Source organism: Lasioglossum baleicum, chromosome 19 (assembly GCF_051020765.1).
Source record: "Lasioglossum baleicum chromosome 19, iyLasBale1, whole genome shotgun sequence".
Lineage (NCBI taxonomy): Eukaryota > Metazoa > Arthropoda > Insecta > Hymenoptera > Halictidae > Lasioglossum > Lasioglossum baleicum.
This window is the reverse complement of record NC_134947.1, coordinates 6,784,227-6,856,315: the sequence shown is the minus strand read 5'-3', so window position 1 is coordinate 6,856,315 and position 72,089 is coordinate 6,784,227. Positions and strand designations below refer to the sequence as shown.

At 38.4% G+C, this 72,089-nt stretch overlaps 2 protein-coding genes across 2 annotated transcripts; both read right to left on the bottom strand.

Annotated features, from left to right (window-relative positions):
• Positions 1-33,596: 33,596 nt before the first annotated feature.
• On the bottom strand, positions 33,597-45,268 carry LOC143218287 (uncharacterized). Its single transcript, XM_076443407.1, has 7 exons — positions 44,838-45,268; positions 40,384-40,487; positions 40,034-40,190; positions 37,550-37,672; positions 36,739-36,869; positions 35,079-35,355; positions 33,597-34,098 (listed from the first exon to the last, which is right to left on the bottom strand). Exons 1-7 carry the CDS (start codon positions 44,972-44,974, stop codon positions 33,774-33,776), a joined length of 1,254 nt encoding a protein of 417 aa, XP_076299522.1. The 5' UTR covers positions 44,975-45,268; the 3' UTR covers positions 33,597-33,773.
• A 3,104-nt stretch (positions 45,269-48,372) lies between these two features.
• Positions 48,373-67,740, bottom strand: LOC143218288 (uncharacterized). The gene is made up of 3 exons (XM_076443409.1): positions 67,316-67,740; positions 57,962-58,039; positions 48,373-50,882 (listed from the first exon to the last, which is right to left on the bottom strand). The coding sequence occupies exons 1-3, from the start codon at positions 67,484-67,486 to the stop codon at positions 49,968-49,970; spliced, it is 1,164 nt and encodes a 387-aa protein (XP_076299524.1). The 5' UTR covers positions 67,487-67,740; the 3' UTR covers positions 48,373-49,967.
• Positions 67,741-72,089: the final 4,349 nt, after the last annotated feature.

Here is a 72,089-nt window from a genome sequence, read left to right as displayed (position 1 = left end):
TGTGAATCAATATGCACGGTAAACGTCAGCTCGGTATGCGGGCGCAGGTCTTCAGGTACCGTTTTCAGTAGTCGCAGAGTGTTCCGCACTAGCGTAGGAATATAGTGTCGCCAATTTAGGATCATTGGTCCCCCATTCGAAATGTCAGTGCACACGGTTCCGTCGTATAAATCACGTGACAGCTTAGGAACGTTCGATCTTTAGGATCGTAAATCGTGTATCCGCGAATAGAAAGTCGGATCGAGTTTTCAAGAACCGATTTCGAAATCGGACCGAGGTTATTGAGTTTTTACGGAATGAGCGGTTCCATTAAACGATTTGATCGGGATCGGTCGATCTGTCATTGGCAGTCGTTTCCGACGATGTTATAGCAATCGTTCGATCATGGAGAAAGGGACGAATAGGGACAGGAGGAGCCCCTATGAAATATTCATGGTCTCCCCCGTGGATTGATTCAGGGTCGACCCTATCAATGCGTCCACGTTCGCCTAGAACGTGTGGCGTTGCCGTTGACTATTCAGGTTACTGTACCCCGTGATAATGCTCGACCTACATTCAGCTTATCGGAGGTCAGGAACATGAATGTGAATGCTGCACTCTTATACGTGCGCAATGTCGCGCGCATTCCTCGCGCGTTACGCTGCGGACGATCGAGATCGAGATCGACTGTCGACGCTGTTATCAATGGGAACTGTGCTAGGGTAAGTGTACCTCAGAGTTGGCCAAAAATTTAATCAACGATTGACGATTAACTTCATCAATTGATTGAATCAATCACCGATTTTTCAACGATTTCTTCATTTAATCAACGATTGACGATTAACTTCATCAATCGATTGAATCAATCGCGAATTTTTTGACGATTTCTTCATTTAATCAACGATTGACGATTAACTTCATCAATCGATTGAATCAATCGCCGATTTTTCGACGGTTTCTTCATTTAATCAACGATTGACGATTAACTTCATCAATCGATTGAATCAATCGCGAATTTTTTGACGATTTCTTCATTTAATCAACGATTGACGATTAACTTCATCAATCGATTGAATCAATCGCGAATTTTTTGACGATTTCTTCATTTAATCAACGATTGACGATTAACTTAATCAATCGATTGAATCAATCGCCGATTTTTCGACGATTGACGATTAACTTCATCAATCGATTGAATCAATCACCGATTTTTCGACGATTTCTTCATTTAATCAACGATTGACGATTAACTTCATCAATTGATTGAATCAATCGCCGATTTTTCGACGATTTCCTCATTTAATCAACGATTGACGATTAACTTCATCAATTGATTGAATCAATCACCGATTTTTCGACGATTTCTTTTTTTAATTGTACACATTAATCAATCATGATTAAAATTTTAATCGATAATTGCTCAACTCTGTGGTGTACCTATTACTGCGGTCAGTGGCGCTCTCAGGATGTAATGTTGGGGGCGGGGGGCGAGTTGAACCCAGCCCTAGGTTTTGCGTGATGTCCATTTTTTTAGCCAAAATATCTATCAGCGGTATCCAAGGCTATTCCGCGATTTTAATTTTGGAAGCTAAATATTTTTTCCTTGGGGTAGGGGGGACTTGGCCCCCTGACTCCCCCCGCCCCTGGGTGCGCCACTGACTGCGGTTGTAGGTTTTATTGTATGTATTTATTCCGAATCTGATAAATCCCTTGCCCTACGATTTATTTTACGGTTTCATTGGTTTTTTTCGGATGTGTATTGTGGCATTTGTTTTATTTGACTGTTTTTGTCATAAATGCATAAAATCCGCGGTCTAGTAATTATTTTTAAGTAAGTATTGTTCATCTTTGCTACAGATAAAATTTTGAATTTCTTAACGATTAATACTTTCTTTGTAGAAGGTTGAAATTGATTTTCCAAAGGGTGAAATTGATTTGCAAAAGGTTGAAATTGATTTGCAAAAGGTTGAAATTGATTTGCAAAAGGTTGAAATTGATTTGCCAAAGGGTGAAATTGATTTGCAAAAGGTTGAAATTGATTTGCCAAAGGGTGAATTTGGAGTGCAGAACCTGTATTGATATCGTGTGCAAAATAATACTTTTAGGTTGAAAGATAATCCCCCAAAATTTGAAAACAAAACATTTTTCTTTCTCGGTTGTTAATATTAAGACGAAAAGAAAACGAAAATAATCGAACTTACTTATAATTACCTTACAATTATTGAAATAATGAAAATGACTTCGAAAAAAATAATGATAATATTTTATATTATTATTTCGATAAATGAGAGGAATAATATTACAGTAAAGTACGAGATCGAAGCACGACACCGCAGTAATCGGTACAGTTACCCTATTAAGCTCGTCGCACACGTGACCCAAAGAAAATAGCAGAAAATGCTATCCAAATCAGTCACCCCAAATCGATTTTCATTTGGCCTCGACAGGTACTCGTCTGCAAGAGCTTAAAGAATAATAAAACAAATAATCAGGGTTGACATTGATTTAGATGCAAACGAGCAGCAAACTAAGGTCACGTGTTAAGTCTTATCAGACCATGGTAACCGGTATTGCTCGGAACGTGACTTATCAGTATACCACTGATCTTGTTTAGGATGTCCTAGTTTAGTCTACATTTCTAAGACACGCTCACAAATAACAACCTCTAATTTCTCAATCTAAAAGTGTGAATAAAAATCGAGAACCGGGAGAGAGGGTGTTAAAAACGCACACAATTCCGTCTCTTCTCTTTGCAGCCTGAACCCATTTAGAATTCAAATTGTACGGCGGTGACGTCCGACACCTTTTTTTACGAAAAAAGATTTTCACATCCATTCGCGCGCTGGCTATTTACATACGGTATTAATTATACAGTCATCTACGCCGCGCAGAAGTTCGTATCGCCACCTACCATCGATTTCACAGACACATCCATGTTTGAACGAGGGAATCGAATGGAAACATCGTTGGATGTGGTCTGTCCTCGTTGCGCACGCAACACTTTATTCGACTATCGAGTAAGATACGCTGAAGTCAAGATTGTTCCCTGAACAAAATGAAACAGTTGGAAATGAACGTGAGCATCATCCATTGGGACCCTCCAGGTTAGTACAATCTGGCTAGAGACCCTTGGCCCGACCGTTTATTTTAAGTATATTTTATACAGATGGAAAAAAATTCATTTACGCACTAACATAAAATATGTGGGACTCGGCGGCACAGATGGTCGGTTCCAAAACCCACTACCCACTAAAAAAACCCATCTCTGGGGACTTGCAACCCGCTCAAGTCCGGCTCGGTGTAAAAATGCACGCAGGGTCCTACTGTGCGCATTTACTCCTACGTAGCATTCGTGACGCATCATCCACACCGAGAAAAACTGCCACTTACTCTTTTCCGGAAAGACCCTTGGCCCGGAGTTGCCCGAGAGGCTCGGGGTGGCCGAATTTGGATCAGATCTGACGTGGAAGGGTTCGGAATGGTTACGATTAGGGGTCATTATAACTTGGAATCTGGACTGTAGTATCGTGATAGATTGGACTAAGGTTGGACTACCTCAGGCATGTCCAGAAGTTGCTCGATCGGAGGAATTCCCAAGGAATACTCGCCAAGGGGAGCGAGACGCGCGGTCCGGAGAAGTGGGGGTATTCCACGGGTATTCCTTGAGACTGCCTCCGATCGAGCAACTTCTAGACATGCCTGGACTACCTACATCAGGAGTGGGCATTTTTGCCTCAATTGAGGTAAGACCGTCCCCACTGTCCCCCACCAGCATCCGTCGTTACTATGAAGGAAAGACGCGCTTCGTCCGTGGCAAGCAGTGCGCAGGCCTCGTGCCGTTGGTGGGGGAAGCAGGCGTTTGAGGGGCCCCACCCGTGCCCACGCCTGACCTACACTATAGCGTCGTGACGTCACTCAGGCTCCGACTATATCATTTCCCCCACTATTTACCCCAGAAATCCCTCAATCTGGTATTGCTGACTATTCCAGGCGAGGCATTGAAGGTCACCTAAAAATTTCTTGAAAATATTTTAACCATAAAAATGTTGTATGTACCCACCGTGCAACATTGTCCTCTGTGTAGGGCTTTTGATAAAAGTTGTTTATTAAATGTGCGTGTGGCTCGGTTTACAGTCAGCGAGTTACTGGCTCCTCTTTGTTAACATGCCTCGTCTTGAATGCCTTGGCAATGTATTATAAACTACTACATCTGTCTTATATAAATATAAACATCCTTGTTCCTTCTCGGAATTATTTCAACGAGTTCTAGCTTCACCGCAGTGAAATAAATTACAGCACTGGGGGTTAACAGGAAAAATAATGGAAATGGTCGCGTTTAGTTGTCCGCCCTGTATACCTAGTCTCGACAGAGGGATCAGCAGATCGGATCGGGGAACAAGATCCCCGCGATCCTCTCCCCAAACGTCAGGCCTGTCTTATATCTCTTTCTGCGATTCATTAGGGCGCTCGCCGGCTAGTAAAAAATCGGGGGAGTATCCCGACACCCCTAATATCGGGTCGTGCAGTAACTTTAGCTGGGAACACGGCGGCGGGGTCTGATCAGTACGCGAACAATGCCCTAACGGGCACGTATCGGTCCGGGGGCCGGTTCAACGGAAGCCAATTACATTCTTTTTCCTTTTAAGATCATTATTGGCCGCGATATCTGGACAAAGCGATCGTGATCCCACGTAACGATATCCCGCACGAACTGCATCCGATCGGAATCCGGTGAAGGGTATGCGGCAACCGGCCACTCTGCGTTGCGGAACGGTGCAAAGCGTTGCAAAGCGTTGCAGAGCGTTGCAGGCCAAGGGACAGAAGCGACCCGTGCAAGTTAATCGCGCGGCGCAAAACGGAGAGGCCCTAGTAGCATTTATGGTTGGTAGGGATGTGATCAAGCACCCCGGAAACAGGTTCGAACTTTGATTGAATTTGAACTCTCTATAAATACTTCGAACAATAGAAATAAGTGCAGTGGCGGCACTGCATCACACAAGTATTAGGTTAGGTTAACCCAGACCTAACTCATTCCGTTTCATTACCAACAGTCCAGTCAATGAATGCTCGTAAGGGGGGTGTAGCGGGAATTGGAAGGAACACAATTTTTTTACCTTTGGGACTTTGTTTGGACTAGTTCGGAGGTAAACATACTAAAAGTCCCTACTCCTAGGAGGTGAGCGGTGTACAAGGGGGCACGTAGAAGGTCCCCTTTTTCGGTTTTCCGTTTATATCTCGGAAACTATGTGTCCCAGCGATAAGATCATTCTATACAAAATTAAAGCTGACAAAACGTGCCATAAGATTGATTCGATTCAGTTTTTCGCTATCTCGCATAGTTTCCGAGATATCCGTGCTCAAAGTTGACTAATTGTGAAAAAGAAATTTTTGCCTTATTTGACGAACTTTGAGCGCGGATATCTCGGAAACTATGCGAGATAGCGAAAAACTGAATGGAATCAATCTTATAGCACATTTTGTCAGCTTCAATTTTGTATGGAATGGTATTATCGCTAGGACACACAGTTTCCGAGATATAAGCGGAAAACCGAGAAAGGTGACTTCTACGTGCCCCCTGTAGCCCGCTCACCTCCTAGGAGTGGGGACTTTTAATATGTTTACCTCCTAACTAGTCCAAACAAAGACCCAAAGTTAAAAATTGTGTCCCTTCCATTTCCCTCTACAACTTTTCGTTGACTGGACTACAAGTACTGAAATATTAATAAACAGATGATCACGTTATCTGTATATACTTGTGTGATGTGACAATAATTAAATGTACGCATTGAGAAAGAAACTTTTGGGACAAGCTAATATATTGAACTTGATCGCATCCCTAATCCCAACCATTGGCCACCGTTGGCCAACCATAAACGCTGCTAGGGGTGCACGTATGCAAACCGTGGGACCAGGCATCCGCAAACGATAGTCATTCGCGGGATAAGCGGTGTCCGAAGCGCGGCAAACTGTCTCAGGAAGCCTGTTACTTGTACGAATGCAAGGCGAGCCGGAGATTGCATCGTTCGAACGCCACCGTGGCGTTCCCTGACGAAGATTTATGCGTCCAGCTCGCTGCTACGGAGAATGGAGAAACGATGTATCGGTGTGCTACCGGCCGAAACTACCGAGCACCCAGCTGAAAACTTTTCTCAACGCTTGAATAATACATGATCGAAGGGAAGCGTTCCGGTAAGATGGAAAATGCACCCTTGCACCCTCGTCCACCATTCCATGGACGTTTGCTTTTCCCTGAAATTGTTCCCAACGTTGGCGCATCCAACGTGATGGACTATATGTGACTTTAGGATCTAACCTCTCTCGGACTCTCCAAGCTATTTTCACTTGAACCCATGTCGTTCTTCTCAGCTAGAATCTTTTCATTCGAATTCAACGATGCACACATTTCATGTACACGTCCTCCGAATGCAAACAGTCAACACTTGGACATCTTCGAATCAGACTGTACTCAGGTAGTTTTTCTGAGGAACTATTTTTTAGGTTATGTGCATTCCTTCTTCATTTTAACTGTACTTGGGTATTTTTATCTGAGGAACTATTTTTTAGGTTACGTGCAATCCTTCTTCATTTTATCTGTACTTGGGTATTTTTATTTGAGGAACTATTTTTTAGGTTATACGCAATCCTTCTTCATTTTATCTGCACTTAGGTATTTTTATCTGAGGAACTATTTTTTAGGTTATGTGCAATCCTTCTTCATTTTATCTGTACTTAGGTATTTTTATCTGAGGAACTATTTTTTAGGTTACGTGCAATCCTTCTTCATTTGAACTGTACTTAGGTATTTTTATTTGAGGTACTATTTTTTAGGTTATGTGCAATCCTTCTTCATTTTAACTGTACTTGGGTATTTTTATCTGAGGAACTATTTTTTAGGTTATGTGCAATCCTTCTTCATTTTAACTGTACTTGGGTATTTTTATCTGAGGAACTATTTTTTAGGTTATGTGCAATCCTTCTTCATTTTAACTGTACTTGGGTATTTTTATCTGAGGAACTATTTTTTAGGTTACGTGCAATCCTTCTTCATTTTAACTGTACTTAGGTATTTTTATTTGAGGAACTATTTTTTAGGTTATGTGCAATCCAAATTTAGATTTTTATAAAAAATTTTACCATGTGTCTCACTCTCTAGAGTCCAAAAAATCAAATAATATTACATTAATTGTAAATCAGTGTTGCAATAATAATTCTGTATAATGGAAAATGCTCACCAAGGTATATGCATTCTTTTTACATTTAATAAAGTAGATTTATTTTTTGTATAAATTTTCAACGGTGGTTTTATTTATTACTTGCATATAAAACTTCAAATTAACATATTTCGGGAAAGGCAAAAAATATCCTGAGATTTTGACATATTCGGATATATTACTTGTTGTAGTTTAAGAATTTCATAGTTTAGCCTGCAACTAACTGCTACTCTTAATTTTATAAACTTTTTAATAAGTGCCCGTACCTTGCCCTTATGTTGTATTGTGGAAAATTCGTTAATTTCTTTTTAAATTTATTAGTTATATCGTTAAATTTCATTTTCTGCGAATAATTACCAATACATATACATTCGTAAACAAATTTGGATTTTTGTACAAAATTTTGCCATTTGTCCGCCACAGAAAAATTCAATATTCGTGTATATCACGATATGAAATACATTTCTTTTGCAAAAAATGCGTATTAGGGTGGAAATTGTTATTAATAATCATGTAATAATCATTTTTATGCATAATAAAATTTTGCAATAATTATACAGGGTGGACGATTTATCTGAAGAGATTGAAATATCTCGAGAAACGACAACAAAAAGCAAATGTTGCGATTTTACTGAAATTGATCAATATTTAATCAGAAATGTGCAAGATCACGGGATTGAATGATTCATTTTGGATCACATTCAAAGTACCGAGGATGACTCGGATAGCGAATAGCGTTTTGTTAAGTTTGTTAATTTTGTTTATACTATTATAATTTGTCTAAGTTTATTATTATCAATATTAAATATGGTTCATTTATTATTAATTTCGTTTTAAATTTGTTAGTTTTTAAAAATATATTTTTGTTTCAATAAAAATTGTTAATTTCTTAATAAATTTATTAATTATATTGGTAAATATCATTTTCTGTAAAAAAAATTACCTATATATACATTAAGGGGGCCGTCTCCTAGCAGATGACGGTCGCGCGTGAACACTCGCAAACCGCTAGAGTACACTCACACACCGCTAGACCACGTATACGTACGCGAGAATTGCTAGGATCAGGGAAATGCGTTCTGATTTCTCGATAATGCAAAGACGGGGGTTTTTATTAGTCAAAATCGCTAGATAAAAGATCAATCTAGCGCGCTGTTTGCTTCAAAAGTCGTTCTTTTACATTTCCGAGCAATGATTTTGCAATATTCGGCTGCATGTTGCCCGTCGGAGAGGTTAGTACGCCGGCGTGACTAACGCCGCCATCTAACGGGCAACATGCAGCCGAATATTGCAAAATCATTGCTCGGAAATGTAAAAGAACGACTTTTGAAGCAAACAGCGCGCTAGATTGATCTTTTATCTAGCGATTTTGACGAATAAAAACTCCCGTCTTTGCATTATCGAGAAATCAGAACGCATTTCCCTGATCCTAGCAATTCTCGCGTACGTATACGTGGTCTAGCGGTGTGTGAGTGTACTCTAGCGGTGTGCTAGTGTTCACGCGCGACCGTCATCTGCTAGGAGACGGCCCCCTTAATAACAAAATTTAGGGAAAAGTGCCGAATATTAGGCCATTTGTCCGCACTGTGCGGTGTCGCAATTCGGCAGAAGAAAAAGTTGAATATCGTGGGAGAACGATTCTCGCGGACGATACGCGCAGCGTTTGCCTTAGACGACCCTGAGGGGAAACGCAATCGTGCTACTTACCATAGTACATTACATCCGTACGTATCGGTGCGTGCATACGATGTGCATTATGGATTGCAAGCGACGGAGCCAACGGCGGCTCGCAGATGCTTGGACCAGATAGCCGGCACGGAGTTACGTAAATCCATTATGGCACTAGTTCTACGACCTGTGTCGTGCCGATACTGTCGACAATGAGATAATCAGATCGGGTAATCTCGATAACGGGTTGTCTCGAGTAAATGCTTCGTCAGTGCTGGATTGATCGGTGAATGACATCAGCTTTTCGACTTCTCATTGTCGGGAAATTCACACCCGTTGATGCATACCATTTTACACACGTTTTGAAAACGCTGCATAATTGAACGACGCCTATGAGAACACGTCGATTAAGGGGCTATTCACAGAGATATCTTTGTTATGAATATTTACCAAAATTTTCTTATGAACATTCGATTGATTCCCATTTATTCGTTCGTTCCTGGAGAATGATTAGGGTAAGGTTGCTCAAGTCGTACCCCTTAAGCAAAAAACCGTATAAAACATAACTGCGTCTATACATCAATACGTTGGCCAGCCCGTTCACCTGATTTAAGTCCCCTTGACTTTTTTCTGTGGGGTTATTTGAAAGATAGAATTTATTCAAATCCCATAGATTCTGTAGGGAATCTGAGAGAAAGAATCATACTGGAATGTGCAGCAATAACTGCAGCTAATTTAAACGCAGTTATGGAAACAATGAAAAAACGTTATAAGAAACGTTTAGAATGTAATGGAGAAGCGCGTTTGAGCATCTTCTTCAATAAAGACATTTTTTGAAAATATCTCGAGATCTAATAATTTTTTGCCATGGTACCCTAATCATTTTTTACGTAGAATGAACGGTAGAATCGATCTGTGCGAAAAAGAATATGCATTTCTATTGTTAATTGCACATGCACTGCTGCATCTAAAAAATTTTTAAACGCCTACAGATGTAGTGCTCTTCGAACCATTTATCTCTTTCTCCTTTGGCATTTTTTCGTAAATGCTATATGACTTGAAACAACTGCGTGGACCACCCTGTATATTAATTCTTTTCTTTGTGCGAATATAAAATTGATGTAATATCTCACACAATACTTAAATGTTTAGTAATTGATTAGATACTAACATATTTAGTAATGTGAACAATATTTTGAATAATGGTATGTACTGCAATATTTAGTGGCGCCTCAGAGTCTCAGAGTCTAAGGGTTAATAATAGTATTTAGTAATTGAGTTTCTAATATTTGTGCTGTCTTTTCGAATGCACCTATTCATTTTTGTCACAAATGCATAGAATCCGCTGTCTGTTAATCACTTAGGCTTGCCATACATACTCTTAAGGGGGCCGTCTCCTAGCAGATGACGGTCGCGCGTGAACACTCACACACCGCTAGAGTACACTCACACACCGCTAGACCACGCATACGTACGCGAGAATTGCTAGGATCAGGGAAATGGGTTCTGATTTCTCGATAATGCAAAGACGGGGGTTTTTATTAGTCAAAATCGCTAGATAAAAGATCAATCTAGCGCGCTGTTTGCTTCAAAAGTCGTTCTTTTACGTTTCCGAGCAATGATGTTGCAATATTCGGCTGCATGTTGCCCGTCAGATGGCGCTACAGTCACGCCGGCGTACTAGCCTCTCCGACGGGCAACATGCAGCCGAATATTGCAAAATCATTGCTCGGAAACGTAAAAGAACGACTTTTGAAGCAAACAGCGCGCTAGATTGATCTTTTATCTAGCGATTTTGACTAATAAAAACCCCCGTCTTTGCATTATCGAGAAATCAGAACGCATTTCCCTGATCCTAGCAATTCTCGCGTACGTATACGTGGTCTAGCGGTGTGTGAGTGTACTCTAGCGGTGTGTGAGTGTTCACGCTCGACCGTCATCTGCTAGGAGACGGCCCCTTTAAGTAGCTTGGTATCGAGAGATGTTTCCACAGACTACCGAATCGAACAAGTTCTGCCTAGTTCCAACGAATTGTAATGCAAATTCTCTTCGTATCGACGAACAGTGTATAATTACAGGTGTGCAAACATAAATGGCGGTCGGCCTGAACTAATGAAATAACCAGTCGCTCGTAAATGGTTCGGTAAAGCCGATTACGTTATACCGCGACTTGTTGGTTCATAGCTGGAGTTATCGAAACATAGCTTTGCTGCGTCATGAATTAAGCAACCTGCACGGTTCATATAAAGGAAGTTCTAATTATTGCAACCATGAAGATAATCGTACGGCAAGGGGTTAATTTCGCATGTACCAAACGGGCTATGAGCTCCAATAGAAACTCGCAAAAAATGTTTCAATATTAAATAAAATTCTAATCGCGGAAATGTAGAATTCAACTTATTTTTGTCTGTCCAGTATTCTTATATATTCCAGTATATTTTAGTCTATTCTAGTACATTCTAATATACAGGGTGTCCCAAAATTCCTTCAACAGCCGAAAATGGGAGGTTCCTGAAACCATTTCAAGCAATATTTTCCTTTGTAAAAATGTTATACGCGGCTTTGTTTAGGAGTTATTAACGAGAAACACGGACCAATCACAGCGCGACCTAGACGCGAGTTGACACAGTCGGCCAATAGACAGTTGGCACGCCATGTCTACTGTGCCAACTCGCGTCTAGGTCGCGCTGTGATTGGTCCGTGTTTTTCGTTAATAACTCCTAAACAAAGCCGCGTATAACATTTTTACAAAGGAAAATATTGCTTTAAATGGTCTCGGGAACCTCCCATTTTCGGCTGTTGAAGGAATTTTGGGACACCCTGTATAGTAAATTCTAGTACATTTTAGAATATTCTAGTATGTTCTCGTATATTGTGTGTGTGTGTTGTACAGTCTAGTATATTTTGGAATGTTCAAATGCCTTCTAGTGTATTCTAAAATATAGGATATTCTTGTATATTCAATTTTGTATTTTATCATATTCCTCTACATTCTACTTTAATAGATTAAATTCTAGTACATTTTAGTATATTCTACTATATTCTATTGTGTTTCACCATATTCTAGTATATTTTAGTATATTATAGTAGTTCAGAGTTGTGCTAATTCAATTACATTCTAAATCAATTACGCAATTGAATTACATTGTATTTCAATTATATAGTAATTCAATTACATTGTATTTCAATTATATAGTAATTCAATTACATTGTATTTCAATTATATAGCAATTCAATTACATAGTATTTCAATTATATATGATAGTAATTCAATTACGTTGTATTTCAATTATATAGTAATTCAATTACATTTTATTTCCGTTATATAGTAATTCAATTACGTCGTAACTGAATTACATAATTCAATCACATAATCAGATGTGTAAATGAGATACAATATAATTGTAGAAATCTACGTGAAAAAATCTACGGGAAATGATGTGTTGCACGTTAAAAAAAAAAAATTTTCCCCGCGTGGTATTGGAAACACCACAATTTTCTTGAAATTGTGCAAGTTTAACGAATTCTTTCAAGGTTGAAAAACGTTCGTACCACAATCTCCATAATTATCCCATATTCTGCAAAGTTTCAGCTTTCATTTTTTAAAAATTTCATCGCTCTATCTCATATCCATCGAAAGTTCTTTGATTTTGACACAGATTTCATCGGTTTGGCGCACTGTGCGTCGCATCGAGGACCTAACAGAGCTCGGCGAACCACCCTCTCGACGTTTTCTAGGATCGAAAGCGAAACAGTCGTTAAAAAAAAGGGTTTTCCGTTCCGCTCGTTTAATAGAATGATAGGCGCAGTTTCAGAAATGGCGTAAATCGTCGGCCGATGACGACGCAGTCCGACGTTCTCGGAAGGACGATTATCAGAGCATGCTAAAAGATAGGCCGATCTCCGGACGTGCTTCATTAGCCACGATCAAAGAAGGATCGTACCAGCAATCCAACGATGCTGAGTCAGTCGTAAAATTAGTCGACGCTAACGAAGGACGGTCGCCCGTAAAACTATCCGAAAATTTAAATGACGTTGATTCAGCCCTGCAATCATGCATCCAACCCTCCTTAATAGGGACTAATGGCAGACGACTTCGCCGTCCGGATTCTGAATATAAAAAAGCCAGTAATGAAATCTGAAATTGAACTTGCATATTTCTGTTTATTCATTATCGAGAAATTCATTTATCCCTTAGCACGGAGATTCATGATTGATTCAATTCGAAAATTTAGTTTGAAGACGTTTCATAATCTTCGACAGTGACGCGCCACGATTCAAATAAGCAACCATTGAAATTTGTTAGCATTTCGACTGTTCATTATTGTATAATAGATTCAGACGCGTGGTTGCAAAATATGTTTCACGTTCAACTCGCCGCGAGCTAATGTCAAGAAAAGTCAGCAGCGAAAGTGTTAATTTAGAAAGCAGGAAACCGTGAACCTAATACATTTTTTTTTAATATGTATTTTTTTACATCGTTCGATTACATTAAGTGAGCGGGTGTTGCATTTCTGCTACGTGTTTCGTGGTTACCTCCGGTAGAGTTTTATACCTTATGCTCGTTCACGAGTTTAACGATCGACCATTTATCTGCTTCATATTCCTTTCGCATTCTTAATTTCTCTTTCCTATTAGTCGATCGCTCTTCAGCGATTTACTTAAAAAAAATCGTGATCGACGATTTTCCATTAAAACAATAAATTTCTAAATGAAGATCCCCAGCTGCACTGGATTCATATGAGTTTTCTATAATCATTTGCAGCGCTGCAGACATTATTCGTGACACAGTTAAAGATTATGTCTTTCATTAGAAATTTCAATAAGAAAAGAATTATTATCAAGCTTGCTACAAAATGCTTTTTATTGCATTAAATATATTGTTTAGTTTTACAGTTACCCATACAGTACGGACTTACCCCACCGTGATAGTACGCACTTGCCCCGTGTAGTAATATTTACGGGGCAAGTGCATCTCGGTGTTTTTCTCAATAAATTTTAAGATGCCCAATTAAAAAATGAAGGGCAAGGGGATTCCCTTTAAAAAGGGAAAGGCCGTTACTTTTTAAACCAATGACCATAAAAGGTGTTAGGTAGCGGCCAAGTTTGAATAATTTAGCCCGCCATGTAATTCATTAGAAATTAAATGGCGTTCTTTTAAACTAATTTTTACAAACGCTTTTTTCAGTATTGCAAGAGGTATTCCTAAGCTAACCAACTTGGCCGTATTTTGTTTGATCTCACAACTTTTTACGGCCATAAGAACTTGGCTCCTGTATACAGAATGTTGTTGTTGGGTTTAAGGGGCTAGTATAGGCTCGATTTGTAACTAGAAAATTACTAGAATCTTACTAGAAAAATGGCTCGAAACATGGGTTTGCGCGCTGTCGGTTTTCGTCCTTATTTCAGAAAATTTTGGGCTGAGTGAGGGCTTATTCTAAACACTGCGCCCTGGTTACGAGGTTAACGAGATTATGTTTATAACTAATAATATGAGGGCCCAAAGCAGAGAAAAAATCTAGGAAAAAAACCAGCACATTTCAATGCATTTTTCTGTCTCCAAAAGACTTTTTGACTTATGAGATGACCAGGGCGCAGTGCGTTGAACCTTCCTCTTTAGAATGAGCCCTCACCCAGCCCAAACTTTGCTCAAATAAGGACAAAAACCGACAGCGCGCAGACCCATGTTTCGGACCCAAAATCTAGTAAGATCCTAGTAAATAGCAAATATATAGCAAATAACTAGAATCTTACCAGATTTTCGATCGAAAAAGTGGGTTTGCGCGCTGTCGGTTTTTGTCCTTATTTGAGCAAAGTTAGGGCTGGGTGAGGGCTCATTCTAAAGAGGAAGGTTCAACGCACTGCGCCCTGGTCATCTCATAAGTCAAACAGTCTTTTGGAGACAGAAAAGTGCATTGAAATCTGCTGGTTTTTTTCCTAGATTTTTTCTCTGCTTTGGGCCCTCATATTATTAGTTATAAATATAATCTCGTTAACCTCGTGACCAGAGCGCAGTGCGTCTAACCTTCCTCTTTAGAATAAGCCCTCACTCAGCCCAAAATTTTCTGAAATAAGGACGAAAACCGACAGCGCGCAAACCCACGTTTCGAGCCATTTTTCTAGTAAAATTCTAGTAATTTTCTAGTTACAAATAGAGCCTATACTAGCCCCTTAATTTACCAGAATATACGAAAATATACCATATTTTCGAAATGTCCCGACCTCGGCGACATCGACCAGCTAGATTTCAAAGATCATCTAGTGATCTAGTTGATCAGTAACGTAGATCGGTGGACTGGTTTCCGATCGGAATGATCCAGTTCCTGACGTACGTACTACGGGTTACATCAGAAAACGAGAAACACGCGCAACCCGTCGAGTCTTCGAGCTTTCCTCGCGTTATCACCGGGTGAAATCTAAACTTTACTATCCACCCACTCGATCGGACGTTGCAACGAGGCAGTAGAACAAAGGCAGCCCGCAAATAAAAATTCGCGAACCAGTATTTCATACTTGCTCGTGTTTTTGCCGCGCGTCGACGAGAGTTCACGCGCGTTCCTGTCTGTGCGTTCCAATAAGAGCAACGTCGAATTCAAACGCAGAAGAAAAAGATGAAAATTAAAATAAAATTAGCATTCCTTGCTGCATCACGTCCGATCGAGCATAATGATCGATAATGAAATCAGTCTTGACATCATTTTCATTAACGTTAGAAAGGAGGATTAGGTTCGTCCTAACCTCGTAAAAATGGTTCCTACAGACCGCGATTGGTTTCTACTCGTGTCTCCGTAGCTGGGACATTATCGATCATAATTGCAAATCTTCAAATTAAATATTATTTGCAAGCAAACGGTGCTAAATACAAATTTATTCCCGGTGCAAATGATTTGAATTGTTGCGATCTTCTGTAAAATTCATTGTCACCCCTTGAGCAACTTTCGTAGCTTTTTAATGCAGCCTCTATAAAGTTAATTTTCTCTAAGATTTTATGCACTTCATGGAAAAAATTAGTAGGTGAAACTCTCTCAGCCCTTTGCACTCGGAGCTATTTTAACTGGAAAATAAACATTTCTACCGATCTAGAATATTTCCATTCCCTATGATTTTTTTTTGAAATTTGATGGATATGAAATTATTTAATAACGTATGTTGAAAAAAAAATACAGAAAGATATATTATTAAATATATTCTATAATGTATATTAAATATATTCGTTCTTACGTTTTTCTAATATTTTTCATATTTTAACCCTTTGCTGTACCATTATTCAGAATGCATTATTAAATATATCTTTTTGTATTTCTCAAAATACATTATTAAATATATCTTTCTGTATTTTTCGAAATTCATTATTGAATATATGTTTATGGATTTTTCAAAATACATGATTAAATGTAAAACTACAAAAAAAAACATATTTAATAATGTATTTTGAATAATGGTACAGCAAAGGGTTAGAATATGAAAAATTTCAAAAAAATTATAGGGAATGGAAATATTCTAGATCGGTAGAAATGTTTATTTTCCAGTTAAAATAGCTCCGAGTGCAAAGGGCTAAGTTTCACCTACTCATTTTTTCCATAAATGCGCAAAAACTTAGAGAAAATTAACTTTATAGAGGCTGCATTAAAAAGCTACGAAAGTTGCTCAAGGGGTGACAATGAATTTTACAAAAGATCGCGAACAAAATCAAATTTAACACAGTACTAAATCAATAAAGACAACTTCTGCGGAACATAGTTTCCGAAATAAAACAGAACTGATGTATTTTCTGATGTATGTACAGGATCAAACAAATAGCACACCGTCTACGCTCGACGCAAACGAATCACCCCGACGCTTTTGCGTTGATAGAGACATTAACTGTAATTTGAAACTAAAATGAGAAAGCAAAAAATTAAATACGATTATTGATCGTAATTTTGGTAATCAAAGTGTGATGATATCGGCGCACAGGTTCGATCAATGATGAAACACAGCAATTTTGCAAATTAATTAAACACTCAACGTTTCGGTCCTGATGTGGATCTTTTCCAAGAGCAACTACCGTTGTTTGACAATGTTTCGCCATATGTAAAATTGCAAAATTGCTGTGTTTCATCATTGATCGAACCTGTGCGCCGATATCATCACACTTTAAAATGAAAACTGTGGGAGGGTGTTTAGTGCAGCCATTGTTTAGTATCGAGTGCTGAGGGTTAAACTGACTGTCGCCTTCGGTGCGATCGTACGCGATCCAGCAATTTTATAACACGGACTACGATCGCACACATATTTCAGGATTCCCGTTCAGTGTGTAATGAATCACGATGACGCACAGTGGTCTAAAACGCGAAATTTAGTGACATTTTGCCCAAAAACCAACTGTATCATATAGATATCTGTTGAGTGTTTATTGCTTTCTAAATATCCATCAACCTCGAAAATGAAAATATTAATAAAATTTCATAAAAACCATTAATGTAACAAACAGTTAAAGTTGGAAGTTTTGAAGATAGCCTTTCTCATGGAAACAATTGCTTTTCTTCTTTAAGATGCCCTGACGATCCTTTTTAATATTTTCCTTCCAATTTTTTTTTTAAACGAAAGGTTTATCTCTAAGCTGTAAATTACTATTTGTCAATTGAAGATTAGTATTTGTAATGCATTAAAAATGTTACGCTAAATGTAATGAAGAAAATTTGCAAAATTATCAAGACTTCGCAAGGAATATCTTTTGAGTCATAAGAGGTCATAGAATTTGACAAAATGGAATATTTTCAGCATACTTTCCGCTATGTAGTCATGCAAAAATCATTTCCTAGATCGTCCTATATCAAAAGTTATTATTGTTTAAAGCCGTCCGTGCGGCTGTGCGTATTGGTTCTCGCATCTATCGTCGGGACTCCGTGACAACTAAGAAACACTTTATACTTGAAACACTTCAAATCTTTATGCTATGCTACAATTTTTTGAGCGTTATATACTATGTTTTTTCCTTTTTATTTAAATTTTGTTTTGTGCAGTTTATATTTAGTGCGTACCTCAGTATACTTTATGCATTAGTTCAGTATTATACCATCGTTTAGTACAGTTTATATTAATATACAAGGAGAATTAAGTATAATTCTCCGAACGCGTTGTATACGTTTTAAACAATCATCTTATACGACCGTTTCTCCCACCAATATTCAGAAAAAAATGCTATCGATGAATTGGTTTGCCCGATCGTCAATTTCACGCCTACTCCAAACTTATATTGTTGTCACTTCGTTCATCATCACACACTCACTGCAACATACTTTAACTCGGCACGAGTCATACGTTGTTTACAGTAATTTATATTTTGTATTTGTTATATAATTTGTGTGTTTGTTATATTGCGTTTATATTCATATTGCGTGTTTGCGTTTATATTTTGTGTTTGTTATATCTAGTTCGTGATAAAACATATCGTTCCACTAATATTTGGTAAGTACATAAATAGTTGGACATTTATTACGTTAACTATTTTCCGTGTTGAACATTTCTTCCTTTATTATTCTGCTATTTGTTATTTATTAAGAATGGAGGCGTTTATTAGCTCGCCTTCTTGTTTGTTTGTTTGTTTGTTTGTCTGTTCGGTGGCAAATTTTGCAATAGATTTTATTATTGTTTACATTTCACTTTGCGCATTATACAGGTACTATAGATTGTGAATTTATATAAGGATCAGATAAATTTTCTCCGGAGGCTTTGGAAACTCAAGAAACAAATTTTATTCAAACAGCGATTTCTCAAAAATTTAGAAAAATAACATATTGACTAAGCTGAATGTATTCCGTTTCAAAAAAATTTGCTAAAAGTTGTTGAATTTGTAAATATGCTTAAAAAAAAATAGTAAAAAAAACTATTACATAAACGAAAAGTATACCACATTATACATGATCAAAAAAGATTACATGTTAATATCCTACACCCCAAATTTCACGTCGATATCTTTAATAGCTTAGAAGTTATACCAAAATGTCACTAAATTTCGCGTTTTAGACCACTGTGTGACGGTGCGCGTTGAAAACCGTGCAACCGAGTAAACACAGAGGCCGCGGTGATACCGGGGACAGTCTTCCCAGCGTGTTATTATAATATTTATCATTCCAGCGGTGATATCGCAAGAGCGTGGTCTCGCGCGCGCGGGTCGAGGTGAAATTTAAAATTCAGCTTGGCATCGCCTCGCAGAGCGAGCGAGCGAGCGAGTGAACCATTCGCCGAGGCTTGTGCACGCGCTCGTGGCCGCACACCTACGTCGCCCTGTGGAACGTAATTACACGTCGCGCTTTGATCATTCAACGGATGCCCTCTATTTACCGGAACGTTTGAACGGGACGCCCGGAGCAGCACCGACTCCAAAGGGGAAGTTCGCCCTTTCCCTTCCGGCCCTCGTGGCCCTTCTCCGCCCCCCCCCCCCCCCGAGTAACCGAGCCGCTTGATTTTCATTCCAGCGACCGGGCCGCTCGAAAGCGAACCGACAACCGACAACATTTGTGCAATTGCGGATCTGGAATTTTCTTGATCGCGAGAACGGCGAAGGGCGAACCGATTGAAAGGGAAATCGCTCGTGAGAACCCCTTCCTTCCGACCGAACACGATCTCGCCGCTTTTCCTTGTTCCCCGTGTACACCTCACTCACACGAACGCTCCCCGACACGTGGACACTTGTCGCTTCTTGGAAAAACCTGCGAAATCGTGCCGGAAAATTCGAGATTTCTTTCGGTTTCTTCTATCACGAATAATGTCCCAGTAAATTGATATTACAAACTGAGAAAGAGAAAATACATACAGTGGTTGTGAAAAGTATCCGTACGCCCTTTAGGACAGAATAACTTTTGTATAATTGTACCAAACGATCTGATTTTGTATAAGAATTGGTTTACGAAATGGTATGCAAAAAAGATTTTACAAAGTTACATGCAAAAATGAAAAAGGCATTTTTTAAAACTTTTTTATTTGGGCCCTGAATGAAAATTTTAAATATATGTTTTGTAGATCTGTGTCAGTTATACGCGTACTGAAAATTTCATCGAAATCGGTTGACGCAGACAGAAACGACACGCATCGAAAGAATGTACGATTCTTAGGATTTTAGGCAGAAACGTGTAAAACTGCGATTTTTACCATTTTCAATCGCTTGTGTCTCGTGTGAATGTTAATCGATTTCGATGAAACTTTCAGCATGTGTATAAATAACATAGATCTACAAAACATGTATTTTAAATCGTCTTTGAGGGGCCAAATAAAGAAGTTCTAGAAAATGCCTTTTTTATTTTTGCATGCAGCCTTGTAAATTATAAGTTTTGGAAAATCTTTCTTGCATATCATTTCGTAAACCAATGCTTCTAATTGATTATAAAAAAAAAAGTCAGGTCGTTTGGTACAAATTATAAAAAAAGTTATTGGTGTTTAAAAGGTGTACGAATATTTTGTGCATTTTGTTCGGCATCAATATCTCGACCACATTATTATTATGCGAACGAAATATCTAACGTTGATCTCTTCCGACAGTCGTTTTTCATTTTCAGCTGTCAAATTGAATTTTCCTTTTGACAGTACGAAATGGCCGCAGTCGCGTTTCAGCTGCACCGGCCAAATGAAATTCTGATGCATGCGATCGAAATGCATACACACGTTTCTCGGTGCTCGCGTTGCAACGCTCATATTCGAGTCCCGACGACGATATTTAAATTTCACCGGTCGATTTCAATTTGAAATGCACAAATGATGAAATTAGAAACTCTCGAATTATAGTTTTCGAAAGCTCGTACCAGTCGGTCGAGGTAAAAGTCTGTAATATCGAAAACCTTAGCACCCAATTAATTTTTTGCGTCACCGTTGAAGTTATTTCATAGACGAACGATCGCGCACGGGTGTTATCATACTCGGTAACGTTATTAATGTATCATAGCTGCTTGACCTAGATTTCACATCCGACCGCGAGCTATGTAGCATTTCCATTGAAATTATATCTGTATACCCACGGAACGGGAAAACTTCAGTTTCTCGATGCATAAACGTCGCGGCACTCTGGACGCGAGTATAATCTCAAGAAAATGCCCAATTAAAGAGGCGCAAGTTGTAGCAGAACTTACGCTGGCTAACGTAATTGCCCATTGTGACCCTGTTTGAATCGTTGACGTTCGTCCTCAGCTCTTATTAGCCTCGTTTCTCGAGCGTTTACGTCGCATGAATACGCGATTTAATTTCGTATCACTTCGTATTAACGGTTAGCTGGAGCGCCGGCATTTTACCCTTCTCGGTAGCAATTAAAATTTGCGCGCACAACTAATCACTTTAAATCAGAATAATATTTTTTATGAACGGTCCCCAAACGACTTCAATTTCTCTGCAAGGCTAGAAGAATTTCGAAGATGTTTTTTTAATTTAATTTCAAAGATGTGTGTTTTGTAAACTCGTATAGACTATACGTACATTCTGAAAATTTTGTTACAATTGGTTAATTGGTTTACGAATTATGAACGATCAAAGGTGGGAAAAATTGCAGTTTTTCTGGATTTTCAGCCTACAACTGTCAATTTTACCACTTTTGATCGTTTATAATTCGTAAACCAATTAACCAAATCCATTGAAATTTTCTGTATACTTGTGCTGAAACGTTAACATAAAGATTATCGCATTGTTCGTATTTATTTAGTAACATTAAAGGAACACATTCCGAAAGAAACGCTTTTGGGACAATCTAATATACATATAAAAATAATATAATGGTATTTTTAAGTTCTTCTAATGTTTCTATTGTTCTAATTTACATTTTTGTCGTAAATGCATAAAATCCGTTGCTTAATGATGAGCAAGGGGTTAAAATATGTTCGTTTCTGGGCCAGACACGCGGAAATGACGCAGAAATAAATATCTATCGTGTGGTACGGTCGCGCGGTCTCGTACGCGAGGGAAAGGACCCGGAACCGGAAACAAAGCACGATGAAATTTAAAAGATCGATCTTTCTCATGAAGGAAGTAACCCGATCGTACGTTACACTTCGATCGATACTGTCTTCCGCGGGAAAACTGGTCCGGAGAATGTAGCTTCATAATCTACGTCCAGCCTGCACAGACACGCCAACCTGTCTGTGAATGAGTCTCTCGACTTTATTTTAACCCTCGGCACGCTCCTCGAAAACGGTTGGGCAATATATCCTCCCGTGGTTTTCATCCAGGTTCTGCTTAATTTTAAGTTGTATTCATTTTAATGGTCCCGAACACATCGAACTAATTCGGATTTTATATTTGAAATAAAAAATACATTTCTTCGAAATTTTAATGTTCCGAACGAACTCATGCGAACTAAAATTCGCAAAGATAGCACACGACGTCATAAAGACGTCCATTTTACGTATATTTCAAGTCTGAATATCTTACGTTCTAAGAAGACGTCTTTAAGACCTTAAACAGTGTGCTTTTTATATACCCATAATCTAGCAGCAATAGCGTTGGTATTATTTGTCCGAGTTAGTGTTTTTGCATCAATTTCAATTACACTTTCAACTTCACTTTCAATTTTCACTTCAATTTTTACTCTTTAATTTCAACTCTTCAATTTCAACTTCAATTGAAACTCGAATTTTTCAACTTCAATTGAAACTCGAATTTTTCAATTTCAATTGGAATTTTTCAACTTCAATTCCAACTCCTCAATTTTAATTTCAACTTCCATTTTTAATTTTTCAATTACAACTTCAATTTCAACTTGAATTTTTCAATTTCAACAACAATTTTAACTTCAATTCCCATTTCAACTTCAATTCCAACATGAATTTTTCAATTTTAACTTCAATTTCTACTCTTTAATATCAACTCTTCAATTTCAACTTAAATTATTCAACTTCAATTGAAACTCGAATTTTTCAACTTCAATTTCAATTGGAATTTTTCAACTTCAATTCCAACTCCTCAATTTTAACTTCAAATTCCATTTTTCAATTTTTCAATTCCAACTTCAATTTCAACTTTAATTTTTCCATTTCAACAACAATTGTAACTTCAATTCCCATTTCAACTTCAATGTTCAATTTCAACTTCAATTCCAACATGAATTTTTCCATTTCAACTCCAACTTCAACTCTGCAATTTCAACTTCAATTTCAACTCTTTAATTTCAAGTCCAGCTTCAATTTCTCAATTTCAACAACAATTGTTACTTCAATTCCCATTTCAACTTGAATTATTCAACGTCAATTTCAACTTGAATTATTCAACTTCAATTGAAACTTGAATTTTTCAGCTACAATTTGAACTTGAATTTTTCAATTTCAACTCCAACTTCAACTCTGCAACCTCAACTTCAATTTCAACTCCTCAATTTTAACTTCAACTTCCATTTTTCAATTCCAACATCAATTTCAACTTCAATTTTTCAAGTTTAACTTCCATTCCCATTTCAACTTCAATGTTCAATTCCAACTTCAATTCCAACATGAATTTTTCAATTTCAACTTCAATTTCAACTCTTTAATTTCAAGTTCAACTTCAATTTTTCAATTTCAACAACAATTTTTACTTTAATTCCCATTTCAACTTGAATTATTCAACGTCAATCTCAACTTGAATTATTCAACTTCAACTGAAACTTGAATTTTTCAACTTCAATTTCAACTTGAATTTTTCAATTTCAACTCCACCTGCAACTCTACAATCTCAACTTTAATTTCAACTCCTCAATTTTAACTTCAATGTCAACTGAATTTTTCAATTTCAACAACAATTTTAACTTCAATTCCCATTTCAACTTAAATGTTCAATTTCAACTTCAATTCCAACTTGAATTTTTCAATTTCAACTCCAACTTCAACTCTTCAATCTCAACTTCAATTTCAATTCTTCAATTTCAACTTTGATTTCAACTCCTCAACTTCAATTTCAACTCTTCAATTTCAACTTCAATCGGTTTTTATATCTGAAATAAAAAATACATTTCTTCCTAATTTTAATGTTCCGAACGAACACATCGAACTACAATTCGGTTTTTATATTTCAAATAGAAAATACATGTCTTCGTAATTTTAATGTTCCGAACGAACTCATGCGAACAACAATCCGGTTTTTATATTCGAAATAGAAAATAGGTGAATTTTTATTGGGAATCGATCGATCGACCCGAGCTATATTTTTTAAAGAACTCTTTAATTTATGATAGGATAAAAGAAACCTAATTTATATGCGATAATGGTTTGTAATCGATGTTCATCTATTCGTAACACTACTCTAAAAAATTAGAAATTCTCGATTTATGAAGTTCTGCAACGGACCAGTGTACAAAGAACACAGTTTTTAAAATAACGCGTGAGAATTTTTACCAAAGTTCCTTCTCTCGTATAAAAAGGAATGGGACACTGAAAAATGCTCTTTTTGGAATAATGCGATTTTTAAACAACTCTACGGCGTTTAAACAATTTTTTCCATATTTATTTCAACGTGATCTTCCTTTTTATCCTTCTCCGTTTTATAATGACCCGTCAAAAGTTGATCTGCGATTTTCGATCGCAGTTTCATTGTACTTTCAATGAAAGGTGTACCACTGGTATTCAAATAATCCATGATAGGACTTGTACCTCGCGTGCGATCAGTGTTTGCGATTAGTATGTGTATATGCAATGTACGCTTTATAATTACTACGTGTCTGGTACGAGTGTACATGTGTCCAACGTGTATGTCAAGTGTGTTCAGGAACGGGTATTATGTCTTCATTGCCTCATTAAATGAACTTTGAGTTGTTCCGACGTCGACAGTACACTGTTCGTTCTGGACGTCGCACAGTGGTCCAAACTGCCGATTTAGGAGTGCAAAAGTCAAAAAACCAAACATGAAGTAGGCATTTAATACTGTTTCTTACATCAACACATATGTCTGTAGAAGCTGAAATCGACAATATTACTTCTCAAGTCAATTATTGTTAAGTGTGGCATAGGTTGAAAGTAGCAGTATGACAAGTACATCGATATAAAGGACATCCTTTTCAACTCTTATTTATTGTCTAGAACGATCATATTGATTTCTAATTATAATAGCCGTGTTCAGAAGCATTGGGAAGATATGAAAAAAAATATAAAACAACTTTTCGGAAATGTTTAAGTAATGTTCCTCAAGGAAGTATTAAGAAATTTATTTTTTAAGTTTGTTGTAGGAAATATTAATGATATTCGCCCGTATTCGCGCTAATTTTTGCATCAATATTAGGAATGGAATATGTAGTTTATGGTTTCATCAAATTTATTAGCAGGAAATTGCAGATTAGCAAGTCATTTTATTTTCTCTGATACAGTTCGATGACGAGTGCGCGTGGAACGAAGAGGTTTTAAGAAATTCATTTCTTAAGTTGGTAGGAAATACTAACGATACTCGCCCGTATTCGCGTTAATTTTTGCATGAATATTAGGAATGAAATATGTAGTTTATGGTTTCATCAAATTTATTTGTAGAAAAATGCAGATTAGTAAATTATTTTATTTTTTCTGGTACAGTTCGATGACGAGTACGCGTAGGACGTACATATATAATAGACGTACTATTATAATAATATATAATAGACGATTAATAGACGTATTAGGCAATAATGTGCAAAGAATGCCTGGTGTTGTGGCATTGTTGTTGGAGGGCCGATTGGCAGTTCTTTTTGCGAGTCGTAGAGAGCGTAAACAAAAAGAGATTGATTTTCTATTATTATGGGCCTTCCACATGAATGTTTCCCATTCTTATTGTGTCGAAGAGATCGTTAACAGCTTGGATTGTGTTAGGTTATATAATTATATCTAATTAGATGTAAATATAATAGTATAACTAGATATAAATATTGTTTTGTTTTTATTTTTATTATTATTGTGTTTTTTATATGTATTATTATTGTTGTTGTCGTAGATTTCATTTCTGAAAATTATACTTTTGTAAAAAATGAAGAATTGTGCACAAGTTTTTCTTTTCTAACACTGTACATTAAAACTGGCATTATAAATTGAAATATGTTGCTTCCTCTTTGCTATATTTTAAGAAAAAAAGATATTTCAAAAAACTTACGGAACTCAATTAGCCTTCTTTATACTTATCTAATGTGTATAGAATACATGTAACACAGAATTATCGATTATTAGAAGCGTTTAGACTTTTGCACTCCTAAATCGGCCGTTTGGACCACTGTGCGTCGCACAGTGGGGTATTTCGCTGAAAAACGGGAATAAAATATTGTACCGTTATTTATGGGCTCACGGTCACAAATAAGTAGGTCGTTGGATTCGTCTTGACGCCAGCTATAAGATTATGAAATAAAAATTGTACTTTAACGTTTAAAAAATCAAAATAATTCTTATTTTTTGGCGAGAAAAATTTTTTTTTAAATTTTAAATATATAATTTTGTACATGTTTCAATACTGTTCAACTTTTATTGGAACCATTTTGTCGTCAGATTATCCGAACTCTTGAAAAGTAGTGATAATGGAATGCTTTGATTACTGTGTACTGAGTTGAGATAGGTGTACAAACTCTTCACAGATTTTATTCTGTTATCATCGAAATTCGTATTGCTATTAATATTTCAACATTACCAATCATTCTGTAAGTTTTTTTTTCGATTTCAAAACTTTATTGACGATTTTGGTATACAATTGAGCTGAATTGAGCACTCCTTCTGGTACCATTACATTCTATAAAGCTTTGCGATCATAGTCCAACAAAAAAATCTTCCGAATTTTTCCGAATTCGAGAGTTACAACTAATTTAAGTAGAAATGAGCATGGAAAGTCGCAGCGTACGCGTAGTACACCTGCACCGCAAACTCTCGCGGTCTAACGGAAAACTAAAATATAACATAAGAGAATATAATAGATGCTCTCAATAGTTCGCTCAGCACTCTACTTATGATGGAACTGTTTTGACTGAATACTGCAAGGAAACGATTGAATCGAAGGCTTCTTTGCAGCAACAATGTAAACAAAGATCCTCGTAAGATCTCGTAGAGAATCGGGCGAACAGCCCGAATTATTTTGATTTTTTAAATGTTAAAGTACAATTTTTATTTCATAATCTTATAGCTGGCGTCAAGACGAATCCAACGACCTACTTATTTGTGACCGTGAGCCCATAAATAACGCTACAATATTTTATTCCCGTTTTTCAGCGAAATACCCCACTGTGCGTCGCACAGTGATCGATTCCTCGATTCTAGGTGGACAAAATGGTAAATTGCCGTTCTATTTTGTTCACGAACATTAATTTATTCGATGTATAACGTAATATTTCGATTGCACGTGGTTATTACGACGATAATACGGTGCTAAAGTTTTGCTTGTGCGAAATACTATAAATAAGCTAATTCTTCTTCATCGTATAACTTATTTGTTTGTTGCTTAAATTACACTGTCCAACAAATTTCAACTTTTTTTGTGATTTCAATATACTGTTGGGTCCTTCTTATAGAGTTTTTTGCGCTGATTCCGAATCTGGTTTTAATTTTTTTCCTATACGTCCAGTTTTTGAAAATCATGGCTTTGAAAAAAAAAACATATTTTTCAACTTTAAACAAATATTGTGATGTTATTATAAAAGATATTGAATTGTTGTTTACAGCAAACAATTCTGTAGACTTTCCCGAATACAGTGATATCCAATATTAATACATTATGATTGTTTAAACATGTTTAAACAATGATTAAAGACGGAGATGCACCACTTTTGCACCAATTTTTGCGGATATTTTCGAATTTATCTCAAAAAATAAGGGTTCAGCGAAAAATTGAACTATACCACGCGAAAGAGCAGACTTTTATCTTGAGAAACCCCCCTGTGAAGTTTGCATGGTCGACGTTTTTACCGAACCAGAAAGCAAAATATCTTCGCCCGACATGCGTTGACGCCAGTGGTGCTCTTCCACTAGCGCGGTCGTTCGTCGGGATACGGCGCGGCGCGCTGCGGTGAAACGGCGCGTGGCTATAAGCGCGCAATTATGTCAGCTTACTTAAATGTAATATTTTATTAAATGTTATATTATTGTTATTTATTATTTATTAGTATATTTATTCTGTATAAATTATTTTATGTATTTTTTAATGTTAGTCTCTCGTTTATAGTATATTTAATACAAAAAATACCTTTTGTAACAAAAAAATAATTTATTCACACACTACACTATTACACTATTTACAATGCTAATATATATGTGTACACTATTCAGATATAATACACTACTAAAATACATATATTATATACACAACAACTAAAATACTATAAATAACTATAAATGTTTTTTATGAAGTTTTATACGTAGCAATGCAGATTTGAAATGCTTGACACGACTGATTTCAACAAACACAAAGCCGAAACTGAACTCTGGCATCAGTTTTCTTAAGAACCAACACGATACATATTTTGAAATAAATGACGGTCTACGGACAACGGAATACATACAATGTAAGGAAAGTCTGCAATGCGGTGACTGAAAAATTTTATTTTCAGTAATTGTCGTCTTATCTATGTATTGTAATTATAGTGCCAATGAACACTCGAGATTCTTCCGAGTAAAATAAGTCCAAACACAATATAAACGGGACTATTTTTATTGACTTAAATACATAATTAAAATAGTTTGCTCCATATTAAATCGATATAGTGTATTATATCTGAATAGTGTACACATATATATTAGCATTGTAAATAGTGTAATAGTGTAGTGTGTGAATAAATTATTTTTTTGTTACAAAAGGTATTTTTTGTATTAAATATACTATAAACGAGAGACTAACATTAAAAAATACATAAAATAATTTATACAGAATAAATATACTAATAAATAATAAATAACAATAATATAACATTTAATAAAATATTACATTTAAGTAAGCTGACATAATTGCGCGCTTATAGCCACGCGCCGTTTCACCGCAGCGCGCCGCGCCGTATCCCGACGAACGACCGCGCTAGTGGAAGAGCACCACTGGCGTCAACGCATGTCGGGCGAAGATATTTTGCTTTCTGGTTCGGTAAAAACGTCGACCATGCAAACTTCACAGGGGGGTTTCTCAAGATAAAAGTCTGCTCTTTCGCGTGGTATAGTTCAATTTTTCGCTGAACCCTTATTTTTTGAGATAAATTCGAAAATATCCGCAAAAATTGGTGCAAAAGTGGTGCATCTCCGTCTTTAATCATTGTTTAAACATGTTTAAACAATCATAATGTATTAATATTGGATATCACTGTATTCAGGAAAGTCTACAGAATCTTTTACTGTAAACAACAATTCAATATCTTTTATAATAACATCGCAATATTTGTTTAAAGTTGAAAAATATGTCTTTTTTTAAAACTCCATTTTCTCAAAAACTGGACGTATAGGAAAAAAATTAAAACCAGATTCGGAATCAGCGCAAAAAACTCTATAAGAAGGACCCAACAGTATATTGAAATCAAATTTGGTGTTGGACAGTGTTATTATGTAAAAAATGGAGCGCGTAAGCGAAGGTAAGTATTTCATTTTTACATATCGGTATAATTTTATTTTGCCGTGTAAATCATATACGACAGGTTAACTAATAATATTATTTAAGAAGAGGTCAAATTGTATAACTTCTTTTGCCGGACTCGGCCGGACTTGGTTCTTTGATATAGTTTTGATGAATACTTATTTCAAAACAATGATACTAAATATCGTTGACCCGTTTTGCCCCGTTTGTCATTTATATCATTTTTTAGAGAAGACATGGAGTATGCCACTATTTCATGTGGTATTGAAATTGACGATAGAAAGTTTACAGAATATGTACTTCAGACTGCGAGAATTACATATGACAATTATAATTTATAATAATTTAGAATATCCACCTTTGTCGTGCACATTCCTTATTATAATTTTGTAATTTTGTATTATATTTTTGTAGAACTTTATCTAATTTTTAAATATGAGTTAAGATTAATTCGTTCCATTTTGTGTGTTGTTTATTCACGTATTTAAACGAAAACTATAAAATATTTAATTTATGTTATTTTCACAGACGTTACCATTAATTGTTATATTTGTCCATTTTAAATAAATGATATAATTCGTTTAAATTCATGTAGTTTTTATACACTTGTCATGATTTCTGAGAAATAAAGCGTCATTATTACAAGAGAACACAAAAATTTGAATTTTGTCCACCTAGAATCGAGGAATCGATCACTGTGCGTCGCGTCGCTTGAACGTCGCTTGAACGTCTGAAATAACATTAAATGGCTTGAATCTGTTGGAGATGTTAGGAGACGTTAGTTTACAGTACAATTATTAAAATTACTTTTTGTACTGTACTGTTGTACTATTAAATAAATAATGATAATGCCGAATAAAATTATTAAGAAAAGCCTGCGTAGTTCCTGTGTCTTGCGACGAGCACAGACTCTATTTGCTTTGCATAAAAATACGCAGTGACGATTACTTTGATGTCGTGAAGTATCTTTGCGATCCTTCCCGTATTATCCTCGCTTTGATTATTGAAGTTAATCGCCTCTGCTCCTGCTCTCGACGAGCATTAATCGGTCATTCATGGGGTTAAAGCTTGTCACCGCGTCGATATAGGAGTGACGCACGCGTCGTTGGTAAAAATGCCATGATTACGTAAAGAGTACGAGACTCGGCCGGTCGATTACGTGGGCAGTTGATCTGGCCCCGTATGCGCCGATGGAAAAACGACACATGCGAGCGTGCAATATGCATCGTGTAACATCGAATACACGTGCCCGTTCGAGCAGAACGCCCCGCGAGAATGTTTATATACGCGTTCATACCGGAGGGTGTCCGGGTATCAGAGGTTCTCCAAGAGTACGTACCATTTGTGTCCCGTCTGGCCACTAGGAGCAATAATTGGCTCCGAGATAGCAGGACGGGTCGCTTTCTCGAAAATCCAGGGCGCCCGGCTCCAGATCCTATTCGAAATCGCTCATTAAAATTTAGAAAAAACATACTCTGTTTTTGCATAAAGATCAAATCTGACCAAAATACTCTATGTTTTCTAAATTTTAAATTATAATTTTTCAAATTTAAGGGGATAGACTCGTTTTTCCAGGATTGCAAGGGTGTGGAATGCACCTTCTCATTTCTCAATAATGCAAAGATGGGGTTTTCCAGTAGTCAAAGGCGCTAGATAAAAGATCGATCTAGGCCGCGAATTCAACTTCCAGTTACTATATTTAAATCTAACCTCAAATTCAAATCTCAGCAACCCAATTTAATTCAAAATTCAACTTTCAATCATTACATTTAAATCTAAATTCAAATAAAACTGTCAGCAACCCAATTTAACTCGAAATTCAACTTCCAATCATTATATTTAAATTCAAATTCAACAGTCAGCAACCCAATTTAACTCGAAAGTCAACTTTCAGTCACTATATTAAGATCTAACCTCAAATTCAACTGTCAGCAACCCAATTTAACTCAAAATTCAACTTTCAATCATTATATTTAAATCTAAATTCAACAGTCAGCAACCCAATTTTACTCGAAAGGCAACTTTCAGTCACTATATTAAGATCTAACCTCAAATTCAACTGTCAGCAACCCAATTTAACTCGAAAGGCAACTTTCAGTCACTATATTAAGATCTAACCTCAAATTCAACAGTCAGCAACCCAATTTTACTCGAAAGTCAACTTTCAGTCACTATATTAAGATCTAACCTCAAATTCAAATCTCAGCAACCCAATTTAACTCGAAATTCAACTTCCAATCATTATATTTAAATCTAAATTCAAAATCAACAGTCAGCAATCCAATTTAACTCAAAATTCAACTTTCAATCATTATATTTAAATCTAAATTCAACTGTCAGCAACCCAATTTAACTCGAAAGTCAATTTTCAGTCACTATATTAAAATCTAACCTCAAATTCAAATCTCAGCAACCCAGTTTAACTCAAAATTCAACTGTCAGCAAGCCAATTTAACTCGAAATTCAACTTTCAATCATTATATTTAAATCTAAATTCAAATTCAGCTGTCAGCAACCCAATTTAGATCGAAATTCGGTGTAATTTGGATTATTCGGCAGCGTAATTTGCATTATAAAGCTGCGACAGCTACATGCTGCCGAAAAATGCAAATTACTTTCGAGGGCGATTGCTGGCTGGATTTATTTTGTATCTAGCGCTTTTGACTACTGAAAATCCCCAGCTTTGCATTATTGAGAAATGAGAACGCGCATCCCACCCCCTTGCAATCCTGGAGAAATGAGTCTACCCCCTCGAAAAAATGTCGAGTAAATACCCGAGCCTCGGTTTCTGTTTTCAATGACTCTGACATTTACAATCCCAGAACTATAAATAAATTTAATATTTCAACCGTGAACACACACAAAGGTGTCGACTACACTAGCAAAGATTTATTTTCATTAAGCTAGTTATCCTATCGTATAACAATTTATTTATGTTGAAGTGATATAAAGTTCCATGTATACTTGAGCCCAAATAAGAAGGTACTTACTAGCCGACGAATTTAAGACTCTACTGCGCATATGACTCTAACGGAACTCGTTCATTGGCCAATCCCCCTACTCGTACTCCGCCGACCACGCGATCATTAGCTGACGCCATGAATCTCATGGCTGACGCGCAACAACATGCGCAGAACAAGTACCTTCTTATTTGAGGCCCAAGTATAATTAGGAAATTTTGGGTACCTGAAGTCGAAATTTACCCGATCCAATTTCGACTTCTGGTGCCCGCCCATCCCAAATTAATACCTGAATCCAAGTGCAACGGCAATCGGTAATAATTCGATTCGTCGTTAATTGTAAACTGAACCGAAATATAGTAAAGTCGCGATCTAGCCAGGGGGTCCAAGCTGTAATGGGAATAGTTTAACCAGTAAGTTGCGTATCCCGAATGTCAGGCGGCGTTGGTGTTGCATGCGCAGATGATCCACGCGCATCACATGTAGCGTCCATGACAGTCCATGAGCGTTGATTGGCGTCCATTAGTGTTGATTAGCGTCTCTGGTCCACGCGTCCACGTGCTTTTGGCTTTATATCGTTTCGTAAAATTGTTAAAAGTGAATAAAAAAATAGCTATGGTTGTAAGACGGTGCATGGTTCATAATTGCCCCGGCAATTACACCAGTTTACATAAATTTCCTTCGGACAGAAAATTCGAGAACAGATTATTTTAAATATGTACATACACCATGTAAACCAGTTATTAACTGGAAAATTACAAAATGTTGAACCGTCACAACATCCTCTATTTAACAATGCATGTAATTATTATACACGTAAATGTAAACGTAAACGTGTACCAAAATAGTTTATGCATACCAAATTTACAATAAACATTTAATTTCATTTGAACCTGCATAAATTTACTTTTCCCTTTAATTTCCCTTTTCACTTTAAGTATTATTGTATACAGCTCAATACAGCTACGACATATAGAGTTGTGTGAGTCAAGCGAGTATCTGTGTATGAGCATGCATGAGTGAGTAGCGTTTATATCTATATATACTGTTATTAGTTCCGTTCCCAGATCATAGGCGGCGCTGAAATACTGGTTAAATTTTTAACACGCCAGCTTGGACCCCCTGGATCTAGCTCCCATCGCCTGTTCCGAGCAGGGACAGAGATCGTGTAGGGAAACTACAGAGGATACCAAACGTAGAAAAGGGGACAGTGATCGCGGTGATCTTTGGGGAGCTAGATCGCGACTTTACTGTAGTTTAATTTCAATTCCGGCGAATTGGGTTCTTAGCAACGTGGTCACAATGATACTTCGACTGCATTTATTTATCTCGCATGAGCCTTGCAGGATGTTCCTGCTACATCGCTTATCCTATCTTAGCATTACTGAATGAGAGAGTGATTATATCCGCTTAGCGTCAATAAATAAATAAATAAAATAAATAACAGTCAAGAAGAAGCCTGGGAGAGGCTGCTCCGTGTTTACGCCTCGTTTTCGTTGATCGGTGGCTCCGTGGGAGCCTCGGTTGGCCATTTTCCTACGGTGGCCGCGGGATCGATAGTGGACGGTGGATCGGTGATAACGATCGGTCCAAGCGGCTCGGCGGTTTGCTCGTCCTCCTCCTTCGTGGTGTCCTTGTTCTTGTCGAGAGCCTGCGAGCCCACGGTCATATCGGGTTTCAGTAGAATCATCTGCGGCTTCGCTTCCACGTCGGTCGTCTCTGGCGTCGGTGGCAGCAGATCCGTCGACGGGACCATCGTCTTGATCTGGCACTGGCGTCCCATGTAGCCGAGGGGACAGACGCATCTGCAATCGCGTTTAATTAGCGTCTAGTTAGCGTCTGGGTCATTCCATGCCGAATCGATCACTTTCCGTCGTCACCCTCGTGCATTTTGTTCTAAATGAAATATGTTGTACTCCATGTGAAACTAGAGGGGGGGGGGGGTAATTATTTTACCGGTTTCGAATTTTTTTAGAAATGACAGACCTTCGAAATTTGCAATTTTCGCCATTTTTGCGAAACCGGGCCTCGCTTACGAATTTTTATCTCGGGAACTGTTGATCCGATTGAGCTACATTTTCTTTTGTTTCATACAGAAACGATTGGGCTATTATAAAATAATTTTCTCAACCTCGATAATTAACTTTATAATGTCGAAGAATGTAAAGAAATTCTTTTTTCACGTTTTTTTCGATCAGGGGCCAGAGTGATTTAAATTTTGGAGAGCACATGGTTATGTTCCCTGGAGTTACCCCTTCAAAATGGGCCCTTATGATCAGTTGTCTATACTGCTGGTATCAGAACAATATCAGCAGACCGTATACGACTAAATAATCCTATTTATACCTCGAGAACAATATTAGCAACCACTCTTGGTCTGTATAATTGAGGTTACAATTAAAAAGGTGTCGTTGACCACGAGTTAGCCAGAAATGAAAGAGTAAGTAGAAATTCGTTGCAGAGTAGTAGAGTTAGCCAGAGAAATAAAATCCAAATAAAAAATTATTTCATAATAGCCCGATCTTTTCCGAATAAAACAAAAAAAGAGGTGTAGCTCAATCGAACCAACAGTCCCCGAGATAAAAATTCCTAAGTGAGGCTCGTTTCTGCCAAAATGGGCGAAAATTGCAAATTTTGTAAAATGATGACTTAAACCCCCCCTAATCTCACATGGACTACAATATATTTCATTTAGAACAAAATCGACGAGGGTGACGACAAAAAGTGATCGATTTGCACGCGCAGTAGCTGCGTCGATGTCAAAGCGGATTGTGCAAGGTGTCACCTGTAGTTGCCGTCCTCCTTCGTCATGCTGATACAAGTCGCATTGTTGCGACAAGTTCCCGGATGCTCGTCGCAGTAAGTCAGCTTCTCGTTGCACAGATCACCGGACCATCCTGGCTCGCAACGACACTCCCATGGACGCTTGCAAGACCCGTGGACGCAGCCAGGGTACGAGACGCATTCGGTGCAGTTCGGACCTGTCCACCCCACTCGACACCTACACGTGCCTGGACGACGACAGCCGCCGTGCTCGCGACTGCATCCTTGCGAGCAAAGTGCTGCAAAACATCATAATCAAGCTTAGATGATCCAGAGTACCTCAGGCTGACGACCCTGATTCACTTCTGTGAGCTGATTGGCCTGGGTTAGGGTTCACGAGCAGCGTTACCAGATTAAAGGACTTCATGGTAAAATAGTGGGGGGCTTGCTATAGTCAGAACCTGAGTGACGTCACCAAGCTATAGTGTAGTCTAGTCCAGATAGCGAGGTTGGGAATCCTATCGCAATCTTAAGCTTCCGGATTTTTTAAACATTGATTTCGCAACCAAAAATTCTGTAATAATTCACTGTCGTGTATGCTACTAGGTAGAATGTCTATGAATTTTATCGTAATTTTTTGTTGAACAGTACAGAAAAAATAGAGCACAATACATGTGTAGTCTAGCGCAGATAGTGAAGTTGGGGATCCTATCATAATTTTATGCTTCCGCATTTTTTAAACATTGATTTTGCAACCAAAAATTCTAAAATAATTCGCTGTCGTGTGTGCTACTAAGTAGAATGTTGATGAATTTTATCGTAATTTTTGGTTGAACAGTACAGAAGAAGTAAAGCATAATTCATGCGTAGTTTAGCCCAGATAGTGAGGTTGGGGACCCCGTCGCAATTTTATGCTTCCGGATTTTTTAAAAATTGATTTTGCAACCAAAAATTCTGGAATAATTCACTGTCGTATATGCTACTAGGTAGAATGTTTATGAATTTTTTCATAATTTTTTGTTCAGAAGAACAGAAGATATAGAGCATAAATTATGTAGAGTCTAACCTAGATAGTGAGATTGGGGACCCCAACACAATTTTATCTCTCCTAATTTTTTAAACATTGATTTCGCAACCAAAAATTCTGAAATAATTCACTGTCGTATATGCTACTGGGTAGAATGTTTATGAATTTCTTCGTAATTTTTTATTGACCAGAAGATGAGAAATAGAGCATAATCCAACAGTAGTCTAACACAGATAATGAGGTTGGGGACCCTATCACAATTTTATGCTTCCGGATTTTTTACAAAATCGAGTTTGCAACCAAAAATTCTGAAATAATTCAGGATCGTGTGTGCTAATGGGTAGAATGTTCATGAATTTTATCGTAATTTTTTGTTGATCAGAACAGAAGAAATTTAATTCATTAAACCGTGCTGACCCTACAACAACCTTGTGGTAGGGGTACCGATTTAAAACTTGTCACAGAAGGATTTCTTTGAGAGCCCTATCGAATGGTCCAACCAAAACTCAATTTTCATTCGGCTGTACCCTTTCATAAGAAATATTGTACGTTCTCGTGAGTTTGCTTCTTATGAAGTGATCTGTGGAAATATAGGATTTTGGTATAAGGATCTCGAATTTAGTTAGCGCAGTGTGGAAGAACGAAATTCGCTTACGTGTCTGGCAAAGGAGACCAGTCCATCCAGGTTCGCAACGACATTCGAGAGGTCCTTCACATGTCCCGTGTACACATCCTGGTAGAACGGCGCACTGTTTGCACTTCGGTCCTTGCCAACCCAGACGACACCTGACAAAGATCACCGACACAAATTGACTCAATTAGCGAGTCTGCTACCGGTTTTCATTCCTTTGAGATTTCAGCAGACCGTAACAAACGAATTGTGGGTTCGTTGATCGTGTGCGGTGGAAATAAAATTCCAATGTTTAATTTCAGGGTCGAGAGGTCAACAATTTCTTTTCGAATGCATCCTATTCAACAATTTTTTAAATACATCCTCTTCTTTCATCTGTGTCTAGACGCAGTTCTAATGAAGTATGACAAATTGAGTATAAAAGGTGTTGGTACAACAAAACGCTGCGTCCAGCCGCGCAAAGGAGATCCCGCCTTAAGGATTCCCGATTTAACGAGACCCTCCGCAGAATGTAGCAGGCGAGCGAAACGATCGATTATCCAATTAGAACCGGAATGACGCGGATCAAGTCATTTTCTGTATCTACCCGCGGCGTTCATTGAAATCGGTGTGCGGGACGAGTCCCGAGCGGGCCGGGCCGGGCCGGTACCCCTGTCGGCGGAAAAGCATCGTTTTAGGGGTCGGGCATGCACGCCCGTCCGAAATTACCGGGCTGCGAACGTTAATGGAACGAGGGTCGAGCAAACGGGTGGTTTCATTGGTTCGATCCGCCGCTACCGGGTCCGATAACCGCTCATTACTCCGCCATTACGCGGTCCGGACTCTTTACTCGTACCTGCACTCGCCGGGCTTCTCGCAGTACCCCTGGCTGGCCAGACAATCGGCCCCGCAAATCGGCTCCGAGCAGAACATACCTTTCCATCCTGGGTCGCAGGAACACTCGAAGCTCACGTTACAGCTGAAAGTGAAAATCCACTACGTCAGTATATCCGGCGAGCACGGATTACTGTTCCCGATGGACGTACACGAGATACCACACCGACGCGGGAACAAACGTTTCGTGTTACCGGGAAATTAGGCTCGCCAATGGCCAAGGTGAAATCAGTGTCCGATTCGCGTTAGGCGATGCTAGACGCGTTTTTCCAAGACCGACCGCAATCAACCGACCCAGCCTCTTTAACTAGCTGCCTTTAGCCGGCCGAACCAATCTGCGGTCGCTTTCAGGAAACCCTATCTCGCCTATCGCCGAACGTTCATCCTCCATCTCACGCATTTATGTATGTGTATTGATTTCTAACTTCTTCCGTTTCACCTTCTTCTTCATCCGATCGTTCTCGCTTTCGACGTCTTGCGAAGGTCATCGACGATTTTTAAATGGCAACATGCGTTTTCAGCAAATCTTTTTCAAAATTTAGTCCAACAGCTAGAGTTTTTAATTTACTTTTTTTTTTTTTTATCAAGGAATGCGTATTTTTCTTTAAATAGCTCTTTCATTAAAAAACCGCCGTTATTTTTAATAGCAATTCTATATTTTTCCATGCTTCTCGTAGAAGTTGCCAAAGATGTCTCTTCAGCAATGTGCATTCCGAACATTGTCTTACACTGCGTGTATAAACTACACTAGAGCATTGTGGACATAAGAAAATGCTTAAATCTGTTTAGAAATACTATTCAACTAGTTAATATTTGATATTATTATGTAACGATGGATCATTTCAAAATTTATCGATGTATTCGATTTTACAAAAATCAGCAAGTGGTCCAATCTTTTTCCGGTGGTGTGCATACGTGTTAATGTACATTTTACATGAACGTGCATACATGTTCATGTACATTTTACATGAACGTGCATAGATGATCGTGTACATTTTACATGAACGTGCACACATGTTAATGTATATTTTACATGAACGTGCATAGATGATCGTATACATTTTACATGAACGTGCATAGATGTTCATGTACATTTTACATGAACGTGCATAGATGATCGTGTACATTTGACATGAACGTGCATACATGTTAATGTACATTTGACATGAACGTGCATAGATGATCGTGTACATTTGACATGAACGTGCATACATGTTAATGTATATTTGACATGAACGTGCATACATGTTAATGTACATTTGACATGAACGTGCATAGATGATCGTGTACATTTGACATGAACGTGCATAGATGATCGTATACATTTTACATGAACGTGCATAGATGTTCATGTACATTTTACATGAACGTGCATAGATGATCGTGTACATTTGACATGAACGTGCATACATGTTAATGTACATTTTACATGAACGTGCATACATGTTAATGTACATTTTACATGAACGTGCATAGATGATCGTGTACATTTTACATGAACGTGCATACATGTTAATGTACATTTGACATGAACGTGCATAGATGATCGTGTACATTTGACATGAACGTGCATACATGTTAATGTATATTTGACATGAACGTGCATACATGTTAATGTACATTTGACATGAACGTGCATAGATGATCGTGTACATTTGACATGAACGTGCATAGATGATCGTATACATTTTACATGAACGTGCATAGATGTTCATGTACATTTTACATGAACGTGCATAGATGATCGTGTACATTTGACGTGAACGTGCATACATGTTAATGTACATTTTACATGAACGTGCATACATGTTAATGTACATTTTACATGAACGTGCATAGATGATCGTGTACATTTGACATGAACTTGCATACATGTTAATGTACATTTGACATGAACGTGCATACATGTTAATGTACATTTGACATGAACGTGCATACATGTTAATGTATAATACATTTGACATGAACGTGCATACATGTTAATGTACATTTGACATGAACGTGCATACATGTTAATGTACATTTTACATGAACGTGCACACATGTTTATGCACATTTGTTTACAGATTCTCAGCTTACTCGTTGAAACTCTTCTGCGACACGGTTCGCAGGCACGTTTCAAATCGACGATACATTGTCGATGACAACGCACGTCGACGTATCCGAAAGTACATTCTAATTATCAGCGAGCAAGTTGCAAGCGTTGATGAACGTTTGTGAAAATATCTCGGGGTTCGCTCGCGGCACGTACAGAACGGAAATTCGTTTCTCGTATTGATCTCGCATTGATTCTCGTTTCACGGGCTCGGTCTCGACCAATGCCGCTGATTGCCTCGTCGATCAATCAACAAAACGATTTCGTTTGCGGGTCGGGTTCCTCTGTGTTCCTCGTTTTGGTTCCGGAGTTGTTGCGCGCGTGAAAAAAAGAATCGAAATGACAAGTTACCTGCCGTGCTGACATCCCGGCAGAGCCACACACTTGTCGCAGAGCTCGCCATAGAAGCCCAATTTGCAGCGACATTCGCTGGGTCGACGGCAGAAACCCTGAAGAGGGTCGCAGCCCTTCCGACAGATTGGCACGTCGCACAAATCGCCGGTCCATCCTAAAGTGAACAAGAAAAAGAGACGAGGAAAGAATATAAGAAGACGAAGAACAAGAAGAAGAGGAATCAGAAACGAACACACGCGGCGTACAAAGTGGAATGTCCGTATCATTAGTTTCTTATTGCGCTTTTCACTCCTTCTCTCCGCTCCTGTCCAACCCCCCCCCCACCACCACCCCATTTGTTTTCTTACCTGGCAAGCATTTTACTTCGCCGGCCTCGTCGCAGACGTAGTGCGAGTTCGGGTGCTGAGATGCTGGTATTTCGCAGGCTTGTTTTTTCCATTTCGGGACGTACCTGTGACCAGAGTTGGGCAGGAATTAATCACACGAGTAATTAATTACATCTTCAATTACATGTGCAAAAGTGGACTATAATTACAATAAGAAAACGGTGAAATGGTCGAAAACATAAAAATTAGTGGTTTAAAAGAACAATTACACTGAAGTAATTGTTAGACTCAATTACAATTACTGTAATTGTGTTAAGTAATTGCAATTACTTCTTTCACAATTACTGATTGACCGAAAGTAATTGCAATTCCAATTCCAATTACATGTAATTGTAATTTTATTTCTGCAATTCCCAAGTAATTTTAATGGAATTACAAGTAATCGTAATTGTTAGTTGCAATTCCTTTCCAAACAGACGACGCTCGCGCGTGAACATTCACACTCCGCTAGGGTACTCTCACACCGCTAGACCATGTATACGTACGCGAGGATTGCAAGGGTCCGGGATTCAACTTCTGATTTCTCGATAATACAAGGACGGGGTTTTTTAGTAGTCAAAATCGCTAGATGAAAGATCAATCTAGGCCATTGTTTGCCTCAAAAGTCATTCTTTTACGTTTCCGAGCAATAGTTTTGCAATATTCGGCTGCATGTTGCCCGTCGAAGAGGCTACTACGCCGGCGTGACTGCAGCGCCATCTGACGGGCAACATGCGACGGGCAACATGCAGCCAAATATTGCAAAACCATTGCTCGGAAACGTAAAAGGACTTCTGAGGCAAACAATGGCCTAGATTGATCTTTTATCTAGCGATCTTGACTACTAAAAAACCCCAACTTTGCATTATCGAGAAATCAGAAGTGGAATCTCGGACCCTTGCAATCCTCGCGTACGTATACGTGGTTTAGCGCAGAGTTGGGCAAAATGTAATTTCAATTACAATTACAATTACTTACCAATTACTGTAATTTGGAATTACAGAAATACAATTACAATTACATGTAATTGTGTAATTGGAATTGCAATTACTTTCGCTCAACCAGTAATTGCAATTGCGCACCACAATTACTTTCGCTCAACCAGTAATTGTAATTGCGGACCACAATTACAATTACAGTGATTCGTCAAGTAATTGCAATTACCAATTACAATTACATGTAATTTTGATTTTAGCACAGATTTCGTCGGTTTGGCCGACTGTTCGTCGCGTCGGCGCACAGTGGTAGATTTGGACCAGACTCGATTCAAAATCAAAGAACTCTCGATAGAAATGAGGTAGAGCGATGAAATTTTTTTTTAATTAAAGCTGAAACTTTGCAGAATATGGGAAAAATAGGGAGATTACTGTACGAACGGTTTTTAACCTTGAGAAAATTCGTTAAACGTGTAGAATTTCAAGAAATCGATTTTGCAATATCCTGAGGTCGTAGACAAATTTTGAGACCAGATTTGAAATCAGCGGGAAAAAATCTACGGAAAATGAAGTACAGCATGTCAAATCACAATTTTCTCGAAATTGTGCAGGTTTAACGAATTTTCTCAAGGTTAAAAAACGTTCTTACTATAATCTCCCTATTTTTCCCATATTCTGCAAAGATTCATCTTTAATTTTTAAAAAATTTCATCGCTCTACCTCATTTCTATCGAAAGTTCTTTGATTTTGTCTCCGATTTGGACGAAAGGTCCCACTGTGCGACGGTGCTGCCCTGTATAGCGACATTCGGCACTAGGCACATGAATGCGATTGTGCTGCCCTCTTAAACAAAGGCAGATTCAGGGTCCAGCTGCCAGCATTCTGGCTTCGTTCAGCCCATGCCCTGGTCCAACGGACGGCAGAACAAGTTACAAATGCGCTCACAGACGTCAGATACTGGATTTTTGGTTATTGGGGTAGACGCGTCAAGCAACAACAGTAGTATAGAGTAATACGACATCTGTAGGAAGTCTTGAATGTCCGACACCAGACGTCTTTAAGACGTCTTTGTGCTATCTGGGTAGTGGGGACAAAAAAGTAACATTATCCGCATAGACGCCATAGACGAGAGTCGCATCATCCAAAGGAGTACTGTATTTGCTAATTATTCCACCGACGTGCCCGCGGGAAGATCAACTGGTAGATTCCGCGCTCATGATCGGAATAATTGGATACGGATTTAGTTAATTGGAGGATGCTCCGGATTAAAGTACGCGGGATAGTGGAACACTAGATAATTGGATATGGTGACGGACAGAATAGATTAACAATCAGGGTAATTACTCCGGCCACGCGACAGACGAAGTTAAATTAGAAAGCTCTCTCTCTCTCTCTCTTCTTTCTCTCTCTCTCTTTGATCAAGGTGGCCGTAGGTGTCGTCGGAAGCTGCTTTAAATTGGAAAGCTTTGAACGTGGCGAGCGTAGGTGTCATCGAAAGCTGCTTCAACCCTCCGTGGCGGTCGTTCATGTCTAGACGAAAATTTTACTGTTGAACCCTTCCAAACGGGAACCTCCATTTTTCCGAAATTAATACGAACATTTTTTAGTTTTTTCCGGTATCAGTATTAAAGTTGGGATACATGATCCCAAACTAAATTGATCTGTTACAAGTTTCAAGTATGTACCTACCACAAGGATTAAAAGGTGAGCACAGTTTAATGAGTTGTGCTCTATTTCTCATGTTCTGCTCAATTAAAAATTAAGAGAAAATTCAAGAACATTCTACCCAATAGCACACACGATCCTGAATTATTTCAGAATTTTTGGTTGCAAACTCGATTTTGTAAAAAATCCGGAAGCATAAAATTGTGATAGGGTCCCCAACCTCATTATCTGTATTAGACTATTGTTGAATTATGCTCTATTTCTCATCTTCTGGTGAATAAAAAATTACGAAAAAATTCATGAACATTCTACCCATTAGCACACACGATCCTGAATTATTTCAGAATTTTTGGTTGCAAACTCGATTTTATAAAAAATCCGGAAGCATAAAATTGTGATAGGGACCCCAACCTCATTATCTGTGTTAGACTACTGTTGAATTATGCTCTATTTCTCATCTTCTAGTCAATAAAAAATTACGAAAAAATTCATGAACATTCTACCCATTAGCATACAAGATACTGAATTATTTCAGAATTTTTGGTTGCAAACTCGATTTTTAAAGAAATCCGGGAGCATAAAATTGCCGATTTTAGACTTTGCGCGGTTTTTATTGTGACATGTGACATTTATTAAATCATTTCTTATGAAAGCATCTTTATAATTTCATGGACTGCATCAGACGTGAAAATGTCCGGTAATCGATGATCGGGACGGGTCGGGCTGGTTCTTCAAAATGTCGGCATTCTCAATACATTCCAAAATTTCCTTGAACCAGTTTCAATCCCTAATCAGTTTCTCCACCCGACCCGACATTTTCTCTTCTCTAGTAAAGCTGTTTACACAGACCCAAGAGTTAATAAGCAAACAAGCAGTTTCGACGACTGTCTCTAAATGACGTTTACGTTGATGTGACGTGGAGCCACTGTTCAAAGAAAACACCCTCGCTAGAAAACTGATTCGACGTGGGTTCTCTAGCAAAACTGTTCACAATCCAAGGATTAATAAGCAAATAAGGAGTTTCAATAACTGTTTCTGGATGACGTTTACGTTGATATGACGTAGAGCAACTGTTCAAAGAAAACACCCTCGCTAGAAAACTGATTCGGCGTGGGTTCTCTAGTAAAACTCTTTACAGTCCAAGGATTAATAAGCAAATAAGGAGTTTCAATAACTGTTTCTGGATGACGTTTACGTTGATATGACGTAGAGCAACTGTTCAAAGAAAACACCCTCGCTAGAAAACTGATTCGACGTGGGTTCTCTAGTAAAACTCTTTACAGTCCAAGGATTAATAAGCAAGTAAGGAGTTTCGATAACTGTTTCTGGATGACGTTTACGTTGATATGACGTAGAGCAACTGTTCAAAGAAAATACCTCCGCTAGAAAACTGATTCGACGTGGGTTCTCTAGCAAAACTGTTCACAATCCAAGGATTAATAAGCAAATAAGGAGTTTCAATAACTGTTTCTGGATGACGTTTACGTCGATATGACGTAGAGCAACTGTTCAAAGGAAATACCTCCGCTAGAAAACTGATTCGACGTGGGTTCTCTAGCAAAACTGTTCACAATCCAAGGATTAATAAGCAAATTAGGAGTTTCAATAACTGTTTCTGGATGACGTTTACGTTGATATGACGTAGAGCAACTGTTCAAAGAAAATATACCCGCGCTAGAAAGCTGTTTCGGCGTGAAACGAACGAAAAGGCGAGGGAGTTTGCGTGAACGGGGTTCGAGGACGGTGAGGACGGTTCGAAGGAGATCTGTAGACTGTAGGGTTCGTTTATCGTTGGGCGCACGTGAAGAATCGTATGTAAAATGTAATTGGCAGTACCTGGGTCCAGCGGCTAATCCAAAAGGAAGCGCACCGAGTCCGAGAACAGCTGTCACGCCGACGGAAGGGCCATTGTTCAGCATGCCCAGTTCACCGGGACCAATTAGGAGGCTGAGACAGGCGACCAGCAGTATCATCTTTGCTTGACTACCGAGTCAAGACTGAGGACGACCGCGTCCAAGGCTTCGCCTTGGATAACGGGACCTTGTTCGAGGTCACGGCACACTTTTTCATCGCGGCCGGCCCGGCGATCGTGCGTGTGGCTGTGTGTGTGTGCCGTGAAACCAGTGTACGGCTACACAATCACAACGTCACACAACCACAACGCCACACACTTAACCGCCGGCGGGTTTTTTGTCGACTCACGACGAGTTTATTATTCGCTCGGGAAAGTTCAATGCACCTCTTCGGGATACGAAGCCGAGAGCTGGCGAGTCCTCCTCCCGTTGCGTCCACCGCGACCGTGGAAAGGAAATGGCCGTTCCTGGAACTTTCTCGGGAGGATAACGTAAGCTCCTTCATCGATGGAATTCGGCAGAATTCCCCGCGGCGTGATAGGCCATCGGTTTTACCGGTTCCGATAATCGAATAACAGTTCTTCGTTCTTACCTTAGACTATATAAAGGGTCTTCCTCAAAATAGGCGATTGATCTTCCATTTGTCACAGCCGCCATGTTCTTTACTCAATTGTTAGTGACATATGTTGTTTGTACTCGGTAATGCTCGGTAAGTCATCGTGTATACAGGGTGAGTCACCTAACGTTGCCACCTCAAATATCGTTGTTGCTTTTAAAGATACGTCAAATGTCTGACGGACGAAGTTGAATGGTAAAATGAGGCTCATATGATACCAATAACATTTTTGTTTTTATGTAATTGTTTTTAGAGATGTGAAGGTCACCTTCATTTTTTTTTAATGGAATGAGGTATTTTTTAATACATCAATCGATGCAGCTGTAAACCTATGTACGTGGAAAAGTTAGTAGTTCAGGAGATATTTCGATTTAAATAAGTCTAAAACACCATTACTGTCGTACTAAGACGTTAGCGTTTACTTGCTAGTGTAAATTGAAGAGTTGAAATTAACGAAATGGAATAGAAAAATTGAAGTTGAAATAGAAGAGTAGAAATTGAACTTGAAATGGAACACTTGAAATTGAAGTTGAAATGGAAGAGTTAAAATTGAAGTTGAAATTAAAGTTGAAATTGAAAAATTGAAATTGAAGAGTTGAAATTGACGAGTTGAAATTGAAATTGAAGTGTTGATATTGAAATTGAAGTTGAAATTAACGAAATGAAATTGAAAAATTGAAGTTGAAATGGAAGACTTGAAATGGGAGAGTTAAAATTGAAGTTGACATTAAAATTGAAATGGAAAAATTGAAATTGAAAATGAAGTTGAAGGGTTGATATTGAAATTGGAGTTGAAATGGAAATATTGATGTTGAAATTGAAATTGAAGAGTTGAAATTTACAAATTGAAATTGAAATTGAAGGGTTGATATTGAAATTGAAGTCGAAATTAACGAAATGCAATTGATATATTGAAGTTGAAATGGAAGAGTAGAAATTGAAGTTGAAATGGGAGAGTTAAAATTGAAGTTGATATTAAAATTGTAAAATTGAAGTTGAAATGGAAGACTTGAAATGGGAGAGTTAAAATTGAAGTTGATATTAAAATTGAAATGGAAAAATTGAAGTTGAAAATGAAGTTGAAGGGTTGATATTGAAATTGGAGTTGAAATGGAAATATTGATGTTGAAATTGAAATTGAAGAGTTGAACTTAACGAACTAAAGTTGAAAAATTGAAGTTGAAATTGAAAAATTGAAATTGAAGAGTTGAAATTTACGAGTTGATATTGAAATTGAAGGGTGGATATTGAAATTGAAGTTGAAATTAACGAAATGAAATTGAAAAATTGAAGTTGAAATGGAAGAGTAGAAATTGAAGTTGAAATGGAAGACTTGAAATGGGAGAGTTAAAATTGAAGTTGATATTAAAATTGAAATGGAACAATTGAAGTTGAAATTGAAGTTGAAGGATTGATATTGAAATTGAGATTAGAATTGAAAATGGAATTGAAATTGATATGGAAATTGAAATTGAAGCAAAAACACCAACTCGAACAAATAATGCCAATGGTATTACTTACTGCTAGATTATGGTTGTATAAAAACCACACTGTTTATGGTCTTAAAGACATCTTTTTAGGAGACGTAAGACTTTCAGACCTAAAATAGACGTAAAATGGATGTCTTTAAGACGTCGTGTGCTACCTGGGCAGCATATTAGGACTTTTAAAATGACGATAACTATTTTAATACCAGATCACACGACTTACCAGATATTTTTCGAGAAGTGATAGCAATTAGTTTACTACAAGCGGAAAGAATTTTTGAAAAGATTCCAATTGTTTGGAACCAGAGAAAAAATACTAGAAGTTGTTGTTTACAACTTTTCGATGTGGGGCCTATGTTGAAAATTTCAAAAATACATTTTGTAGATCTGTGTCAATCGGAGTTGGGCAGAAATGTTTATTTAAATAAAAGTTTTGCCCAACTCTGTGGTCAATTATACATATTTTTCATCTACACATCCTCGATAAGCTACAAACGTTCAAAGATGGCGAAAAATTGCAGGCTTTTTCACGATTTTCAGCCTACAACTGAAATAAATCTAAAGAAGTTTGTTAAGTAATATAACAATAAAAATAAAAATAGAAAAGTAAACGATAGTCCTCTGCAGAGGAATTTTGTTTCAGCCGGTGGATAATGAGGTAAGTGACACAAGTTTGTGACAGGAACATCGACGTCGCGTCTTCCTCTTCAGCGTCGAGTTTCTATTGTCATCGTGAACAATAATCGGAGTAATGAGCGCTCCGAAAGAGATATCGGGTACGGTGTTCTTGAAGTCGAGTCACGAAGAAGCTTTCTCACGTGTCGTCGACCACGGTGCTCCCGATAAAACGGTTCCCTAGACGGAGGCCCCCTGCGATACCGATTTGTCCAGGGCTGTTAGCAATTAGTTCACTACAAGACGTGAAAAGAATTTAAAAATAATAAAAGCTGTTGTTTTCTACCTTTTCATATGAACCAATATTGAAAATATCAAATATACATTTTGTAGATCTGTGACAATTATACATATTCGAAAAATGGCGATCTACCGACTTGTGAAACAAGAAGTAGGTCTTTCCAATCAAAGAAGTGAAGGTAATGAACAAAGAAATGAACCTAACCCCATAGCATTATTGCCCCACCTTGTAGATATTGAATTTTATGAAGACCCTGTATACGTGTCTTGTAGAAGACAGATACTTGCGGTAGTCCGACTTCGATTTTGATAATTTTTTGTGAAACAATAGTATATGGATCCCCGACGATGTCTGCAAAATATTAGGTGCAGTTACTCAATAGTTTTAAAGATATAATCAATTAAACCTTCATAGCTTGTTGATACACCATGCAGCTCAAGTTTTCAGATTGCGTGAAAGTTCAATTGTTTATATCTTTAAAACTATTGAGTAACTACACCTGATATTTTGCAGACATCATCAGGGATCCATGTACCATCGTCTAACAAAAGATTATCAAAATCGAAGTCGAACGCTTGGGGTCCTTCCCGTGTAAGCGCTCCCCTAAGTTTGGAATTCGAGACCGAGCTGTAACCCGAATGTAAGTTTGATTTTCCACGAAATCAATTTGTGTGTGCTACAGAGTATCCTTTCACGTGGATCCGAAGGATTCCGGCAACGAATCCTCTTAAATTTCGGTGGAAATCTATTCGACGCAGACCCTTTCGGTTTTGAATGAAAAGCGTGGGGGGACCCTCGTCATCCAGTTTCATTGGCGGACCGTGACGACTTTCTTCGACAAAAGAGGGATTTAAGAGGTTCACAAGAACGTAGGGGGATCAAAGGTGAATCTCGCTCGGACTGGACGATTTTTTGGGAAACGGCGTGATGAGTAGACCGCGGATCTTCATGCAAAATAAAAATTGTCCGCGTCGTTCGCAAGAAATGGAAACTCAATTGAGTGTTATTTCTTCCCTGAGAGGCACCACTAAAAATTGCTTCATCATTCACAATATCGTTTACATTATTGAATATATCGGTATCTAATCTATTACTAAACATTTAGGTGTATTGATAAAGAATGGAAATATTCCAGATCGGAAGGAATGTTTAGTAGTTGTATATTGACATCCTCGATTTTGAAAATTCCTTCAAAGATGAGTCAGTTCTCCTATAAATGCATAAAGACCCGCAATCTAGTGATGAGAGCGCAGTGGCGCGTTACTCTATGGGCAACTTGGGCAAATGGGGCTCCAAGCAAAAAGGGGGCCCCGAACACAAAGCAAGATCCAAGATCCAAATTCTCCGTTTTTCTACTTTGAAATCTATGGAAATTCTACTTTGCCCAAGGCCCCAACCAGTCGTAACGCGCTACTGGATGAGAGTGTCTTGTTTGGAAGAGCATTGCTGCCCGCTGTATCGACAAGAGACGTTGTTATCGGAGGTACTTTATTTGATCATCGAAGGACTATGTACAAGCTTCGAGGCTACTATTTACAAATAAATACAGAGGTTGGGCGCCGCTCTTTACTGCGGCGTCGTGTTCGTCTTTCTCGGCGATAGGAACTCTTTTACAGTCTGTTCGTTGCGCGTTTGAGCAAGAAGTTAGCTACTACTCTTATTACGTAGAAAAATATCGTCCGTGAGAGTCTGTACAGTTTCTGCTTCGGCGAGTGACGCGACTATTACTTCTTATCTCTAACGAGGTTCTTTGTACACTTCTCCAGCAACGTTGCCACGGTCTCCCGTTCATTTACAGCCGCCCGCCATTTTTCTACGGCGCTCGCGTGCCTCGAGATCGATATTTTACATCGTGATTAATTTACACTCTTCGTCGAATCGACCCCATCGGAAAAGTCGCGCGACAACTCGTTCGTAACATTGCTTCAACATTGTTCGAGCAAATCCCGCGACCCTTTCCAGGGCGACAAATTCAACAGTTTGTACAACGACAGTCGCGAAGAGATCCACGATCCTCTGGATCGTCAAAGTTAGCTCCGCGAGAGCTTATCCCTGAGTGAATAATCGTCGACGAAACAGGATCAGCGTCGGCGATCAAACTTCTTCCACCTCGTCAGCCTTGGTCTTCCTGCACACCTTCAGCATGCCGACGATGACTACGAGAATGGCGGCGGAGACGGAAGCGGCGAGGATGTCCCACGGATAGAGATCGGGCATGAAGTTCGTCTCGATCTTCTCAGCTTGGACCGAGGTGGGCCTGGTGTCGACCTCGATGGGGAAGCTGCCTGGTCCGTCGTTCGACGCGATCCTGACGAGGTACTTGGTGCCAGGGAGCAGAGAGATCTGCGCGGAATTGGTGTCGGCCACTTGGTTCCCCATCAGACCTCCAGTCTCCGGCTCCCAGGAGACCACGTAGGTCTCTCTGTTCCCCGATTGATCCCTGTCCACGTGATCGTTGTACGCGCTGCTGGTGGACGGCGTGTTGTCAGCTTCCAGCGAGTCGTCCGATCGATCGTCCTTCCTCCTGAAGAAGAACCTCCGGAAAATGTCCTCGGAGATCTTCGAGTCCTCCTGGCTCCGCCACTCGGCCAACACCTTCTCCCCGTACTTCTCCAGGAAGAACTGCCTCACACGATTGTTGAACCTGACCTGCTCCAGGGCCCTCTGCTTCTGCAACTGCGTCTGCACGTCCTTCCAAGAAATCGTCGCCTCGTACAGAGGACCCTCCTTCAACGACTCCAACTTCGGCACCCACTCCTGCCAACTGTAGTGCTTCACTCCGTCCTCCATCGCCACGATGATCCACGTGTCCGGTCGCAAATTCGGCACCCGCTCTCCTGGGTAGTAACCGTCCACCCTCCATTGTTTGTACAGCTTACGCATCACCACCGCGATGTCGAATTTGTCCAGGCTGATCGGCGATTTTTTAGGCGCAGAGAGCATCGATGGCAGATACTTCTCCTCCACCCTCGTCTTCCGGAACGTGCAGGCCGTCTGACAGGCTGGACACTGAAAAATGAAGATCGAATCAGGATCCCCGACGATGCTTTGCAGATACGACGAGATGGCTCCGTACCGAAATACAATACACCGGGGTCGTTATAAACAGACCGTTTACATTTAGCTACTTTCGATCTTATTCAGATTTTACAGATAGTTGGTCTACCGTACGGTTTCTGTACTTCTCAATTTTTATCTTTGGAACCTTTTTTTTTAGGATCAAATCTCAATTTTTAACGAACTGGAGATTTGGTATACAATCTCCTACTTCTTCTAATCTTTTACATTTTTATCCTCGGAGCCTTTTTTAGGATCAAACCTCAATTTTCAACAAACTGAACAATTGGAATACAAGCTCCTACTTCTTCTAATCTTTTACATTTTTATGATTGAAGCCTTTTTTTTAGGATCAAACCTCAATTTTCAACAAACTGACAAAATTGGTATACCATCTCCTACATCCTCCAGCTAGCCTCCCGATTTTTATCCTTGGATGTTTTTTTAGGATCAAACTACTATTTTCAACAAACTTAATTGGAATACAATCTCCTAGTTCTTCTGACCTTTTCAATTTTTATCTTTGGAACCTTTGTATGATACTAACTTAATTAGTATCAAACCTCTATTTTCAACAAACTGAAATATTGGAATTCCCTACTTCTTCTAGCCTTTCAATTTTTATCCTTGCAGCCTTTTTTTAGGATCCAACCTCAATTTTTAACAAACTGAACAATACGAACACAATCATTCTTGCCTTTTCAATTTTTATCTTTGAAACCTTTGTAATAATACTAACTCAATTAGCATCAAACCTCAATTTTTAACAAACTCAAAAATTGGCATACCATCTCCTATATCTTGTAGCCTTTCAATTTATATCTTTGGATCCTTTTTTTTAGGATCAAACCTCAATTTTTAACAAACTGAACAATTGGAACACAGTCATTCTTGCCTTCTCAATTTTTATCTTTGGAACCCTTGTAATAATACTAACTCAATTAGCATCAAACCTCAATTTTTAACAAACTGAACAATTCGAACACAGTCATTCTTGCCTTTTCAATTTTTATCTTTGGAACCTTTGTAAGAATACTAACCCAATTAGCATCAAACTTAACCTCAATTTTTAACAAACTGAAAAAATTGTATACCATCTCCTACATCCTCCAGCTAGCCTCCCGATTTTTATCCTTGGATGTTTTTTTAGGATCAAACTACTATTTTCAACAAACTTAATTGGAATACAATCTCCTAGTTCTTCTGACCTTTTCAATTTTTATCTTTGGAACCTTTGTATGATACTAACTTAATTAGTATCAAACCTCTATTTTCAACAAACTGAAATATTGGAATTCCCTACTTCTTCTAGCCTTTCAATTTTTATCCTTGCAGCCTTTTTTTAGGATCCAACCTCAATTTTTAACAAACTGAACAATACGAACACAGTCATTCTTGCCTTTTCAATTTTTATCTTTGAAACCTTTGTAATAATACTAACTCAATTAGCATCAAACCTCAATTTTTAACAAACTCAAAAATTGGCATACCATCTCCTATATCTTGTAGCCTTTCAATTTATATCTTTGGATCCTTTTTTAGGATCAAACCTCAATTTTTAACAAACTGAACAATTGGAACACAGTCATTCTTGCCTTCTCAATTTTTATCTTTGGAACCCTTGTAATAATACTAACTCAATTAGCATCAAACCTCAATTTTTAACAAACTGAACAATTCGAACACAGTCATTCTTGCCTTTTCAATTTTTATCTTTGGAACCTTTGTAAGAATACTAACCCAATTAGCATCAAACTTAACCTCAATTTTTAACAAACTGAAAAAATTGTATACCATCTTCTACATCTTGTAGCCTTTCAATTTTTTAGGATGAAACCTCAATTTTCAACAAACTGAACAATGGGACTACAATCTCCTAGTTATTCTAGCCTTTCCAATTTTTATCTTTGGAACCTTTGTAATAATACTAACTCAATTAGCATCAAACCTCAATTTTTAACAAACTGAAAAAATTGGTATACCATCTCCTACATCCTGTAGCCTTTCAAATTTTATCCTTAGAGCCTTTTTCTAGCAACAAACCTCAATTTTTAACAGACTGAAATATTGGAATACCATCTCCTACTTCTTCTAGCTTTCCTATTTTTATCTCTGGAAACAATTTTTTGCATCAAACCTCAATTTTTAACTCACTGAAAAATTGCAATACCATCTCCTAGTTCTTCTGACCTTTTCAGTTTTTATCTTTGGAACCTTTCTATGATACTAACTCAATTAGTATCAAACCTCAATTTTCAACAAACGGAAACTTGGAATTCCAATACCCTACTTCTTCCAGGCCTTCAATTTTTATCCTTGGAGCCTTTTTTTAGTAGCAAACCTGAACTTTTAACAAACTAAAAATTGGTATACCATCTCCTGGTTCTTCTAACCTTTCCAATTTTTATCTTTCGAACCTTTGTATGATACTCTAACTCAATTAGTATCAAATCTCAATTTTCAACAAACTGAAAAATTGTAATACTATCCCCTACTAATTCTAACCTTTATAATTTGTATCTTTGGAACGTTTTCTTAAATATTTAATATTTTTTGTAAATATTTAAATACTATTACATATTTTCGATTTGTATTTGACTTAAATGAATAGTATTTCCAATAGAATATACAATATTGTTTTATATCGACAATCAAAACGACGAAATAAAATATTTATATCTTCTGATTCTAAATCACAAAAAAAAATATTTCTATTTAACGACCTGAAGCGGAGAATAAAATATTTTATAATAATAATCTGGCTTGTGAAATTAAATGGGTCATGCTTTGGGAAACAATTCTCATAAATGTATGAAATATGAACCATATTATTTTCAGCGAAATATGTAAAATAAAGATAATAAAATATTTCAAGACACAAAATGTAAATATGTTTAATACTCTTCAAAGACTATTTTGAAATACTACTTTAAAAACTTATTACATGAAATAAAATATTTTATTTTTAAAGTTGTACGCATACTTTAAAATAAATATGATTATTTACTATTACTGGCCTGAAGCCCGATACTGAAATAGGCCTGAAAGAATAAAAGTTGTGTACGTAAATGTCGAATACATTATCGCGTAAAATAAACAATACTTCGCAAAAACCAATGCACAAAAGTTGCACCAAGCATTGTAAAAAATGCCTTTAAAAAATCCTAATAAAAAGGTTCCGAATCGATAAACTTGATCGAAACAATTTCAATCTTATCGCGGCCTACAGAGACCGCTACACATACACGACAAAGTTTTCTTTCGATTATAAAACTTTTTCCTCGAGACATTTAGAAAAGGGGATGCTCACAACGGAATCCTATGTACTTTGTTTTTCCGTGCTTATCCGATCAAGGAGTCCGCTGCAATTTCGCTTTTATTTTCCGAAAAAAGTTTCAGTAGTTCCCGCGTTATCTCTTGCCATTATCAGTCGTTCGAAGGGTACATTAGTGACGCATAATTAACGATCTTCTCTAAAAGAGACATTTCGTTATCGAACGGGAATCGCGGCTAGGGACTGAGAGAGAACCGAAGGGAGCGTTCCTCCCGGTGCTTCAATCCAAACATTCGCCGTAAAGCTAGTAGCTGCCCAAATATTTGAGAAAGATTCCTATCTCCGGAGGGTCGATACATCGAGAGAGTCTATACTCGAATGTTCCACGGTAAGAACCGGGCAGGTCGACCTTCCGTGAAAATCGACAGGTAGCTGTTTCTCAGGATTTTCCCTTACGTCGGGAACTCTCCCTACATTTGAAAAAGGCCTTTCTTCTTTCTGAACCGGTCGGGGATCTTCAACGATTACACTTTGTACCCCTCCGGCAACTTCGCTCTTTCAAATGCTCGAAGTTAAGGGATTTTTCTCGCGCTTCATCGATTCGAATTTTCCGCCGGGTTCGCTACGCGCCGCAGGATCCGACACGGAGAACTTTAACTCGATTTACCTGACCGAACAGCCCACGGAATCCGAGAAGCATGTCGAGTTTCGTTCCGCGGAGCTTGCGTCGCAACAGCACCTGAGCGGTACGACGCACAGTGGGTAAAATCGACGTTCTAGCTGTTCACGCCTATTTCACCATTATTTCAATACATAAAGGCCACATTAAATAGGACATTGGATTCGTCTTGCCGTCAGCTATAACATTATCGAATAAAAAATATATAGTTATAAATAAATAATGAAGGTGACCACAATTTTTTATTGAAAAAAAATTTTTTTGGAAATTTTTTGTATTGATATTTGTGAAAGACTGTGTACTGATTACTTTTCGCGGGAAACATTTTTTTGTCACACCACCGGAAATGTCTGAAAACTCGTGTGAATAATGAATAATATTTGAAAACTGGGTGTTCTCGCCTATTTCACCATTATTTCAATACATAAATAGGTCGTTGGATTCGTCTTGCCGTCAGCTATAACATTATCGAATAAAAAATATATAGTTATAATATATAGTATAATTATATAGTATATAGTATATAGTATAATTATATGTATAGTTATATAGTATATAATATATAGTCCTCATATCGATTTTCAACGAATGCACAATGTTTCTTAAATGTCTATTACATTCGAAAACGATAATATTAATTAAAGCTATTAAAAACTCTCGTTACAATAAACATTCAAAGATCAAACTTTTTCAGATACGATTTATCACCGAAAAAATTCCTTGTCTTCGTAATGATGTCCTGGAAAACCTACTGAAGATTAAGTGACCAATTTTTTTTTATATGAAGAATATATATCTATGCTGAGAACGCACCAGGAACTAAACATCATTGTTCATAATTTATTATAAAAAAAAAATATTTAATCAACTAAGGAAAATTGTCGAAGGTTTTCACCTTTGACAAGGGATAAGTTAAAATGTCCGGAGATGTCCATGTTCTGACAAAGTGGAACATTTTCGGCAAGATCTCCTCTAAAAGATCGTGCAAAATTTAGTTCCAGTATAATCCATTATCCGATGTTAAGATAGTTTAAAGCGTCGCGTGACACGCGCACAGTGGTGAGCTCGATCGAAATCGTGGCCAAATTATTCATTATTCACACGAGTTTTCAGACATTTCCGGTGGTGTGACAAAAAAATGTTTCCCACGAAAAGTAATCAGTACACAGTCTTTTACAAATATCAATACAAAAAATTTCCAAAAAAATTTTTTTTCAATAAAAAATTGTGGTCACCTTCATTATTTATTTATAACTATATAGTTTTTATTCGATAATGTTATAGCTGACGGCAAGACGAATCCAACGACCTATTTATGTATTGAAATAATGGTGAAATAGGCGTGAACACCCAGTTTTCAAATATTATTCATTATTCACACGAGTTTTCAGACATTTCCGGTGGTGTGACAAAAAAATGTTTCCCACGAAAAGTAATCAGTACACAGTCTTTTACAAATATCAATACAAAAAATTTCAAAAAAAATTTTTTTTCAATAAAAAATTGTGGTCACCTTCATTATTTATTTATGACTATATATTTTTTATTCGATAATGCTATAGCTGACGGCAAGACGAATCCAACGACCTATTTAATGTGGCCTTTATGTATTTAAATAATGGTGAAATAGGCGTGAACAGCTAGAACGTCGATTTTACCCACTGTGCGACGCACAGTGGGGTATTTGGCACGAAAAAGTGGAAAAAATTCGATTTCTAAATTTTTGCGTATGGGGCATAAAATTTTTGTTGTTCGTGGTAGTTAAAGGTCTGCAGAATAAGGCTGCAATATTATTTTTTCTATTTGTACACCCGTGAAGTAGTAAACTTCATCGAAAGTCGAGAGATTTTAAGGCGCGCTTGGCGTTCTTAAACAGTTTCTAAGACAGCGTCTGATCATTGGCGATTTTCAAGCGTTTGAAGGAAAATTCTGTAATTTCTTGTATTACAAAAGTTGTTCAGGTAGGTATACAGAGCACTTTCGCGTAGATTTTATTTTGTTATCATCTAAATTAGTATAGTTATTAATATTTGAATATTACCAATCATTCTGTAAGCTTTTTAAAAATTACAAAACTTTATTGACAATTTTGTTATAGTATAAAGCGATATTGAGTGCTCTTTTTGGTACCATTACATTCGGTAAAGATTTGTGATTATAAGCCAACAAAGTTTGATTCCGGATATGTCCGGATTCAAATTTTATAGCTAATTTAGTATTAAGCGTATTTTTCTAGCTGCCATTCGTGTTAAGAGAGTGAAAGTAACGAAAATTCTATTTTATTGAACATCTTCGAAACCATTAGGCCCAGATGAAAATGGCAAAATCCAATTTGTGCGTCTTTAAATTCGTTTAAAAAAATTAACCTTTTTTTTTCATTAAATTTTCTCATATGTTCAAGGTGTGTCAGACCATGTATAAAAATTTTTATGGAAAAATTGCAATGTTTTTCAGATGAAAAAATTTCGCAAAAAATTGGTCAATTTTTACCATATTTGATGGTAAATTCTCTTCGATGAATTTTCTCGAAATCGAAGAACTTTCGATAGAAACGAGATAGACCGATGATTTTATTATTGTACGAACGCTATTTAACCTTGAAAATCTGTCTTAAACTTGCAGAACTTCAACATGCTGATTTCAAATCTGTTTGTAAAATTTGTCTACCGCCTCAGGATCTTGCAAAAGATCGATTTCTGTGGAAAAAAGCTAATGAAATCATTTTCTCGTTTAAATGATTCGATAACCGACTAGTTCGGTAATTTATAATTAATATAAATAAAGTAAAATAACGTTCGCACGGAATATTCTTACTGCAACATTTCAGCTTCAATATAAAAAAAGAATCATCGCTCTATCTCGTTTCTATCGAAAGTTCGTTGATGTTGACACAGAGTTCGTCGGTTTGTCCCACAGTGGGGCGTCGATCCACAAATTTCCTCGGGTCCCGTTTCCCGTGTTTCCCATCTCGGTTACAAGCGGTTCGAAAGGGGTTCCGCGGGGGTGGGTGGGTCCCGCGGACTGGTACGTACAGCCTCCCCTAATCCAAAAGCCTGGTTCACCCGTAAATTTACTTACATGTAGATACTGGTCGCCCTCGCAAATGGTCCTGGTCTTCTCCCACCGGTTCTCGAGGGCCTCGCAGTATTGCCAGCACTGTAACACGGGAGTAGAGAAAAGTAAGAAGAAGAAAAAAAAGAAAAGAAATGAACACATGAAAGAATCGAGCGTGGCCAGAGGGAGGGTGGGTTTCATCGTTGAACAAAAAGCTCTTGCACGCACACGGGACGCACGAGTAAAAAGGACGACGGTACACGGGACGTCGAGGCGAGTCAGTTGGGAGGGGGAGGAGTGGGGTGGGGGCAAGGGAACGGCAAGCATGAGGGGTTTGGGGGGTGATGAAGAGGGACGCGCGGCTCGAGGAACGCGAAGAAGGAAAGGGAGAATAAGAACCATCGGCGGGACCGTTGAATCCAGCGATTTAAGCGGCTATGAGCGGTGGGGGACGGGGAGGAGGAGGTGGACCAAGGGAGGAAAAAGGGTGAAGGCCAGAAAGAGGAGAAAAAAGGAAGACGGACAGAGAAGGAAGACGAAGGGGGGCGAGGCCGAATTAGCTCCAACCTGTTTCAGGCATAACAGGCACCGTCGTTGTTGTCTTCATATTTATTGGGGTACCGTCTCTCGTGGAGCCCTGTTTCTAGATTCTTTTTTCTTCCCTTCTCTTAGAGAGCCCCCTCTCCCTCCAGCCCGCCGCCAGCCCTACCCTACTCTCGACGATCTTTCTCTCTCTCTCTCTCTCTCTTTTCCTTTCTCTCTTCCCGATTATCCTTCATCACGGCGCGTTCCTTCTAAGCCCGGCTGCTTCGTAGAATCGCCGTAGGTCCCTTCTTTCGCGCTAATGACGTCTCCAAAAAAGCAACATCAGCGTCTAACAGCTTCGCGATAATTCCCCTCCAGGCACCCGGCTCCCTTTTTCCGACGGTTTTTTGGCGGGCCCGCGTAGATCGACTTAGAAGCGGAGCATGCCGTATGAAAATATTCCCGTCTAATGTACCGGGTGACTCATCGACCCCATGTACCATTCACGGAACTCGAAACGATTACGAAAGGAACACCCATTACACCGGGTTCAGCAGATCCAGGGCTACGCGACTAACAGTAATTTACTGCATTGCTTACTGCAGCACCTACATGTGTTCACACACGTACAATTATGTCTCCTGAATCCTCGCTATTTTCAATCGTCGCTATTTTGAATGCTCGCACATTTTGAATCCTCGCAATCTTGAATCCACGCTATCATGAATCCTTATAATTCTGAATCCTCAGAATTTTGAATCCTCGCTATCTTGAATCCTTCCAAAAAATTTCGACTCCCCGCAATTTTGAATCCTTCCAACTTCGACTCCTCGCAATATTAAACACTCACTATATTAAGCCCTCGCAATATTAAACCCTCACAACATTAAACTCTACCAAAATATTAATCCCTCACAATATTAAACCCTCCAAATATTAAACCATCACAATATTAAACCGTCACAATATTTTAAACCCTTCCAAAATATTAAATCCTCACAATATTAAACCCTCGCAATATTAAACACTCACTATATTAAGCCCTCGCAATATTAAACCCTCACAATATTAAACTCTTCCAAAATATTAATCCCTCACAATATTAAACCCTTCCAATATTATACCCTCCACATATTAAACCCTACAAATATTAAACCATCACAATATTAAACCCTCACAATATTTTAAAATCTTCCAAAATATTAAATCCTCACAATATTAAACCCTCCAAATATTATACCCTCACAATATTAAACTCTTCCAATATTAATCCCTCACAATATTCAACCCTTCCAAAATATTAAATCCTCACAATATTAAACCCTCACAAAATATTAAATCCTCCCAAAAATGTTAAACCCTCACAATATTTTAAACCCTTCCAAAATATTAAATCCTCACAATATTAAACCCTCCTAAAAAATATGAAACCCTTACAATATTAAACTCTCACAATATTAAACTCTACCAATATTGAACCCTCCTAATGTTAAACCCCCCAAAAATATATTGAACCCTCACAAAATATTAAACCCTCACAATTATCAATCCTCCTAATATTAAACCCCTGCAATATTAAACCATCAACGTATTTAGACTTTATACAAAATATAAATTGTTTGCAAAATATGAGAACCAAGTAGGATTTGTTTTCTCTCTTTTTAAGGGTCTCTTTAAGTTGTAAGAAACGTGTTGATTGCCTTAAACTGTTTTAATCTGTAGACTGTCTGAAATTACAGCCATTTCTATCAAAAATGCGTTAAGGTTCGCAGCCCAGTAAACAACAGATCCCGACGTAAAATCAAAATTGTCTGACAATGAGTAAGTCAGCTGCACGAATTGAAATCAAAACGATTTTTCTCTTGAAATAAAAATATAATATTTTCTCCCCAAATAAAAATATATTTTCTCTCGCAACAATATTAATACGTCAGCGACAGTATTCTATCATCTTTCCACTTATTCATTTCCGTCATAAACGCGCAAGATCCGCAGCCCAGTAATTCAGGTTTATTCGATAAATTACTTTGATCTCGCAGAATTTTTATAATTGTTGATTGGAAAAGCGTCGTGCAGCAGGGTCCACGACGTAGTTAGCATAATCGCCAAGTGAAAAAATGAGTATACAGTGGGAAGTTAGGCTTGCGGAGCAATCTCGGAGACGATTTCCTGCGGTAGCCTACATTCCCGGAATTAAAAGCCGGTGGATCCATGCGTCAGTGCTGGCAATGAAGGAGTCCAGACCACCGCGATCCCCTTTTATCCAGTTTATTTCACTTTACGACAGCCCGGCCATTGATTTCCCGGACGAGGGGACGTCGTTTTTACGACCCTTCGCTGATCGTAATTCGATAACGGTACGATCATCGTCGTACTCGATGAAATTTGATGGAACGACCAACACTGGCGACGTTCTTTCTCCCTCTCTCTTTCTCTTTGAACGATGCCTATTGAATCCCGAGACTCCTTGATTACGATCACCGTGGAACGATCACGATTATACGATCTCTGATATAATCGAATGCTACCTCTGCGTTGTTAATCGATCGCGATATTTTCTAGGAAAATGCTCGGCCGGCCTCCTCGCAGCAATCGTCGATCTATAATTACATGCATGCTGCAATTTCGAGTTCACAGGTGCTTCACACTTCTTTCCCGACCCTTCGAAGGGCTGTCTAACGAGCGACGATGTTTTTCTCTCGGCAAGGGTGAGGTGGTCAACGGGGTAAAGATATTTTTATTACAAGGGATGTGGTTAATTTAATGCTGAACGCGGTTTAGTCAAATGAATGAATTCAGAGTTTTAATCATCGAGTACATAATAATGTCGTAAAAATTGCGAACAACGTAAGTGAATTTAGTAAATTGTTTACTTTTGTGTCAGCGATGAATATTTCTCTTTTATCTTGCTTTCTAAGTGAGAGATCAAATTTTGATTTGAATTAAATGTGAACGTACGATAAATATTTTGCGTCGCCTTCTAGCAAATTATATTAGAAACTCGAATTATTATATATATAAAATTCAAAGAGACAATGAAGATATTTCTTGCTTCGGTTATATATTCAATTTTGACTGTAAAATATGTACTCTGCATATTTTTATTATCCAATTACTGTGACCTCGATCACATCCTAAATTCATATTACATAAAATTGTAAATCTTAAATAAAAGAAAGGGAATTATAAATCATGATTAAACTATTAAATTGTATTACATAAAATAAAAAGTATCCCATTTTTAATGTTTCGCGGTCCAGCATTTGTTTACTCTCTGGAATGAGAAAACAGCCACGAGAAATATGGAGAAGCCTAATCGATCGACATATTACAGCAACATCTATAACACCCTTGACTGTCTACGACTACAAAAATTAGGTAGAAGCGAAGCAACTCATTTAATAGAGTGAAACAGCTCGTTCCGCTTGCTCATTTCATCATTCTTACCGATTGCTCTATATTAAAAAAATGTAAGGTCAATTGTGGACTACACAGCAAATTACTCAATGTCTCCGAGAACAACTGTCTTTATGTGATCGACCTTTCTTCACTCACACAACACACATACACATCCAGACGTTCCACAATCACGTTCTAGCAAAAAGAAGAAACATAAGAATGTCCTTTTAAAAAATTGAATTAAATTTCTGAGGGTAGTTCGTTCGTTTACGAAAAAGATTGCTATCGCTTCGGAATTATCGTCAAAGAAATACTCAGTCGTGAATCACGAATAGAACAATTTCACTACATGTCGCACAAAAGGATGACAGTCCCGCAAACCCTCGCAGATCCTATCGCGAACCGAAAATACAGATACTAAATTCTAAGGAAAACAACCATAAAACACGTTCATTCGTAACGTGTCTCGAAGACTAGATAAGCGAGATCTCGGAATTCATTATAAGCGGATGGCGCGTCCACAAAATTCTCGTCTCCGCCATTATCTTCCCCCCGAGTAGACCTCATCGCGCGCGGCTGGACGTGAAAGAAACACGCTTCGGAAACAATTTACCGTGTCTCCTCGACAGCAATCAGTCCCGATCCCGCCCCGTCCCGTTTACGCCCGATTGTTCAAAGGATAATGAAACAATTACGTCCGCGAAAAGGGCGGTTCGAGGCGAGCGCAATGATGCACCCCACCCCAGGAATAATCGCCATTACCCGGGCGTAAGTTCGTCGTTCCCTTCGAAGGGGGTTCCCCGTCGCGACCTTCGTTAAGCCACCTCCGCGCGCGCGTCCGCCTCCTCAGAGAATCGTTATTCTAATGCGTCCTGGGGAAACGAGTCTCGAGGACCACCCCACCCCTCTACCTTTCTCGCTCCATCGCCTCTTTCCGTTCTATTCCCCGGGCATAAATTTGAATGGATCATCGGGACCGATCCCCCGCCTCGATAATAGTCCGCGCGCGCGGAATGCATTCGGGCTCGCGACTCGCTTCTTACTCCCATCAAACCCCCTTTAAGTTGCTTTTACTCGCCTGAACTCCCTTTGGGTTGCTTCTACTCAGATCAAACCCACTTCAGCTTCAATCTGCTTCAGATTGCTTCTTCTCGGATCAAACTCCATTTAGACTGCTTCTACTCACTTCAGATTGCTTCTACTCGGATCAAACCCCATTTAGATTGCTTCTATTCAGTTCAAACCCACTTTAGGTTGCTACTACTCACTTCACAACGCCCTTTAGATTGCTTTTACTCGCTTCAAACCCCTTTCAGGTTGCCTCTACTCGCTTGAAACTTCGTTCAGGTTGCTTCTACTGATTGCAAAATGCCCTTTAGATTGCTTCTACTCGCTTGAAACCCTTTCAGGTTGCCTCTACTCGCTTGAAACTGCATTCCGATTGCTTCTGCTCGCTTTTAACCACCTTCAGGTTACTTCTACTCACTGCAAAACGCCCTTTAGATTGCTTTTACTCGCTTCAAACCCCTTTCAGGTTGCCTCTACTCACTTGAAACTTCGTTCAGGTTGCTTCTACTGATTGCAAAACGCCCTTTAGATTGCTTCTACTCGCTTGAAACCCTTTCAGGTTGCCTCTACTCGCTTGAAACTGCATTCCGATTGCTTCTGCTCGCTTTTAACCACCTTCAGGTTACTTCTACTCACTGCAAAACGCCCTTTAGATTGCTTTTACTCGCTTCAAACCCCTTTCAGGTTGCCTCTACTCGCTTGAAACTCCGTTCAGGTTGCGTCCACTGACTGCAAAACGCCCTTTAGATTGCTTTTACTCGCTTCAAACCCTCTTCACGTTGCTTCTACTCACTGCAAAACGCCCTTTAGATTGCTTCTACTCGCTTGAAACCCTTTCAGGTTGCCTCTACTCGCTTGAAACTCCGTTCAGGTTGCGTCCACTGACTGCAAAACGCCCTTTAGATTGCTTTTACTCGCTTCAAACCCCTTTCAGGTTGCCTCTACTCACTTGAAACTTCGTTCAGGTTGCTTCTACTGATTGCAAAACGCCCTTTAGATTGCTTCTACTCGCTTGAAACCCTTTCAGGTTGCCTCTACTCGCTTGAAACTGCATTCCGATTGCTTCTGCTCGCTTTTAACCACCTTCAGGTTACTTCTACTCACTGCAAAACGCCCTTTAGATTGCTTTTACTCGCTTCAAACCCCTTTCAGGTTGCCTCTACTCGCTTGAAACTCCGTTCAGGTTGCGTCCACTGACTGCAAAACGCCCTTTAGATTGCTTTTACTCGCTTCAAACCCTCTTCACGTTGCTTCTACTCACTGCAAAACGCCCTTTAGATTGCTTCTACTCGCTTGAAACCCTTTCAGGTTGCCTCTACTCGCTTGAAACTCCGTTCAGGTTGCGTCCACTGACTGCAAAACGCCCTTTAGATTGCTTTTACTCGCTTCAAACCCTCTTCAGGTTGCTTCTACTCACTGCAAAACGCCCTTTAGATTGCTTCTACTCGCTTGAAACCCTTTCAGGTTGCCTCTACTCGCTTGAAACTCCATTCGGGTTGCTTCTGCTCGCTTTTAACCCCCTTCAGATTACTTCTACTCACTGCAAAACGCCCTTTAGATTGCTTTTACTCGCTTCAAACCCCTTCAGATTCCGTAGATTGCTTCTACTCGCTCCAAAAACCCCCTTAGATTGTTTCTACTCGCTTGAAACCCCCTTTAGGTTGCTTCTACTCGCTTGAAACCCTTTTCGGGTTACCTCTACTCGCTTGAAACTCCGTTCAGGTTGCTTTTACTCACTCCAAAACCCCCTTTAGGTTGCTTCTACTCGCTTGAAACCCCTTTGAGGTTGCCTCTACTCGGTTTAAACTCCGTTCAGGTTGCTTCTGCTCGCTTTTAACCCTTTCGGGTTGCTTCTACTCACTTCAAAACCCGCTTTAGGTTGCTTCTACTAGCTTGAAACCCCTCTCAGGTTGCTTCTACTCACTGCAAAACGCCCTTTAGATTGCTTTTACTCGCTTCAAACCCCCTTCAGGTTGCTTCTACTCACTGCAAAACAGAGTTGGGCAAAATGTAATTTCAATTACAGTTACAATTACTTGCCAATTACTGTAATTTGGAATTGCAGAAATACAATTACAATTACATGTAATTGTAATTGGAATTGCAATTACTTGACGAATCACTGTAATTGTAATTGTGGTCCGCAATTACAATTACTGGTTGAGCGAAAGTAATTGCAATTCCAATTCCAATTACATGTAATTGTAACTGTAATTGTTAGTAGCAGTTACAAGACTTACAAGTAATTGTAGCTGGTAGCTGCAATTCCTTTCCAAACTCCAAACAGACGACGCTCGCGCGTCGCGTGTGAATGTTCACGTTCACGCGCGACGCGCGAGCGTCGTCTGTTTGGAGTTTGGAAAGGAATTGCAGCTACCAGCCACAATTACTTGTAACTGCTACTAACAATTACAGTTACAATTACATGTCATTGGAATTGGAATTGCAGAAATACAATTACAATTACATGTAATTGTAATTGGAATTGCAATTACTTTCGCTGAACCAGTAATTGTAATTGTGGTCCGCAATTACAATTACTGGTTGAGCGAAAGTAATTGCAATTACAATTACAGTTACATGTAATTGTAATTGAAGATGTAATTAATTACTTATGTAATTAATTCCTGCCCAACTCTGCTGCAAAACGCCATTTAGATTGCTTTTACTCGCTTCAAAACCCCCTTCAGGTTGCTTCTGCTCGCTTTTAACCCCCTTCAGGTTGCTTCTACTCACTGCAAAACGCCCTTTAGATTGCTTTTATTTCAAACCCGTTCAGGTGGCTAGTACTCGCTCCAAAACCTCCTTAGATTGCTTCTACTTGCTCCAAAACCTCCCTTAGATTGTTTCTACTAGCTTCAAGCCCCCTTTATGTTGCCTCTACTCGCTCGAAACCCCTATCAGGTTCCTAGTACTCACAGCAAAACGCCCTTAAAAATGCGTTTACTCGCTTCAAACTCCCTTTAGGTTGCTTCTACTCGCTTTTAACCTCCTTCAGGTTGCTTCTACTCACTTCATAACCACCTTTAGGTTGCTTTTACTCGCTTTAAACACCGTTCAGGTTGCATCTAATCGCTTAAAACCCCCATTAGGTTGCCTCTATTCGCTTGGAACCCCTTTCAGGTTGCTCCTGCTCGCTTCAAACGCCCTTCAGGTTGCTTCAACTCGCTTCGAATCCCGTTTATGTTGCTCATACTCGTTTCCACCCTCCTTCCACCCGCTTGAGGTTGTTCCGACTCGCTTCAAACCCTTCCCCTCCAGGTTGCTCGTGCCCGCTTCAACCCGCTTCGCGACTCGACGCCTTCGCTCCCCGTGGGTGTACCGTCGCGCAAGATGGCATCGATTTCCCCCGAAATTAATGGACACCCCCCCGGTTCGGCATACAGCAAATGAGCAACGCCCCGAGCGCATGCACGCGGTGCCATGCCGCACGCACACACCCATCATCGTGCGTGCACGTTAATCGTGATTCCCATCTGTCCATCTGCGTCGACCTGGGGATGGGGTGGCGGACGAGGGTGGAGCAGGGCGCGCGGGGACCACCATGATTTTCCACGGCGCCCCATAAAACCGACACCGGTGATTTATCGCCGACCGAAAGAGCAAGAGAGTGAAAGAGGAACACGCGGCCCTATCCGATTTCCAGACGATCGAAACGTCGCCTACTCTCTCTCTCTCGCTACGTGACCCCGAGAGAACTTTTCCCCAAGAATCTTCTCTTTTCCGGGATATTTGCGTGACACACGTTTTGTTTATTGTCCCGACTGTGCCCACGGGGTGACTGTTCTCGCTTTTCCCCAGAGGAGAATTCGTGCGTCGGAGAGCGTTCATGCGAGGATTCACGGGTTTGTTTGTGGAGCGGAGCGAGAGGAGAGCGAACGGGAAAGAGGGTCACGTTAAAGTTAGAAATGTCGCGCTGGGTGCACGCGGCGCGACGAAAATCAGTGACGGGACGCAGCCGGTTCTCGTTCCGCCGCGGGGGAAAACACGGTGGAGGGAAACGCGGGCTTGCGGAATAGTCGGTTCAAGATGTTCCGGAGAAATGCGCCCGGCCAGAGTTGTTCCCTGCTGGTCGATTTTTCGAGAGGTCGTTCACTCCTGAATTTAGCGCGCCGATCCCGAAACGATTTAATAGAAATTTCATGAAAGTCTCCTGGTAATCCTGGTCAGATTTCTTTGAGGGATTTCAAATTTGAAAAGATGCTGGCAGAGTTCTAGAGGCAAGTGCATCACCGAGATCAACGAACTTTTTCGTGAAAATCCTTCACAGTTTCATCCTCTGAATCGTTCGATGTGTTTCTAACAATGAAAGGAACCGCTGGGGGGGCGGGGGGTCGATCGAAGGGATCGGGCTGGATCTAGCGAGAAATTTGGCGGGACACTTACGACGCCGCAAGTGGTCTGCTGATGTCCCGAGTACCAGTCGCAATTTCCATCAGCGGTATGCTTCCTCAAGCACTGGGATCTGCACTGAGCGATCCTGACGATCGGTCCTAGATCGAAGCTCGCGGCGATCCCGACGCACCAGGTGAAAAACAGGATCCTCGAGATCTCCATGCCGAAAGCAGAGTTACACTTTCCTCCGCAGAATGCTTTTCGAAATCGTGCACAACACTGGTTCACTTTTCTGAAGAATTCTGCACTGGCGAAACACACGATGATTGTCCGTGCGAACGATGTGACTCAGGGAATAGTCCGCATTGGTGTAAACAACGGTGTGGTGTGGCGAGCGCGTGGTACGAGGACGAGGAGCAGAAACGTGAGATCCGGTATCTCCGAAATTTCGAGCCGACTGCGACCCTTCGGAGGTCGGTACCTTCCTTATGTAGCCACGCGCCCCACCATTCGATTTTAGCTCGCCCCCTACCCCCTGAAGGCAGCGTAGCATCCCTTGTAATTATCCGTGGGCTGGAACCGTCCCTCGGCATATGGTCGGCCACGCTGCATCACCGTCCTTCTGCCCGAATTATTTCTCTGACGGAGATGTAGGCCAGCCACACCGCCCCGAAAGAGTTGCTGATTTTTTCCCGAAGCATTCAAGCGGACAGGCCACCCTCAATTCACACGAATTTCACTCTTCCCGTTTTTTCAAAAGTATGGAAACTTGCCTGTTTATGCGAAATATGATTTTCAAGCCTGCTGGAAAAGTACGGTGAACCACAGTAATGTCACGACACTTTTAAAAGGATTTTATACAGTGCAAACGCATCTTGTCAGTTATAATTTGGTAAAAGTTGAAGTTTTATGTAGATGTTGATAATGGGAAATCTGAATTTTCAATGAAGTGAAAGATTGAGAATACTAACCTTCTTCTGAGTTTCTCGATTTTTATGTTTAGGACCCTTTTTTTTAGTGTCAAACCTCAATTTTTAACGAACTGAAAAATTGGAATACTACACACTACTTCTTCTAACCTTTTCGATTTTTATTTTCGGAATCTTTTTTAACATCAGGTCTCAAAATTCAACAAACCGAAAAAGTGGAATATTAACCAATACTTCTTCTGACTTTTTCAACTTTTACCTTTGGAACCTTTGTGTAATGATACTAAACTCAATTAGTATCAAACCTTAATTTTCAACAAACTGAAAAATTGGAATTCCATCCCCTACTTCTTACAGCCATTCAATTTTTATCTCAAGAAACAATTTTTTAGTATGAAACCTCAATTTTTAACAAACTAAAAAATTGGAATACTAACCACTTCTTCTGACCTCTTCAATTTTTATTTTTGGAAACATTTTTTTAGTATCAAACCTCAATTTTTAAGAAACTGAAAAATTGAAAAACTACCTACTACTTCTTCTAGCCTCGTCGATTTTTATTTTTCCAACCTTTTTTTAACACCAGGCCTCAAAATTAAACAAACTCAAAAATTGAAATACTACACATTATTTCTTCTAACCTTTTCGATTTTTATTTTCGGAATCTTTTTTAACATCAGGTCTCAAAATTCAACAAACCGAAAAAGTGGAATATTAACCAATACTTCTTCTGACTTTTTCAACTTTTACCTTTGGAACCTTTGTGTAATGATACTAAACTCAATTAGTATCAAACCTTAATTTTCAACAAACTGAAAAATTGGAATTCCATCCCCTACTTCTTACAGCCATTCAATTTTTATCTCAAGAAACAATTTTTTAGTATGAAACCTTAATTTTTAACGAACTCACAAATTGGAATACCAGCTCCTTCTTCTAATCTTTTCACTGTATTCTTGGAACCTTTCTTTTAACAACAAGCATCAAAATTCAACAAACTAAAAAATTGGAATACTAACCACTTCTTCTGACCTCTTCAATTTTTATTTTTGGCAACATTTTTTTAGTATCAAACCTCAATTTTTAAGAAACTGAAAAATTGGAATACTACACAGTACTTCTTCTAACCTCGTCGATTTTTATTTTTCGAACCATTTTTTAACACCAGGCCTCAAAATTAAACAAACTCAAAAATTGAAATACTACACATTATTTCTTCTAACCTTTTCGATTTTTATTTTCGGAATCTTTTTTAACATCAGGTCTCAAAATTCAACAAACCGAAAAAGTGGAATATTAACCAATACTTCTTCTGACTTTTTCTACTTTTACCTTTGGAACCTTTGTAATGATACTAAACTCAATTAGTATCAAACCTTAATTTTCAACAAACTGAAAAATTGGAATTCCATCCCCTACTTCTTACAGCCATTCAATTTTTATCTCAAGAAACAATTTTTTAGTATGAAACCTTAATTTTTAACAAACTAAAAAATTGGAATATTAACCAATACTTCTTCTGACTTTTTCAACTTTTACCTTTGGAACCTTTGTGTAATGATACTAAACTCAATTAGTATCAAACCATAATTTTCAACAAACTGAAAAATTGGAATTCCATCCTCTACTTCTTACAGCCATTCAATTTTTATCTCAAGAAACAAGTTTTTAGTATGAAACCTCAATTTTTAATAAACTAAAAAATTGGAATACTAACCACTTCTTCTGACCTCTTCAATTTTTATTTTTGGAAACATTTTTTTAGTATCAAACCTCAATTTTTAAGAAACTGAAAAATTGAAAAACTACCCACTACTTCTTCTGACCTCTTCAATTTTTATCTCTTGAAACAAATTTTTTGTATCAAACCTCAATTTTTAACAAACTGAAAAATTGGAATACTAACCAATACTTCTTCTGAGTTTTTCAATTTTTGTCTTTAGAATCTTTTTTCTAACATTAAGCCTCAATTTCCAACGAACTGGAAAATTGGAATACTACCGACCACTTTTTCTAACCTTTTTAATTTTTATCTTTGAAATCTTTTTTCTAACATCAATCCTCAAAATTCAAGAAACTGAAAAATTGGAATACTACCCACTACTTCAATATTTAACTAATTCGATATATAACTAAACAATATATAACTAAAAAACAATATATAACTAATTCAATATTTCCGAATTTTATTTAGCTTAAAAGAACATATTATCTGTGCCAACTCGTCTTGTCAATTATAAATTGGAAAAATTTGAATTTTAATGTTGACATTCACATATAAAATCTGTATTTATTTCCTTACCACATACTTAATTTAAAAAGAAGCATTAAAGATTCTGATAACTGCAATTTTTCACAATTTGCAGTCCATAAACTGAAATAAATCTAAGGATTTTTGCATTTTTCAATGCCTGTAGTTTTTTTCATTAACTACCGATTTTGATAAAATTTCAAGTGAGTATATTTAATCAAGAATTCTATGTACTGCGCGCATTCCTGAGTCTGAGATTAGCTGTTGGTTACCAAGCAGAGATATTTGCAAGCTCTCGAGACGAAAAGAGGATAATCCGTTCGGACCGTCGTTTGTCCGAACTGGCAAAGAATGTCAGAATTTCTGACAGAAAGGAGAATTTGGCCGAACCACAATTCTTGAAGAGGAAGGTCCATTCTACGGCCGGTAGGTATACACATTTTCATACAATTGATAGATGAATCTTTAAACGCGTTTTTCTTGAAACTACATTTTCTGTTGCCACGACATCTCGAGTGCTTTTTGTATCTTTTAACGTACTAAAGCTGAAAATATTTTTAAAAATCGGTGGTCTGAATTTTATACGCTGTCATTTTGTAAATCGTCAAGATTTTTTAGTTATTTTCGTTGAGACTACAAGCAACATTTATATACTGATTAAGATACTTCCATATTTTATTTTGGATCTATAACTTATGCGATTTTGATTGTTTTTACTTGAAAAAAAATTAATTTATGTACTCCAGATGCGCATAAACGTGTGTGCAAAATCCTAATGCCAGAAGTTTAATAGATCCTTCGAAAAGAATTCATAAATATTACTCAATGTTTTTAGCAATCAATCTTAAAATTGCTTTGCAGTCACTGGTTACTCAATCTTTATATCTTAATAGTTGTTTCTGTAATTCAATCTTATTCTTCCTTTAACTTCAATATCGTATATATTTCACATACACTTAGTTTTTTTTTTCACGACCCATTCTTTACTTTGACCCAACACTTCAGTATGTTGTTACATTAAATAAGCACGAAAGAAGCTAGTACCCACTTCATCAATTACGTTTTGCAATGAATGTCTGCTCTTCAGTAACTTCTGCACAATTGACAAAAATGTAAAACTGCTATTTGCGCTATCATTTTGTCCCGCTTGTGGGACAATATTTACAGTAGCGGACAAAAGTTTAATACCGCTCTAAAGAAGACGATAACTTTTTTAATATTGTACTATACGATTTGAACTTTTTTGGGAAGCTAAAGCAATTAAGGTAAAGGCACCAGTAGTTGACCAGTTAAGAGAAGTTTTCCACGCGAACAATAGTAACCACTTGCTCTGTCATCAAATAGCGAGAGTCGATGCCTGAAGACACTCTTCAAGTCTTCTAGATTATGTACCAAGGCCACTTTTCAAAAAAAGTTTACTTATACAAATTTAAGAAACATATTTAAAAATTCAGTAATTGCTTCAGAAGTTGACCACTCTTGAAAATGAAAAATCTAGTAATTGACCTTCTGTTCGTTAGTAGTTGACCACTTATACTAGAAAGAGTGTTAAAGCAATAATGTTGGGAATCATTTTACTATAATTTAGTTTCAACAATTACCAGCACAAATTACAATTAAAGAATGAAATAAGAAATAAAACAAA

Excerpts from the sequence above, each read along its gene's own strand:
- LOC143218287 (XM_076443407.1), bottom strand. The coding sequence starts at position 44,974 with ATGATACTGCTGGTCGCCTGTCTCAGCCTCCTAATTGGTCCCGGTGAA. Across the intron at positions 40,191-40,383 it reads CGAAGTAAAATGCTTGCCAG|GATGGACCGGCGATTTGTGC; the intron begins GTAAGAAAACAA and ends TGTTCACTTTAG. Across the intron at positions 36,870-37,549 it reads GAGAAGCCCGGCGAGTGCAG|GTGTCGTCTGGGTTGGCAAG; the intron begins GTACGAGTAAAG and ends GATCTTTGTCAG.
- LOC143218288 (XM_076443409.1), bottom strand. The coding sequence starts at position 67,486 with ATGGAGATCTCGAGGATCCTGTTTTTCACCTGGTGCGTCGGGATCGCC. Across the intron at positions 58,040-67,315 it reads AGCAGACCACTTGCGGCGTC|TGCTGGCAATACTGCGAGGC; the intron begins GTAAGTGTCCCG and ends CCCGTGTTACAG. Across the intron at positions 50,883-57,961 it reads AGGGCGACCAGTATCTACAT|TGTCCAGCCTGTCAGACGGC; the intron begins GTAAGTAAATTT and ends TTCATTTTTCAG.